The 72,089-nt window shown below is 42.6% G+C and overlaps 1 protein-coding gene across 2 annotated transcripts; it reads right to left on the minus strand.

Moving 5' to 3' along the window:
* Window positions 1–8,576: 8,576 nt before the first annotated feature.
* On the minus strand, window positions 8,577–46,758 carry TFAP2C (transcription factor AP-2 gamma). Of its 2 annotated transcripts, none has more exons than XM_030212190.1 (7): window positions 46,586–46,758; window positions 39,120–39,590; window positions 38,503–38,554; window positions 35,427–35,649; window positions 32,823–32,941; window positions 23,081–23,222; window positions 8,577–10,697 (listed from the first exon to the last, which is right to left on the minus strand). In XM_030212190.1, exons 1-7 carry the CDS (start codon window positions 46,613–46,615, stop codon window positions 10,412–10,414), a joined length of 1,323 nt encoding a protein of 440 aa, XP_030068050.1. In that variant the 5' UTR covers window positions 46,616–46,758; the 3' UTR covers window positions 8,577–10,411. The 2 variants fall into 2 exon arrangements, with proteins under 2 accessions (XP_030068050.1, XP_030068049.1); XM_030212189.1 differs by lacking the exon at window positions 46,586–46,758 and adding an exon at window positions 41,961–42,224.
* Between the last annotated feature and the right edge of the window lie 25,331 nt (window positions 46,759–72,089).

Consider the following 72,089-nt stretch of genomic DNA (forward strand, 5'->3'; position numbering starts at 1 on the left):
CCCCAACAATAGCTGATTTCTACTACCCCAAGGAAACCTAATCCACCCTGTTAAAATGTCCAGGGGTACAAAATACAACCCGTTCTGTATGCCCTAGAGGGGAGAAATATGCCCTATATAGCACTGTTATGATTTTTTAATTTGTGGATGAATAAGAAATCATCAACAATCTCAGGATTCAGACTAGTCCTCCTGTCTTCCACAGTCCTTCCTGTACTAGAAGATGTCTTCCTAGAAGATATGCTGGTAGCAGGATGTTCAGGACTCCCCATGCAGATTTTGCTAGTTGTGGCCAGTATGTTTGCTTGTTTTTCTAAAAAAAATCAAAATATCGTTCTCTGCATCACTCAGATATCAGTCCAGTTCATTAACAGGCTTCAGAGTAGAAAATGACATTGGGACAAAGTTCATCCCTGTCCCCAAGGGCTCTGTCCCCATCCCCATGGGGTCTGTCTCCGTCCCCACCTCCTCCCCTTGTCATTCTCTAGTTAAGATGTAATGCACTAGCAAGTGAACAACAGGCTGTTTGCATGCACCAAGCACGTGTTAACTATTTTTCAAAACTAATTTTCCAGAGGGGGGCTTGTCATGGACAGAGAGTGGGCATGGAAGTATTAACCGGCTAGTGTGATCACATTATTGCTAATTGGATGACGTTATGTTAATGCAGAAACACTTAGCTCCTGCTAAATAGAAGTTCATTTAAGAAATGGACACAAGATAACCATCACAGAACCTTGTTTTTCTTTGGTGTTGTAGAAAAACTTTAGAATGTTTTTATCTGAGCAGTGACACATTGTATCACTGGTGCAGATGAAGCTGGTGGGAACTTCACAGGAGTTCTAATCAGGATGAGAAACAGAGCAAAGGGAAAAGGAAAGCTTTTTCTCCCTCCCTCTTAATAAACATGAAACATAAGTAAAGATGAGATCTGGCATGCGTCTTCCTATTAAAAACAGATGAGAATTCATCTGCTCCCTGGAAAGCTTTCTTAGGGAAATATAAGGCCACTCATTAAAGGCAGGAATTTTAGAATAAGAATGAATGGTCTGGCTCATGATGCCAGGAACTATAATTTACTAGAACACCCTGGATGAAGATACTGCAGGTCTCAGATTGACTACTCAAATGATCACATTTGGGTTCGGCTGTAGAATCATTGTTCGTTTGAATTCTTTTTGAATTATAGATGGGGTCCCTTTGGTATTTGTCCAATAAGCTTACCCATTTCAAAACAACAAAAGCACTTGTCTACATCATTGGCAGTCTCCAGAGACGTTGACATGTTGTCTACTTCAATCAATAATAAATATTGTGGAACATGATAGAAATACAACTGCCTTCATGTAGGGATAGCCAACGTCATTCTGTGCAGGGAAGAAATGACTGTGTGTTTCAGGGAAGCCATGATGAATATTCATGAGATGTCTCTGCTTGTTTACAGTCTACAAACCCAGGACCAACTTCAGAGGTACGCAAGCTGCGCAGTTGCGGTTTCAAGAGCACAACCAGCCACATACGCGGAGATCCTCTCTCCTTTCTACCGTAAACGGGTTCTTCAAGGGCAACACCACTTGATCACCATGCTCATAGGACGTTCCCCCTCCCCCGAGCATTGTTCTTCTCAGAAACATAATTAAGCATTTTAGCACCATTTGTGTTCCATCTTCCGCTTACCCTAATTCCCACTCATCTCTTCCTCCACCTCCTTTACTTATATTGCCTTTCTCCTTCTTCCCCTACCCCCTCCACAGCCACACATACACCCTGCATCCCAATGGTACGAGAAAAGCAATACAATTTCTGGCTTTTTGTCTACTTCCAGTCCATGCTTTCATTTCAGCCATTTTTCCACACCAAAGGCCTTTGCATCCTGGGCAGTTGCACCTCTCATCATCCCTAGTTATGGGCCTGGTTCTTCCTATCCAAATAGGGTGCCACCCATGCTAAATCTGGTCCTATATGAATCCAGTTCATTTTCCTATTTCAAGTGTGCTGAAATTCAGACCTTTTTGCTGTCTATGAGGTGTTTACCATCTCTGTATTAAAAAATAAATAGGGGCAGCACGCAAAAAAGATTTTATATTTTTTAATTTTCTGCTGTACCAGGTACTTGAAGATTCTGTATCAGTTTTCTGGTCATTATATAAAAACTGTGCTATTACCCCTAGATTCTATATATATGGCAACTAAAGTTGTATGTGCAAGACAATGCACATAGCTCTTAATTGATCAATGGACCAATTAGCACCAATAATTGGACGCTAACAAATTATTGGCCTTAATTTGGTGCTATGCACTCAACATTATATAATACTAGTAAAACAGGCCCATTTCTGACACAAATGAAACGGGCTCTAGCAAGGTTTTCCTCGGAGTGTGTATGTTTGAGAGAGAGAGTGTGTGTGTGTGAGAGAGAAAGTGTGTGTGAGAGATGGAGTGTGTGTGTGAGTGAGAGAGAGATGGAGTGTGTGTGTGTGTGAGTGAGAGAGAGACAGAGTGTGTGTGTGTTTGTGTGTGAGAGAGAGTGTGTGTGAGACAGAGAATGAGTGTGTGTGCGTGGGGCTCTGAGTTCCATGACCCCCTCCTTCCCTCCCTCCCTCTCCTCCCCTCCGAGTTCCAGGCCCCCCTTCCATCCGAGGTGCAGGCTCCCTCTCCTCTCCCTCTCCCTCTCTCTCCTCCCTCCCTCTCTCTCCTCCCCTCCGAGTTCTTGGCCCCCCCTTCCCTCCGAGTTCCATGCCTCCCTCCCTTTCCTCCCCAGTGTGTTCCATGCCCCCCTTTCCTCGGAGTGTGTATGTTTGAGAGAGAGTGTGTGGGTGAGAGATGGAGTGTGTATGTGAGAGAGAATGAATGAGAGAGAGAGACAGAGTGTGTTTGTGTCAGAGATAGAGAGTGTGTGAAAGAGACAGAGTGTGTGTGTGAGTCTGTGTGTGAGAGAGAGTGTATGTGAGAGACAGAGAAACCTTCATGCTTTGAAGCATTCGTGCGCTCTGTAAGGCTCCATCTCCTCAATTGACGACACGTAGTTCCGGAACGTTCCAGGAATGCTTCAAGGCTTGAAGGCTTCACTTTCTCGGCTTCAGAATGTTGGAGGTGCGTTTTATTATATAGGATGTGTGCGCAACTCCTGTAGCACAAAGTTTCAAGGGGGCATTTCAGGGGTGTTCCTATGAGTTACTTGCATTTTTATAGAATACTAGTAAAAAAGGCCCGTTTCTGTAGGCAAGGAAACGGGCCTTAGGCAGGCAATTTCCCCCCCCCCCCCCCCCCCGTGCTACGGCCCCCTCGAACCCCCCCTTCCGCGAACCTGTCGTTCCCCCCCCCCCCGTGCCAGTGAAAACTGCCGCCACCGCCGCCGTTGTTGTGCTACCTTCCCTTCCAGTAGGTTCTTCAATCATCTTCTTAGAAAGTTTAACTCCGTGCGTCTGACATCAGACGCACGGAGTTAAACTTTCTAAGAAGATGATTGAAGAACCTACGGGAAGGGAAGGTAGCACAACAATGGCGGCGGCAGTGGCGGCAGTTTTCGGCGTTCCGGGGGGGGATCGACAGGTTCGCGGGAGGGGGTGGGTTTCGAGGGGGCCATAGCGCGGGGGGGAAGGGTGACAGCTGATTCCGAGGCAGTAGGAGGAGTAGGGAAACACGCTGCGCGTGTTTCCCTACTCCTCCCCTTGCCTTGGAATCAGCTGTGTTGATGTCAGTGACGTCCGTGCGTGTCTGCCTCACAGACCACTTGCAGCCAGGGAGCCACGGTCCCAAGCATAGAACGTTGGAGGTGAGAATTATTATATAGGATGCTCAATCCACACCTAATTCAGGTACTAGCATATACATCTGATTTCAGCAGGCACTATTCTATAAAGTGCGACTAACTTTTATAGAATAGCACTCAGTGCATAATTTTTTTTCCACACCAATTTTTCAACGTGTTGTACTAAATCTAACACCAAGCCGGTCTGGATTTCAAGATATTCACACTTGGAACACACCTAACCAGTCAGGTTTTCAGGATACCCAAACTGAATATGCACGAGAGAAACCTGCATGCTATACCTCCATTGTATGCAAATTTATTTCATGCATATTCATTTCGGGTACCCTGAAAACCTGACTGGCTAGGAGCGTCGTGAGGATTGAGTTGAGAACCCCTGCTCTAGCCCATCATTTTCAGAAATGTAATGACTACTGAGGTTTTAGCATTCTGCATAAAAGCAAGTAGACTGTCATATAGGACCTCATAGCTAAGAGCTAGAATTATTACTATGTAATGTTGCACTGTGATTCCATGCATGTGCTTTGGTGCAAGCTCCATTCTTTGCAATGGGGCATCTTTTTTTTTACATAAGGACCCTATTTATTTAGCTTTGCTCACACCTTTTTCAGTAGTAGCTTAAGGTGAGTTACATTCAGGTACTCTGGATATTTCTCTGTCTCAGGAGAGCTCACAGTCTAAGTCTGTACCTGAGGCAATGGAGGATTAAGTGATTTGCCCAAGGTTACAAGGAGCAGCAGTGGGATTTGAACCGGCCACCTATATACCGAACTACTTCCATGCAGTAACTCCAAAATTAACACATAACTGCAAAATCTGAATGGCAAATAATATACTGCAAAGAACACCAGGAAACAAAAGTAGTGCAAAATAGGAGCTCCACTTTTATTCATAAAAATATGCCCGATGGGGCCAAGCTCTGTGTAATAAGGATGCATCAGGTGTTGCTGTATGACTGTCTTTCACCAGTGGTTCCCATGCAAATCTCTTGCATGAATATTCATTGTGGATATCCTGAAAACCTGACTGGATGGGGTAGCTCCAGGACCAGATTTGGGAACCACTGTTTTATAGATAAAGGGGCAGAAGACCACCACCACTGAAACTTAGTCAAAAGCTTTGGAACTCCTCTTTTGGACTACGTTGTTTCCTGGTAGTATCTGTTACTTCCAGTGTTTACTAGGTCAGCACATGCTTCTTTGTGTGTAAGGCATGGATTCTCAGGACACACCAAGCCAGGCAGGTTTTCAGGACACCCACAATGAACACGCATCAGGTAGTACATACAGATTTAACTCGTGCACATTCATTGTGGATATCTTGAAACCCAAACTGGCTTGATGTGTTCCGAGGACAGGGTTGGAAACCCTTGATGGAAAAATAAAGCCAGGACTTCATTTCCCTGCACTGCCACACCACTGCCGGCTGGATTTGCCAGATCAAGTCCCTGAACCTTCACACATCCAGTTCTTAAAAGGTTCTTGGCTATAGGCTTACCCCTTGAATGCAGATTTTGGTATTTGTTGTGATGATTGCAGGGATCTGGAACTTAGTTTTGTAACAGAGTCAAGCAATGTACTAGTAACTAGCATGCATTTTGTTTCTCCACTTGTTTCCACGTGATCCATTATATCTTTGATGGTTTGTAGCACTAGTGAAAACAGAACAGTTTCACTTTAATTCACTTTAATGGTGCTAGGCCCTACTAACCGCCCATTTTGCACCCAGTTAGCTTTTCGGGGTGTGTGGGAAAAGGGCCCCTTTTCTAAAGGAAATCCTTAACCATTAAAAAAAAACATTTCCCAAGCGATTTTGATTTTTAAACCAGCAACTTCCAACTGTTTCTTTGGTTTTCCAAACCCATAGGAACTAAAGCTGTGTGCCTTTATGGGCGATGACCTGTGAATGCCCTCCCCCTCACTACACCCCTAGTCTACTGATGCCAGCATAGCGTAGGGACACACAAAGGATCCCTGCCTAAATAGATGCTGAATCCAACCAGTGTCACTATTATACAATGGCAGATTTCTTTCCACTGCACAGCTATGAAAGTTGTCAGAATAGGATACCCAGCTTTACAACGGCGAGGGAAACCCAACGCAGGGGTCAAAAACTGGACCTTACACATGGTGGACTGGTGCTCAGTCAACAGGGCAGCCCAAGACTGTATAAACCATGTACAGGTTCATTTTCCCCTGCAAGCAATACAGTTGCAACTTAGGCATTCTTGTTTCAGACGGCACAGTACAAATTACAAGATCAGTCGGCAGCCCTGGATGAAGTCATGATCAAAAGGTTTCAGTTGTATTGGATTTTGTAGACAAATAGCTTTGCTGCCACACAAAGCAAAGTAGTAACATATGGGTTCCTGGAAGCTGGAGGCATATGGACTTGGGAATCTTGCCTTTGCAAAGGATTTCCCAGGAGACGCTAAAAGAAAATCAAATGGTCTGCTTTTGAGGCACATTAACTCTTAGAAGACAGCTTAAACTGCAGCCCACAGGGGCTATTTTTTAAAAACATTTACTCCTTCAAGTACACAGAGCATAGGAGAGGGTTGAGGAGAACAGTTCCTCCATTACCATTCCAATTCTTCCAGCTCCTAAATATAAAAGATGTATGAGTGAAATTTTTCTCTGTAACTTGCCTCAAGCTTTTTGGGTGAAGAAGTGTGACAAATACTGTAAATGACACTAGGACAGTGATCATCATACCCCATCCCCAGGACTGCCAACAAGTCAGATTTTCAGGGTACTTCTAATGAAAATGCATGAAGGAGATTCACATGTGTACTACCTCCAATGTATGGAGATCTTTCATGCATATTCATTAGGGGTTTCCTGAAAACCTGACCTGGTTGTAGCCCTTGAGGACTAAGGAATGAAGACTATGGAACTATGGTGATCATATATCGTTCTATATCTAAAGGGGGTTAGGGTTTACCTCCCATTGACCATGGCCCAGTACTAATTGAGAGACATCTAAAAAAAAAAAAAAAAGCACCCCTTGAAGAGCAACAAGAGCTTAGAGGAGTTTAAAAAAGGTTTGGACGGCTTCCTAAAGGAAAAGTCCATAGACCGTTATTAAATGGACTTGGGGAAAATCCACTATTTGTGGGATAAGCAGTGTAAAATGTTTTCTACTTTTTGGAATCTTGCCAGGTACTCTTTGGGGTTCTATATACAACGTTGCTACTATTTAGGTTTCTGCCAGGTACTTGTGACCTGGATTGGCCACTGTTGGAAACAGGATGCTGGGCTTGATGGACCTTTGGTCTTTCCCAGTATGGCAATACTTATGAACTTATGTAGCATGATATGGACCATGGCACATTGTTTATATGCGCTATTTTATTACATCTAATTCTGTTCCTTGCTTAGAATTTTATGATAATGTGAGTTATAAATAATTTTTATAATGGTATAGAAACATGATTAATTTATAGAAGAACCAAACTTGCATAGACGTATTGGTCATGTAAAGCGACTGTTAAATAAAGAAATATGTTCCAGCCTAACCAAACCTCTTTACATATGTATAAACCTCTTAGCCAGCCCAGAACACAGCATCTACTCAGGCCAGCTAGCATGGGAGATTAGCTTAGTCTGTGGAGGCAGTTAAATACAAACACAGATGGTACACACACCCACTGGCCCTCTTGCCAAGAAATTCAGGAGGTGCACAAAATATGTGTATCAGCAAATCTCCAGCGGCCCAAACTAGTATTTTCAGAGGCAGCCTAAACATTTTTCAGCACATGCAGAACATGTCTCTCTAATTACCAAATCATTAACTAGAGCTTATAGAATATCGCTTCGTTCATAAACTGATCACTTACTAAGATATCTACTGACGTCAATGTTACTGTTATCGGAGGAAAAGCCTCAAACAAATGCTGGGAAACTCCTTTGTCAATTCTTCGATCAACTTTAGGGACTGAGCAGAAGACTGGACAGCTGGAAAGATAAGTTTCTCTTCATATTTTGGTTTAAGAGCCCCTTGAAAAAGTTTGTATAAACATTCAAAGAGTATTAAAGACAGGAGGTTTTTGTGCCACTGATGAATGTATGGGCCTCCCTAAAGTTGATCGAAGAATTGACAAAGGAGTTTCCCAGCATTTGTTTGAGGCTTTTCCTCCAATAACATCGACATCAGTAGATATCTTAGTAAGTGATCAGTCTCTAAATACCAAGCCATTTGGGCTTAGATGCCAAAACCTAAATCTCTCTGCCGAAAAAATTGTCCCATTGTTTCCTCCCTTGCTATTCTGCACAAATTTGTAGCGCACTAACCCCTACTGGGTGGAGTTCTTAACATCTAATGCTATTTTCACTGGTACAAATAGAAATTTTCAGTCAATGCACAAATACGAAGTGGAAAATGTTGCTAAATGATGTGATCAACATCATCTCTATAGCAAATTTTAAAAAGGTCTGACAACTTTCTACATGCCAACGTAATCGTCTCTTACTTCCAGAACTGCGCAGGGAATGGATGACTGCCCCCCCCCCCCCCACCCTTTAAGATCTGTTGAGCACTGAGCTCAATGGTCTAAACCAGCACATAGGTGCCAGCATTTCAAAGTGATTGGAGGTGCCCTACGCAATACAAATTACCTCTTCCTTCCTGGCCAAAGTGGAGGTGCCCTACGCAATACAAATTACCTCTTCCTTCCTGGCCAAAGTTAAGGAGCTTGCTCAATACTGATGGTGCCCAGCACCCACAGAGCCGACTCCCATGAGGCACTATGGCATTCCTACACCCAGGTAAACTGACCCATGCAATGCTTCTAGCCAGAATAGTTTTATTTGATTATAATACAACAGTTACAATCAAGAGCTTTTACAAATAAGGAAATAAGTTTATAAACTCCATTTATTCACAGACAGACTTCACTATATTTCATTGTGAGGAATGGGGGGGGGGGGGAGCTATTGGTTATCAGGTAGAGGATCCCAAAAGATTATTGCTCTGTAATCATACAATAAACAGATTTTTTTTAAAAAATCAGTTTTATTGGGCACAATGCAGGGGTCTTTCCCTCAAAAAAATAAAAAAAATCAGTGTAAGTACTTTGTATATCATAACCTGTTCACTATCCTAGAGATTACTGTTCCCCTTACCCGTTACCTTTGAAATACTTAATTAAAAAAAAGTAAAATTTAAAATCCATCTGTTTAAATTTAAATGTTGACCATTATTTACAAATCCCTTTAAATTACACATAAATAAATATATACATTCAAGAAACACCTGTCTCCCTTAATACATATAAAACATTTTATTTTTGAAGATGGGTTGGTGCAGGCGTTTAAGATACATGAAATGGAAAATTAGAGATTATGTGCATCCAGTTTTGAGCTGTTGTACTTCTATAAAAGTTTTACTGCACAAATTCTTTATCCATAGGAAAACGTTGCATGCTAGCCAAGAGTGCAGGGTTACTTCTAGTCTTGTGTGTGAACAGTTCAACAGTAAAAACATTTTTTTTGTGTGTACAAGAAAAGCGCATGACACCATTTTAAAAAACATCCATTTCAGCTTGGAAAAGAATCTTTCCATAAAATATGGAAAACATATATACATATCCACATGCCATACACAAAAACACAATTTCTAATATACATAGACCAATGTTATTGCACCAGGCTGGTCAAATGCCATCTGATAACTCACTCTGGCCCCTGTTCACCCATGTGGATACACGTTATTCGGACTGGATGCCATTTGAAAAGCATGATATAAAATCCATTCTGCTCCATCAACCTCTCTCTGCATTGCTCATTCACCGACATTCTGTAGGTTAATACTGTGAAATGATTTTCTTACTTCGGAAAACACGCATGTTTTAGCGGATAACATTCAGAACTCTAGTATGCTTTATTCAATCCTATCTGCCCTAAGTATTAAAGGGTGTAGTGTCGAGACATACTAACGTATCTTTAAAAAAAACAAATGGAAAATAGAAATAACATGGTTTTCTTAATTTCATCTCAGGAACGGCTGAACATTTTTTTTGCTTGTCTAGTGCTCTACATATGAAAGAATGTATTCTCAAGTATAATAGAAACCTGTCCGGGTGTATCGCATCCAGCTAGTTTCTTCTGCTCCCTGAAACCAATATATAGGACAATGTATAAATCAGGAACAGGAGATGAGGTTAGTTTGCATAAGCAACTAGGAATGCAGACCAAGACCAGCACCTTCCTACACGCCAAACAGAATTGTCCCTGACAGATAAATTAATTGACTTGGGGAAGGCCAGTTAGCTGTTGATAGGACTTTAAATAATTCCACAGTTTTGAAGACAAGTGTACACTTCCGTTAGTAGCAATATAAAAACCCAATCTTGGAGCCAAGGGCCTAAAATGAATATTCAGGACACATGGACTTTATCTTTTAGAAAAAGTATTCCAAATGGAAAAGATGCTCCAGCTTTTGAAACAGATACAGTATCTGAGTCCAGAGAAGGGTGAGCAGTTCCGGACCTCTCTGCCCAAGATCTTGGATAGCCAGCAGTACAGAAGTTTGGCATTTTCTGTAGTCTCCGTTAGGCGATCAGATCTCAATCCAGGCCTAGGAACATGGTTTTTTTTGTTTTTTTTTTTAGGAGTCTGTTCATTTTCTGGACGTGCTCATTCACTTCCTGTGTTTATCCAGTTTCTCAAGGCTTTTGTTTGTTTCTGCTGGGCTCTGGTCACCACTGTTCATATATATTTTGTCTGCTACTTTTAACGCTTCATTCAGGTAATTTTGGACAGATGTCATGGCAGCGCAGATAGCGGCACACCCAAAGCCATGTGTGGTCAGGCTAAAATGAGCCAAGCAGCTCTGGATGCCGGGTTCCAAGATTGGGCTGGGCCTGCTGTTCCCCAGAGGAGTCCTGTCTTGACTCAACAGGTCTGTAAATTCTTTGCAAATCTGTCTACAAGACAAAAAGAGTTGAAGCAATTTGATGAGTATTCGCACAGTAGATGACTTCCACCCAAACCTACGTAATGCTTTGACACAGCTGATGTTTGGATAATTATGGGCCCCATTTACTAAGGTATACTAGTGCGTGCTAAAAATGAGTGTATGCGCCCATAGGAATATTACAGGCATCTACACTGTTAGCACGTGCTAAAAATGCTACCGCGCCTCTAGCGTGGTTAGTAAACAGGGCCCTATGTTTGCTGGTATAAAAAACACACAAGTAGTAATAATACATGACAGGATACCAGCATCTATTTCAGACCCCTGCTACCAGTCCCTCAATTTTAAACTACAGCAAACGTAAGGGTGCTTTTATTAAGCGTTGCTAAGAAGAGGCATAGTAACATAGTAGATGACGGCAGAAAAAGACCTGCATGGTCCATCCAGTCTGCCCAAGACAAACTCATATGTGTATACCTTACCTTGAATTTGTACCTGTCCTTTTCAGGGCACAGACCATAAGTCTGCCCAGCAGTATTTCCCGCCTCCCTGCGCTTTCCCCAACGTGGGTCTTTCCCGCTCTAAGGCCACTTTCAGCGCCGCAGGGAAATGGACAATTTTTCTGTTAGAGCAATAACGGCCATGCTCTAATTTTACAAAAAAACTCACAATGGCCAAAATAGTCCACTTCAAAAAAAATATATACCCAAAAATTGTAAACCAAAAGTCACAAAAAAACTCTTCAAATCATTTAAATTCTGTAAGGCAGGAGGAAAAGACCTCAACAATCAGTGGATCCAGATTATAAAAGATAAGCGTTACTGCACAGCACAAAAGTTGTCAGTATATGGATTCTACATTGAAAAGTGTTATAAGAAGAAAATAATGAGAAAAAGTACACTTCCATTAGTAGAAATATGAAAACCCAATCAACTTCAACTCGCAGCGGCCGTTTTGAATCCAGAGACCGTCACAGCAACAGGATGCAGGTCAAGAGCAGCGCTCCGGGCAGGAATGAGGGGGCTCTTTCCTGCCCCGAAGAGGTCACTAGACCACCAGGGCAGTAGATAGTAAGTAAGGGAAGGGGAGCGGAATATGTGACAGGGGGCGGGGTGAGGATGCAAAAGGGGCGGGGCATGTGTCCTCTTTTTGAGAGGACAAAATATGGTAACCCTAGTTATCCCTCTTATAAACTCTATTTACAAAATCTGACTTCATCTTTTATGCACTTCTTACAGAAAAGTGTGAAGGATTTTAGGTCACTGTGGGACCTCTTTACTAAAGGGTTGGCGCACAGCAAACAGGTTTACTGCACGCCAATCTGGAACTACCACCGGCGGAAGCCCTTACCGCCACCTCAAAAGGTGGCGGTAAGTGCGCCCCCCTGAAATGGCCACGTGGCAAGAGGTTTACTTACCACACAGTCATTTCTTTTCCAGAAAAAAAAAAAAAGGAGAAGAGAGACACAGCCTTTTACCCACTGTCAAAAAAAAAAAAATCATATTTTGGGCCAAACCAGTCAGAAAAAGCATTTTGGCCCAGTTTCAGTGCCATAACTGAAGCCAAAATTCAGTCAGCCTGTATTCCACTGTATGTTCTTTGCCAACCTTTCAATTCCTGTGGAATCGGCAGCATTTTTTGAAAAATTTTAAAATCAAATCTAGTGTCAGCATGCATGAAAATACAGCATATCCCCAGGAAACCAGTGGTGATATCTCAAACATGCCCGAGTGTTCATACACATTCGCTATCACTATTACAGCATAAACTGGTACAGCTTACAAGACGGGGATTATGCTCCTCCCTAACATTATGGCTCATTTTGTCTGAAGGCCCAGACAGTGGCGTTCCTAGCCTGGATGGCACCCGGGGCGGATCACCGATGCGCCTCCCCCCCCCCCCCCCCCCGGGTGCAGCACCCACCCGCCTGCAAAATGACACCTCCCCCCCCCCCCCCCCCGGCGAAATGACACCCCCCCGGGTGCACGCCACTAGGGGGGGGGGTGCCGCGGCGCGCGCCTGTGGGCTTAGACTTCGCTCGTTCACTGCAGCTCCCTCTGCCCCGGAACAGGTTACTTCCTGTTCCAGGGCAGAGGGAGCTGCAGCGAACGAGCGAAGTTAGCGAAGTCGGAAACCACAGGCGCACGCCGCAGCACCCCCCCCCCCCACCTGCAAAATGACCTCCCCCCCGGGTGCACGCCACTAGGGGGGGGTGCCGCGGCGCGCGCCTGTGGGCTCCGACTTCGCTAGTTCACTGCAGCTCCCTCTGCCCCAGAACAGGTTACTTCCTGTTCCGGGGCAGAGGGAGCTACAGCGAACGAGCAAAGTTAGCGAAGTCGGAGCCCACAGGCGCACGCCACAGCACCCCCCAGCGGCGTGCACCCAGGGCAGACCGCCCCCACCGCCCCCCCCCCCCTCCCTTGGTACGCCACTGGGCCCAAATAGCTCCAGTGGTCCCAAGATAATCTGACATATCCCCCACCCCCACTACAGAACGCCCATCAAGAGAGGAGAAGCCTTGTTGCTAGTGTTTTGAGCTTTCCACACTGGAACTGCCCAAGTTATTGCTCGATAATTGTGAAGCCTGTGCAATGACTGTTGAGGTATTCTCAGCAATTTGAAGACAGTCCATGAGAGGATAAAGAGAAGGCATGGCTTCATTCAACGTGTAATTGAACTGTGGAATTCGTTAACAGAGAATGTGGTAAAGGTGGTTAGCTTAGCGTACTTTAAAAAAAAAAAAAAGGTTTGGACGGCTTCCTAAAGGAAAAGTCCATAGACCATTATTAAACGGACTAAGGGAAAATCCACTATTTCTGGGATATGCAGTATAAAATGTTTTGTACTTTTTTGGGATCTTGTCAGGTATTTGTGACCTGGATTGGCCACTGTTGGAAACAGGATGCTGGGCTTGATGGACTTTGGTCTTTCCCAGTATGGCAATACTTATGGCTCTTCAGAAGCAAAACCATGGGATAAAAATCTATTCAATGCAATATTTATTGGTCGTTGATACATACATTTTGAAGACAAGACAAAAAAAAAAAATTTTGCAACATGCAACCGCACCTCAAATAGTGTTCAATTCTGGTCCCTGCATCTCAAAAAAAGATAGAGTGGCATTAGAAAAGGTATAGAGAAGGGCGACAAAAATGATAAAGGGGATGGGATGACTTTCCTATGACAAGGGCTCTTCAGCCTGGAGAAAAGACAGCTGAGGGGAGATATGATAGAGGTCTATAAAATAACAGAGTGGAGTAGCATAGTATCATAAGTACATTAAGTAGTGCCATACTGGGAAGACCTAAAGGGCATCGACGCCCAGCCATCCTGTCACCGACAGGTAGTGCCAATCCAGGTCAAGGGCACCTTCCAGCGCTCACCAAACGTAAAAACAGTCCAGACAAGTTATACCTAAAAATGAGGAATTTTCCCAAAGTCCATTTAAATAGCGGTCTATGGACTTGTCCGTTAGGAATCCATATCTAACACCCCTTTTAAAACTCCGTCAAGGCTAACCGCCCGGACCTACGTTCTCCAGGCAATGAATTCCAGGAGTCTAATTACACGTTAGGGGTGAAGAAAAATTTCTCTCCGATTCGTTTTAAAATTACCACACTGTAGCTTCAACTGCAGTGCCCTCTAGTCACCTAAGTATTTGGATAGCGTGAACATCGCTTCAACAACTCCCCCGATCCATTCCACTCATTATTTATCACTTCTATCATATCTTCCCCTCACCGTCTCTCTCCAAGCTTGAAAAGCCCTAGCCTTCTCAGCCTCTCTCATAGGAAAGTCGTCCCATCCCCACTATCATTATCCGTCGCCCTTTGCTGTACCTTTTCCAATTCTACTATAGTCTTTTTGAGATACGGAGACCAGTACTGAACACAATACTCCAGGTGCGGTCGCACCATGGAGCGATACAACGGCATTATAACATCCGCACACCTGGACATCCATTACCTTCTTAATAACACCCAACATTCTATTCGCTTTTCCTAGCCGCAGCAGCACACTGAGCAGAAGGTTTCAGGCGTATCATCGACGACACACCCAGATCCCTTTCTTGATCCGTAACTCCTAACGCGGAACACTTGCAAGACGTAGCTATAATTCGGGTTCCTCTTACCCACAGCATCACTTGCACTTGTCCAACACTGGAACGGCAGCTGCCACTTGACACGCCCATTCTCCCAGTCTCGCAAAGGTCCTCCGGTAATCGTTCACATGTCCTCTCCTGCCGACTATGACACCCCTGAAATAAATTTTGTGTCATCGGCGAATTTGAATTACCTCACTAGTTATTCCCCTCTCTAGGTCATTTATAAATACATTAAAAGCACGGACCCAGCACAGACCCCTGCGGGACCCCCACTAACTACCCTCCTCCACTGAGAATACTGGCCACGCAATCCTACTCTCTGCTTCCTATCTTTCAACCAGTTCTTAATACCATAATAATACCCTACCTCCGATTCCATGACTCTGCAATTTCTTCAGGAGTCTTTCGTGCGGCACTTGTCAAACGCCTTCTGAAAATCCAGATATACAATATCAACCGGCTCCCCATTGTCCACATGTTTGCTTACCCCCTCAAAAAAATGCATTAGATTGGTGAGGCAAGACTTCCCTTCACGAATCCGGCTGACTTTGTCTCATCAGTCCATGTTTTTGTATATGCTCTGCAATTTTAATTCTTAATAATAGCCTCCACCAATCTTGCCCGGCACCGACGTCAGACTCACCGGTCTATAATTTCCCGGATCGCCTCTGGAACCTTCTTAAAAATCGGAGTAACATTGGCTACCCTCCAGTCTTCCGGTATTACACTCGATTTTAGGGACAGATTGCATATTTCTAACAGTAGCTCCGCAAGTTCATTTTTAGTTCTATTAATACTCTGGGATGAATACCATCAGGTTCCCGGTGATTTACTTACTCTTCAGCTTGCTGAACTGACCCATTACATCCTCCAAGGTTACAGAGAATTTGTTAGTTTCTCCAGACTCCCCCCGCTTCAAATATTCTTTCCGGCACCGGTGTCCCCCCCAAATCCTCCTCGGTGAAGACCGAAGCAAAGAATTCATTTATTTCTCCGCTACGGCTTTGTCCTCCTTGATCGCCCCTTTAACACCATTTTCGTCCAGCGGCCCAACCGACTCTTGGCCGGTTTCCTGCTTTTAATGTATCTAAAAAGTTTTACTATGTATTTTTGCTTCCCAACGCTAATTTCTTCTCAAAGTCCTTTTTTTGCCCTCCTTATCTCCGCTTTGCATTTGGCTTGGCATTCCTTATGATCTATCCTGTTACTTTCAGTTGGTTCTCTTCTCCACTTTCTGAGGATTGTTTTTTGGCTCTAATGATTTCCTTTATCTTACGTTTAAGCCACGCCGGCTGACGGTTTAGGTCTTTTTTCCCTTTTTTCTAATACGTGGATAATATTTGTCCTGAACCTCCAGGATGGTGTTTTTAAACAGCATCCACGCCTGATGCAAGTTTTTACCTCTGCGAGCTGCTCCTTTCAGTCTTTTTTTCACCATTTTCTCATTTTGTGATCGTAATCACCTTTTCTATAGTTAAACGCTAGCGGACTTGATTTCCTAGTTTCACTTCCTTTCAATGCCAATATCAAAAACCGCTCATATTATGATCACTGTTATCAAGCGGCCCTCGTATCGTTACCCCTGCAACTAGATCATGAGCACCACTAGGGACTAAGTCTAGTATTTTCCTTCTCTTAGTCGGCTCCTGAACTAGCTGGTTCCATGAAGCTGTCCTTGATTTCAGCAAGAAATCTTATGTCCCTTGCGTGTACAGATGTTACATTACCCCAGTCTATATGCGGGTAATTGAAATCCCCCATTATTATTGTGTTGCCCAGTTTGTTTGCGTCCCTGATTTCCTTTAACATTTCCGCATCCGTCTGTTCGTCCTGGCCAGGCGGACGGTAGTACACTCCTATCACTATCCTTTTCCCCTTTGCACATGGAATTTCAATCCACAGTGATTCCAAGGAGTGTTTTGCTTCCTGCAGAATTTTCAATCTATTTGATTCAAGGCTCTCGTTAATATACAATGCTACCCCTCCACCAATCCGATTCACCCTATCACTACGATATAATTTGTACCCGGTATGACAGTGTCCCACTGGTTATCCTCCTCCACCAGGTCTCAGAGATGCTATTATATCTAATTTTTCATTTAGTGCAATATATCTAACTCCCCCATCTTATTTCTTAGGCTCCTGGCATTCGCATATATGACATTTCAAACTATGTTTGTTGTTCCTAAGTACATCATGCTTAGTACTTGACAGTATTAATTGGCAATCTTTTGTCTGATTTTTATTGTTATTTAAAGATACCCGATCTACTACAATCTCTTTTGCAACCTCACTATCAGGATACTCTATCTTCCCTGTTATGGGTGATATCTTTGAAAGATACCTTATCCCGAACCATGCTCTTTTGAGCGACTGTCGGCCTTCCCCCCATTTCTAGTTTAAAAGCTGCTCTATCTCCTTCTTAAACGCCGATGCCAGCAGCCTGCAGCCTGGTCCCACTCTGTTAAGATGGAGCCCATCCTTTCGGAATAGGCTCCCCCTTCCCCAGAATGTTGCCCAGTTCCTAACAAATCTAAAGCCCTCCTCCCTGCACCATCGTCTCAATCCACGCATTGAGACTCTGGAGCTCTGCCTGTCTCTTGGGCCCTGCGCGTGGCACAGGTAGCATTTCAGAAAATGCTACCCTGGAGGATCTGGATTTCAGCTTTTCTACTCTAAGAGCCTAATTTATGCTTCCAGAACCTCTCTCCCACATTTTCCTATGTCATTGGTACCCACATGTACCAAGACAGCGGACTCCTCCCCAGCACTATCTAGAATCCTATCTAGGTGACACGTGAGGTCCGCCACCTTCGCACCAGGCAGGCAAGTCACCAGGCGATCCTCACGTCCACCAGCCACCCAGCTATCTATATGCCTAATGATCGAATCACCAAGTACAACAGCTGTCCTAACCTTTCCCTCCCGGGCACATTTGGAGATATATCCTCGGTGCGAAAGGATAATACATCCCCTGGTGGGCAGGTCCTGGCTACAGGAGTACTTCCTACTTCACCAGGGTGATGCTCTCCTTCTAGGAGACCTCCCTCCTCCAAGGTAGCACAGGGGCTACCTGACTGGAGGTGGGACTTCTCTACAACATCCCTGTAGGTCTCCTCTATGTACCTCTCTGTCTCCCTCAGCTCCATCAAGTCTGCTAGACATGAATCGTTTGTTTACTCTTTCCAAAAATACTAGGCCTAGCGGGCATGCGATAAAGAAACAAAAGTAGTAAATTTAAAAACAAAATCAGAAAACTTTTTCTTCACTCAACGTATAATTTAAACTCTGGAATTCATTGCCAGAGAATGTGGTAAAAGCGGTTAGGTTAGTGGCGTTTAAAAAAAAAAAAAGGTTTGGACGGCTTCCTAAAAGAAAAGTGCATAGACCATTATTAAAATGACTTGGGGAAAATCCACTGCTTATTTCTGGGATAAGCAGCATAAAATGTGTTGAAATGTTTTGGGATCTTGCCAGGTATTTGTGACCTGGACTGGCCTCTGTTGGAAACAGGATGCTGGGCTTGATGGACCTTTGCTCTGTCCCAGTATGGCAATACTTATGTACTTAACATTACCTGCGTCAGGAGAACACCCTATCGTCAGATTATGTAAATAGACTTTGGTACTATTTTGCCTTTTTGTTCAAACTACTCAAAACTTGTTGACCACACTTAATTCACACTTCTGCAATCGTTAAGACTCCTGAAGCAGGCATTGTTGCTGAAATGTGGTTCTGTGTCATCTTCAAAGTGCATGTGTATCACCCCAAGGTGAGCTTCTGAAGAGCCATCCCTTCTCCCTACCTTCTTTTGGGCTATTTTGTTTTGCTCTGGTAGGGACTTGTGCATTCTTCCACTTTTATTATTCTCAGCATTTCCTACACAGAAAGTTACCACAATGCAGTAAGAATAGTTCCTGCAATGGGGTGGGGACCGGGTGCACTGCACTTTGCAACTCGCACACAGAACGGTCCCGATATACTTAAAAACTTACTGCCTCCTGAATAGGTGGTGCTATCTGTAAGAATATACCCAGTCCCCACCCCATTGCAGGAAATGCAGAAAGCGGGCACTAATTCACGTGCATGGTAGTGGTTACTGCAGCCATGCACTAATAGTTAATGCACAACAATTCATGTGCTAACTGCTTATTGCACTCGGGCCCCCGAGTTTTGGGACATACTGTCTCACTATATAAGATGATCAACCTATCCCACCAACAAGCAGTATTCCACTATGAAAACCACCATAAGATAAACCAAGCCTATGCAGCTCCTTACTTTGTTATGATTTAAAAACAAGAATGTATACTTAGAGAATGGTGTTGCATTACCAAGTTGTAAATATATTTGATATAAGGCAGTTTGTAAGGAAGGTATTGTGTTTACTAGCTCAACTTCCAGCACATGCTTTCTGCTGGAAAGCTCACTAATGGAAATCAAGTTACACTGCGATGCGTTTCAGCACTTAAATTCGTGTTTATTTACAGTTGAAATTGGCTAATGTGGAAGAGCTCACACAGTGCCAAATGCCCTGCTACAAAACAATTTTTTTTTTTTTTTTTTTTAAAAGGGGGGAAAAAATATCAAACTTGTTAATAGCTGCACACGTGAGAGTGTTGGGTTTCAGAAGTGAAAAAAAAGAATTTGCCAAGTTTTGGCCTGCAGACTGAGAAGGCTTTGTCAGGTTTGTGGGTGGACTGTATGAACTGGATTTGTGCCAGTAAACCTTCTTTATAAAAGAAGCTACAGTGAAACGTTTTGCCGTTTCCCTGTACACACAGTCTCAGGACATGCTCCACTACAAAGTGCATTTGCAAGTTCTGCTCAGGTGTTCCTCACTGCAATTCACAGGCAGAAAACTTGAAAAAGCAACTCTTAAGGCAGACTTAGCAAGTTTCACACTGATGTGCGAGAACTCTTGCAAACAAAATTTGCAAAAAAAAAAAATCATACTCGCAAGTGCTACCAGCAAGTTTTACCTGCCACACAAGAATACAAAAAAAACCTAAAAACGGAGATGAAACAAATGAAATTCCTCATTTCCATATGGGATTTATCAACCCCCTCCCCCATACCCACTGCCAGTGACAATCAGTGGCGTAGGAAGGGGGGGTGGGGGGGCGGCTCCACGCTGGTGCACTGCCCTCTCTGCCCCGGAACAGGTTACTTCCTGTTCCGGGACAGAGAGAGCAGTGAACCATCGCGGAGCCAACACACCCCAGCAACGTGCAGTCGGGGTGGATCGGCCCTCCCGCCCGTCCCTCGCCGCAGGTATGCGCTCCAGGGGGGAGGTATGCGCTCCAGCGGGAGGAGGGTGCGCCGTGCTGCACCCGGGTTGGGGGGGTGCGCAGCAGCGACCCGCCCCGGGTGTCAGCTCCCCTCGCTACGGCTCTGGTGCCAATGACTCAAATCAATACTACTGTATGGGGGCTAGTTCCATTGGAAGCCAGCATGCTCAGTTTCACTAAAAGGAGCGTGCCGGACATGGGGGGGGGGGGCGGGCGGAGCAGAGAAGGAAGACCAGCGCTGGATGAAGGCTTCAACTGGCAGGGGTTGAGAATCCCCGCCAGCAAAACCAGGGGCCCAGAAGAAATTTGTGGGGGCCCAGGCCCCCGTGGCCCCACCTAGCTACGCCACCGTCGTGACCAGAGTTTAGTGTAGGAATCAGCTCTAAGCACTGTCATTTATGGACTGATGCTCTGCACCAATTTTCTTCAACACCATTTTCTGAACCTAGCTCCATATGCCTTTTTGCAGCTCCTTGGGGGTTCTACCTTGTTTTGTTCCCCATTCCCCCACCTATCCCAGTCATGGCAACAATTCTTCTGTCGATGTATACACAAAAGAAACAAACCTCTGCAGGATGAACAGTATGCAGCAAAATAGCAAAGATGACCCAAGAATGAGTGGGCAACGTTCCAATCAGTAAAAGAGTTTATTACAGATGGGCATCCCGACATAATAGTCCTGACAAAATAGCCCTGATAAAACAGCCTCTAACAAAATAGCCCCTCCCACAAAATAACCCCTAGAGAAAAATGCAGTGCCATGTTCTGAGCAGCCTGATCGGGCTCTTTTGTCAGGGGGCTAATTTGTCAAGGGCTATATTGCAGGCAGGCCATTTTGACAGTGGCTGTTATGTCAGGAGGTTTTTTGTCCAGGTACCATTACAGATTGATCAGGACTCAACACAGCTGTGTTTCAGTCAACTAGGCCTGCATCAAGAGTCTATTAAAATAAGCATATAGAAAATATACTAATATCCAACAATATAAAATATAGTAGAAATAAAATTAAAAGAAGAAACTGTCTCTAGATTTGGAGGAGTAGCCTAGTGGTTAGAGTGGTGGACTTTGGTCCTGGGGAACTGGGTTCGATTCCCACTGCAGGCACAGGCAGCTCCTCGTGACTCTGGGCAAGTCACTTAAACCTCCATTGCCCCATGTAAGCCGCATTGAGCCTGCCATGAGTGGGAAAGCACAGGGTACAAATGTAACAAAAATAAAATAGATACTATTGGAGATTCTACATGGAATGTTGCTATTCCACTAGCAACATTCCATGTAGAAGGCTGTGCAGGCTTCTGTTTCTGTGAGTCTGACGTCCTGCACGTACAGACTCACAGAAGCAGAAGCCTGCGCGGCCACATTGGTGATCTGCAAGGGCCGACTTCTACATGGAATGTTGCTAGTGGAATAGCAACATTCCATGTAGAATCTCAAATAGTAGCAACAGTGGAGGAGTGGCCTAGTGGTTAGGGTGGTGGACTTGGTCCTGGGGAACTGAGTTCGATTCCCACTTCAGGCACAGGCAGCTCCTTGTGACTCTGGGCAAGTCACTTAACCCTCCATTGCCCCAGGTACAAATAAGTACCTGTATATAATATGCAAGCCGCATTGAACCTGCTATGAGTAGGAAAGTGCGGGGTACAAATGTAATATAAATAAAACAAAAAATAAATTTAACAATGATATTTAAAAACTATGATACATGTACAAAAGCAAAAGACGTATAAATACCTCATATCAGATAAGGTCATCCACTTGTTAAATCTGATGTGAAGGTATAACAAAATTTTAACAAGTGGATGACCTTATTTGATATACGAGGTATTTATACATCTTTTATTTTCATACATCATATTTTTTTTTAAATATCATTGTTAAATCTAGAGACCATGTCAAAGTTTCTTTTAATTTTATTTCTACTATATTGTGTTGGATATTTGTATATTTTTTATATGCTTATTTTAATAGACTCCTGATGCAGGCCTAGTCAGCCGAAACACAGCTGTGTCGAGTACAGATCAATCTGTAATAAACTGTTTTACTGATTGGAATGTCGTCCAGTCACTGTTGGGTCATCTTCGCTGTTTTGCTGCAAACAATTCTTCTGTGGCAGAGAGGTACAGATCGCCATTCTCTGGAACACCAGACACGGGCACCCCCAAGACCATTAGCTGATACAATAACTGAAGAACAGCTGGGATGCCCTCTCGCATCCCAGCTGGCCATTAAAATACTGCAACAGTTCAAATAAAGTAGGAAACTCACAGTCTTAAATTCCCCCCAAAATCATAACTTACAGATCAGGAAACTAACAATATTTTATATAATTAGCATAATCTTTATTAATGTCAAAAATAAACACTATACTTTTATGCTTCTATAAATACACATCACAAATTTCATATACATTTATATCAAAAATTCAATACTGCATCAGCTAATATAAAAAATCAGAAACTTAATTAATATTTGATTAACCTAAAAGAGAAAAATTTGAAGGAAAAATTTTTTTTGCTAAGCACTAAAAAAATTATTTAGTGGTTGGTTTGGTTGGTGATGGGGCCAATGATGATAGCCATATAATAGGGTGTCCTAGAAATGCTTGGTACCCTGGGCTGGTGAGGCTATTTATTTAAAATTATAAAAAAAAAAATTTTAGTGCTTAGCAAAAAAAATTTCCTTCAAATTTTTGTCTTTTATATAAATTTATATGAAATTTGTGATGTGTATTTATAGAAGTATAAAAGTATAGTGTTTATTTTTGACATTAATAAAGATTACGCTAATTATATAAAATATTGTTTCCTATTCTGTAAGTCATTAAAATACTGCTACTGTATCTTTAAGGCAGGCCAGCCTGTGGAGCAGAGAGCAGGCCTTGGAATGTAATCTACATTTCCTTATATATGGCACTGGATTATCAGGCATGCCTAAAAAAAAGTTGGGAGGGAGGGGGGGGGGGGTTAAAGAGCAGTAAGGAAAAGCAACAATACTAACTTTGCAGCCAAAAGCATGTTCTTCCTATTGGCCATTTCATTGCGTTCCATATGAGGTCTGCTTAAGTATTCGGCTACTGCTTTTGCAGGAAACTCTGTTTCACAAACATAACCAAAGTCCCTGGCAAGATGCACAGCTTCACCTAGAAGGAAAAACAGGTACCAGAAGACAAGTTAGAAAATCCAGAACACACTACAGCCCCTACAAGTTTCCAGTTATACGCTGATCGCCAAAATTAACACACACAAAAATCTGCACAAGTTATGTTTTTATTAAACAAATTAGCTTAGAAGAAATATTTTTGCCTTTGTCTGCTGTGTTCCCTCTTTGCAAAGTTGAAAAATGGCAACTGCTTAATGTTTGCGCACTTTCCCCACTGTTAACCAACAGGACAATACGATGTGGTTAGCTACAGCTTTTTACGTGGCTTCCACCATGCCACATTATCTGCCATGTCAGCAGTTAATGTGAACCAAATCCACATTACCTGTAAGGTGCAGTCCCCACATACACTGCATCAATGTTAACCTGGCATAGTAGCTATGTCCCAAGGGGTCGAGGTGGATAGCCAGCTTACCATGGTAGCATGAGGTAAAAAGTTCCTTTTTTTCTACTGAGGAAATTAAGAGCCATGCAAAAAAAAAATTTTTGAGTTGCCCTATTACAATCATTGTTGCTTTCCAAGTTAGATTACTGCAACATTGTATACGTAGGTTGTACAAGTGTAGTCTTGAAAAGCTCCAGACAGTTAAATTTAGCGATTAGTTCTCTCTTTTCATTACACCAGGATGAACCAATCAATATATATAAATGGCGTGTCGTACTCACTCGCAAATGCGCAGTAGAGACCCTCTCTGCCCCACCCCCACATCAATACGTGATGACGAGGGCGAAACAGAGAGGGTCTCTACTGCGCATTTGCGATGGACACCGCCGTCGCTAACGCTCCCCCCACCCGGAGTTGCCGCCGCCACCCACCTTCCACCCGGTTGGGCCCTCGCTCCGCTATTGAAACAGCGAGGGCACGCAGCACACAGCTCTGCTGAGCTGCCGTCGGCCTTCCTTCTTCTCTGCCTGTGTCCCGCCCTCGACGACGTTATGTCACACGAGGGCGGGACACAGGCAGGCAGAGAAGGAAGGCAGGCCATGGCAGCTCAGCAGTACAGCTGTGTGCTGCGTGCCCTCGCTGTTTCAATAGCGGAGCGAGGGCCCGACCGGGTGGAAGGTGGGTGGCGGCGGCGGCGGGGTGGGGGCCTTTCAACCCCCCCCCCCCTATACTAGCCCATTTTTTGAACGGCTAGTATCTTCAGAAACGTCTGTGGTGGTTGCCTGTGGTATCAAAGTCCCACTTTAAACTGGGTTCTATGGGGGGTTTTTTAAGTTCTTTTATGGGGATGCTCCATCCTATTTGGCTGGGTTCTTTTCTCTTTTAAACAGAACATTAAATATGGGGACAGGCTGTTTTAAAACTTCCTTCAGTTGTTAAGTCTGTTAGACAGTTATTGGCATCCTTGTCTTATAAAGCTGCTTTAGTTTGGAATTCCCTTGCTATGTCAGCCTGCTCTTTAAAAAGAGACTATTTAAGATTTAGAAAACAACTAAAAACTTGTCTATTTTAAGACTTGTGTGGGCTTATTTACATTTTGATTGTGAAACTAAGTTTGTAATTCCTGGATTAGTGTTTTGGTTTTTTGCAGTTGTGATCTGCATGGAACTGTATAGGTTTTTTTTTTTTTTTTTTCAATGAGGGAGGGGGCCTTGAATGAGGAAATATCACTGAACCAGGAAATTTTGTTAGAAAAATATCACTGAACCGAAATTGTTGAAATCCAGCTTGTCACAAAAAAAAACTTTCTGAAATAAGAGTAGTATAACCAAGAAGGCGTGCTAGCATTTTTAGCACACACTAAAAAAAAAAAAAAAAAAGTTAGCGTGCACTAATGCTAGAGAGACCCATTTATTCCTATGGGTCTCTAGCGTTGGTGTGTTCTTAAAAATGATAGCACGCCTATAATGCAGCTTATTAAACAGGGTCCCAAGAGGTAAACAAATACATCTTGTTGGGCAGACTGGATGGACTGTGCAGATATTTTTCTGCCGTCATCTACTATGTTACTATGTTATATAATAATTGGTCACTCTGCTTCCCTGGCTGGCTTCGTAACAGCCATAGGCGTAGACTGGGGGGGGCGAAGGGGGGCAATGCCCCCCAAACGACGACGAGGCGCCGCCGCGCCATTAGTTAAAAAAAAACATGCAGGCACGCGCTCCTCTCCATCCGCTTGGCTTCCCTGCCCTCTCTGACAGAGAGGGCAGGGAAGCCAAGCGGACGGAGAGGAGCGTGTCCGTCTACCCCTCTCTCTTCTTCCCTCCCTCCGGCGCAGGCAGCAGTCTTTTTCAGCGTTCCTGGCAGCGGTAGTGATGTACACGCTGCCTTCGGCTCTGCCCCAAAGCCTTCTCTTCAAGTTCCTGTTCCCACATAGGTGGGAACAGGAACTTGAAGGGAAGGCTTCCGGGGCAGACCGAAGGCAGCGTGTACATCGCTACCGCTGCCAGGAACGCTGAAAAAGCTGAAGACTGTTGCCTGCGCCGGAGGGAGGGAGGAAGAGAGGGGGTAAACGGAGTCACGACCTTGGACCTCGCGGGGGGGGGGGGCAGTAGAAGGAAGATGGATGGAACTGGGAGGGGTGGGGAGCAGAGGGAAGGACCAGGAGATGGATGGGATTGGGAGAGGTCAGGCACAGCAGAGGGAAGGAGCAGAAGTTGGTTGGGATTGGGAGGGGTGGGAAGCAGAGGGATGGACCAGGAGATGAATGGAATTGGGAGAGGTCAGGCACAGCAGAGGGAAGGAGCAAAAGATGGATGGGACAGAGGGATGGTGAGCATAAGGAAGAAACAGAAGATGGATGGTACTGGGAGGGGTGGGGAGCAAGAGATGGATGGGATTGGGAGAGATCAGGCACAGCAGAGGGAAGGAGCAGAAGATGGATGGGACTGGGAGGGGTGGGGAGCAGAGGGAAGCCTACTGGAAAGAAGACACTGGGACCAAAGCGAATAGAAAAACTAAATGATCAGACAACAAAGGTAGATAAAAGTATTTTATTTATAATTTATTAATTGAAATGTGTCAGCTTTTTGAAATGTGCATCTGTGATATTTTGCATGTAAATTTCAATTTCTTCCTCCATATTAGCATATTCATTTGCATATGTATATGTATATATGCAAATAATATGCTAATATGCTCCGCCCATTCTTTGCCCCCCCCAAATGAAACAGTCAAACTACACCTATGGTAACAGCATGCTGACGTCAGCTCGCCTCCAGCGTTCCTTTCCCTCTCAGTGTCCCACCAATGCGGAATGACGAAATGTCAGAGGAGGGCGGGACACAGAGGGAAGGCAAGGGAATGCTGGAGGCAACACGAGCCCAGCCTGCCGCCGCTGCAACCCGAGGTAAGATGAACAGCTTAAAGGCATGACGGCAGGAAGGACAGAGTCACTGGCCATGGAGGGGAGGGTAGAATCGCTGGACATGGATTGGATGGGAGAGAAGGGCAGGGTACAGGAGAATCACATGGAGAGGAGGGCAGGGGAGAGAGGAGAAATCATTTAGATGAGAGCCTTCCTAGGGCCCATTTCATTTTTCACAAAACGGGCTTTGTTGCTTGTTATAAAATAAAACAAAAATGCAACACACACTCACTACCATAATACACAGAGGGGCCTTTTTTTACCAAACTGTGATAAAAGTGGCCACAGCACATCTTTATCCGAGTTATTCCTGCAGGCTAAGGCCATTTTTACCACTGGGTTAAAATGGCTGAATTTGCTATTTTTTTTTTTTTTTTGTATTAATGACCACATGCTCATTTTACCATTAGTGCATGACCATTAGAACAGATTAGCATGCAAACCCTTACCGCTACCCATTACGTAGGAGGTACGGGCTCATGTGCTGAGCATGTGATAATGTTAGTGCACGGCAATGTAGCTCTGCTAACCAATTACCACAGAACATGCCCCTATGCCAAAAAATAAATTCTCTTTTTTTAGCATGTGTAGCGCGTGCACACACACCCCTCCTAAAATTACTGTGGGACACCTCAGTGCACACGTTAGTGCTTACCGAAACTTTGTAAAAGGTCCTATAGTAAAGTAATATAATATTAACAATGCAATCAAAACCTTGCATGATGGTAGCAACAGAAGGGGAGCCTGGCAAAAAGGAGGATCTCATGCATAGTTGTAGCCAAAACCCTGAAAAGTTGGCCAAAAGTTGCAAACCCTGAAATCATGTCTTTCCTTCCTTCACATGTAAAACACTTCCCTCACCCTCCCCTACTTCCCACTGTGAACCTCAAATCACTTCCTCTTACCTCTCCTCATGGATAGGGTTACCATATTTTCTCCTCTAAAAAAAAAAAAAAAGAGGACGTCACGCCCCCCTGCCCCGCCCATACCACGCCCCTTTCACATCCTCGCCCCTTCTTATTCTCACCCTGCCCCCTGTCACATAGTCCCCTCCCATCTACTGCCCTGGTCTAGTGACCTCTTCGGGGCAGGAAAAAAGAGCCCCCTCTTTCCTGCCCCGAAGAGGTCACTAGACCACCAGGGCAGTAGATAGTAAGTAAGGGAAGGGGAGGCTAGGATAGGTCCGATGCCTGCCCACCCATTTGTCCAGAAATCCAGACAAACGTGCAGATTGGCAAAACCCGCCCAGACATGTCCTCAAAAAGAGGACATGTCCGGGTAAATCCAGACGTATGGTAACCCTACTCATGGGCAGAGGTTGTGTACCCTTATTCTAAAAGGAAAGAAGTTGCAGACCGTGCTTAAACTGAAGGGTTCAATTCTTACCTGCTCACATGTATCAGCTATTCTTTTATCATACCATGGTGTAGGCTGCATATTCTAAACCAGTATTTCTCAACCCTCTCCTGGAGCTGCACCTAGCCAATTGTGTTTTCATTGTGGATATCTATAAAAGCCAACAAGCTAGGATTGAGAGAAACCGATTTAAATTATTAGCACAGTGGCCTGATTGTCACGCAGAAGGCTTCGGTTTCACTCCCTGCTCAGATCTTGAACGCCCCAAACCGGAATTCAGAATGTTTTGGGAAAGCCCAGTCATTACATAATGGCAATACTTAGTGGCTAGATTTAAGACCCATATATGGTGCTGCAGGGTTCCAGAAGCAGCAGCAACCTTGGTACATAGCACTTCATGACAGATTTAGTCAACACCCCTAAGCACTCTGGCTCTATGCCATCTCCTTGCAAACCCTGAAATCATGTCTTTCCTTCCTTCACATGTAAAACCACTTCCCTCCCCCTCCCCACTGTGAACCTCAAATCACTTCCTCTTACCTCTCCTCATGGGCTTTTAATCAGTGGCGTAGCTACAGGTGGGTCTGGGTGGGCTGTGGCCCACCCAAAATTGTGGCTCTCTTGATGTGTGGCTGGTGGGAATCCTCAAACCCCACCAGCTAAAGATATCCTCCTTGTTAGGCAGCCAGTGCTCTGCCAAACACCAGCCCCTCTGCACGTGCTCAGTTTTCACCAGGCGGAAGCACTGAGCATGTACAGAGTACTGGCAGCGGCGTCTTGCTTCTGCCTGTTTGGAAGAGCACTGGCTGCCCGAGGAGGAGGAAATCTTCAGCTGGTGCAGTTTGGGAATCCCCACCAGCTCGGGTATTTAATATTTTTGTGTTTGAGGGTAGGGGGAGAGCAGAGTTCAAGGGGGGTGGGCCAGGAGGAGCTGAATTCCGTGCCCATCCATTTTTGGCTCAGGCCCACCCAAGATTGGCTGTCTGGCTACTCCCCTGCTTTTAATTCCTCCTACCATCACCACCATTTTCTGACCTCTTGGCTTCAGCTGCAGCAGTTAATAGACTGAACCATGAGTCAGGCCCTGCATCAGAGGCTCACACACACAGCTGTCTAGTGGGTGGGGCCAATGGTATTGTGAACATGGGTTGACTCAGACTGTGCTGGTGCTATCTGCCACCAGGGAGTCATGGTGAGGGAGGGGGGAGAAGCAGTGGCGTAGCCAAGGGTGGGCCCAGGTGGGCCCAGGCCCATCCACTCTGGGCTCAGGCCCACCCAGTAGCAGCATACCTATGATGTGGCTGACAGGGATTCCCAAGCCCCACCAGCCGAAAACTCCCAACAACTGTCCCTCCTGCATACCTTGAAAATAGCAGATCTTTGCCCGCAGCAATCAGCGACTGATGCATACTGCTCGCACTGGTCCCACAGCCTTGCCTCTGATGTATTACCACCTATGCGGAAACAGGAAGTTGCATCAGAGGGAAGGCTGGGGGTCCAACATGAGCAGTGTGTATTAGTTGCTGCTCACTGCTGGTGAAAATCTACTATTTAAAAGGTATGCGGGGGCGAGGGATGTTTAAGAGACCATATGGCATGCAGGCAAGAGAGGGAGAGACCAAATCACTTGTGGGACAAGGCGGAGTTCTTCTGCCCACCCATCTTGGGCCCAGGCCCACCCAAAATTAGGTGTCTGGCTACGCCTCTGGGGAGAAGAATGAAAAAAAAAAAAAAAAAAAAAAAAAAAAAAAAAAAGAGACTGCAGGAGATGTATCTTCCCACTGTAGTCACAAGCCTAGCAGCCCAGTTGAGGGCTGCCACTATAATAACGACATGAAAAAAAGTTAGTTATGAGGCAATACAGAGAAAGGGAAAAGTTCCAATTAGTTTTACATGAACATGTCTTGCAACAAAGCCCAGCAGAGGTAGATTCCAACCGAGTTAAAGCTGATGCCGCCACCCCCTCCCCCCCCCCCAAAAAAAAAAAAAAAAAATCAAAATTAAGGGTTTTTTTTACATTAGAGATGTGAAGGACTACCCCTAAATGTATTCCCAACCTCTTCCATTACTGACAGAGGGCTTGATTCATAAAAAAAAGTCTTCTGGCAGAAGTACAAAAAAGTGTAAGAACCCCCCCCCCCCCCCCCCCCAACATTATAAATCAAAAGCCGAGCGACTTAAGGATGCCAAATCTGACACTGGGGTTCAAGTCAGAGAGTTTATTCGTTTAAAGGCAAGATCTCCCTTTTTGTTTATACAGTTTAGAGAGCGATCTGCCACTCAGAATATGATTATATGCATGTGTATTTGAAGCAATGCATGCCAAATAACAAAATTATGTTCCACATTAAAGAACTTTAAACTTATCTAATCCAGACCACATGGATGACCCATTTTGCCTACTATGAATTCAAGTCAATGATTTACAGAATGCTAACCACCACCGAGTTGATTGAGAAAGTTTGAAATGTCAGGTCACTTGCTATCCTATATAATAATTCTCACCTCCAATGTTCTGACTTGCCTGGGACTGTGGCTCATTCCGAGTTGGTTTGCTAGGCTCCGTAGATCAGGCTGACATCACTGTAGCCATTATGATGTCAACTTCAGAACCCGGGGGAAAAAAAAAAAATACATGCCTCACAGCTGATCCATGTCCAGAGGAGGGTCGCTGGACATGGGTGGCTGGAGGGGGGGCAGGGGAGAGAGGAGGTTCGCTGGACATGGGTGGCTGCAGTGGGCGCAGGGGGAGAGGAGGGGGGCACGGGAGAGAGGAGGTTCGCTGGACATGGGTGGCTGCAGTGGGCGATGAGGGTCGCTGGAAATGGTTGGCTGCAGGGGAGCCGAGGAAAACCTTGCTAGCGCCCGTTTCATTTGTCAGAAACGGGCCTTTTTTACTAGTCAAGAATAAGAAAAAGACTACTACTACTAATTTCTATAGCACTACTAGACGTACGCAGCGGTGAACTAGCTCTCCTGGGGGGTCTTTTACTAAGGTACGCTCAAAAATGGCCTGCGGTAGTATAGATGCGTGTTTTGAGCGCACGCAGAATCATTTTCCAGCAGACCTGCAAAAAAATGCCTTTTTTATTTTTGCCAAAAATGGACGTGTGGGTATAGTCTCACGTGGTAACCAGGCGGTAATGACCTACATGCGCCAAATGCCACTTGGCGCACGTAGCTGATGCGCACCAGAAAGTTTTTTTAAAAGTTTTTTTGAGCGCACGTAGCAGATGTGCGCCAAAAATGAAATTACCACAAGGGCCACATGGTAGCCATGTGGCAACTCTATTTTGGCATGCACTGGACGCTAGACGCTCACGTGGCTTAGTAAAAGCGCCCATAAATCTTAGCTCAAGTTATCTGCAGCAAGGCCCATTTTATTCCTATGGGCCCTGCTGCAGATAGCTCGAGTTAAGCTTTAGTAAAAGACCCCCTAGTGATCTACAGGATCTGATTAATTTCTAAGAGCTTTACAGGCAAACGTTCTGTCATAGGGTAGGCACAGACGTGAGTGCAGAACATACAGTTCTTTCAATGTGTCAGTTCCACTTCCTGCATCATCTGCTGCCTTTGGTTTTAGTAGTACAATTCTTTGAGCAGCTCTATAGTACCCAATTCAAACTACACGACTAAATATCAAACAAGTTTGCTGTTATCCTCATAACTTTTACATTAAAAACATGCGCTTAGTCCCAACATTTCTCTCCAAATAAGCACAAGATATTAGAAAGACCTGTACATCTAAATCAAGCCAAGTCTTAGTAGGTGGCTGCACTGTTCTTAGCAAGAGTTCCTGCACCTGTCCTGGGACATATCCAGCCAGTTGGGTTTCAGAACATCTGCAGTGATTTCGCGCGAGAATCTTTCCATGAATAATTATTGTGGATATCCCAAAAACATAAATGTCAACCAAGGCAAACTATAATACTAAAAGGATAACTCCCCCCATTCCTCCCCAAAGATGAGCTTTTTGAGAGCACAGGTTTAAAAGAGGGGACTTGCAAGGGGTCTTGACTGCTCATAAGCTCAATCATCTGCCATCTGAAGTAGTCTAGTGCAGCGGTTCCCAAACCTGTTCCTGGAGACACCTCAGCCAGTCAGGTTTTCAGGATATCCACAATGAATATTCATGACAGAGATTTGCATGCACTGCCTCCATTGTATCCAAATCTCTCTCATGAATATTCATTGTGGACATCCTGAAAACCTGACTGGCACTGGTCTAGTGGATAGAGCACTCAGTTGACAACCAAGGAAGCCCGATTCAAATTCTGCTGCTGCTCCTTGTGACCTTGGGCAAGTCACTTCACCCCCTATTGTCTCAGGTGAAAACAGACTATAAATCCTCTGGGAATAGGAAAATATCTAAATGCACTTGAATGTAACACCTCGAACTACTACTGAAAAGGGTGCGAGCTAAATGCAAGCTAATAAACCTTTTACGGCTCAAAAACAATAACCCCACCTCTAGGTCCACTTTTCCCATGAAACTGTTTTGGAGTGCAAAAGCATAGGCCTTAGAAAATAAAAATGCAATAAAGGACCCCATTTACTAAGCCAAGCTGTAGGCATGCTATCATTTAACACACGCTAAAAATTACCTTGTGCTAGTGCTAGAGACACCCATAGGAATATATGGGTGTCTCTATCATTAACGTATGCTAAAAACGCTAGCACACCTTAGTAACAAGAGTCCCAAGTATGTTAGATATATGCTTGCTTCATTTTAAGCTCAAATTCCAAGCTTGTAATACAAGAGAAAAAAAACCACCACCAGCATTAGAACCATCAAGGAGCACAATATTTTTATCTTTTCTAGTAACCTGGCGCTCGGGCAACATATGTTTTTAAAATGAACATGCAAAAAATTTCATAAAAATCCAAAGCCGTTATGCCGCGTGGACACTAACCTTCAACTAGGGAAGTCAATAATGTCACGTTAGCAGCTTTCCTCCTTCCAGCTGGAAGATTCAAACCAATTTTATCCAATTTCTCACGCAATGATCTTCCACCATTTTTAGATTTTGCTCTGTAATAAATCGGAAAGAGACATGATCTTGCTTCAGGTCATTACAACTTTGAATGTTTTTTTTTAAGATATATAACCAAACAAGGAATTTTTTTACTTATAAAAGCCAAGAGAACCCCCCCTCCCCCAAAGAGGAACTAAATTGTTTGACATACAAGGAAGTCATGCATTAAAACAGTCTTTTATATTCTCACGATTTTGTCTACAAAAGAATCTCTTCTGAATGGACATGATGAATTCATCTTAAGGGCCGATAATGTAAGGAACTGCCGTTAAGAGATGGCATGCAGCTTGCCAAGTTTCATCTATAAAAATGTGTCTTGATTCTTTGTGCTAGGGTACCAGAGGTCAATTACTTATACTTTAACATACGTATTAAGAGAAAAGCACATTTGCAGATTAAAATTTGAGGAAATGAGGTACCTATAATGCTTTTGTCAGCGCCATAGATGAACCTACAAGCTTACACCCCCCTCCCCAATTTGTCTTTCAAACCCCCTGATATGACTTTATCAAATTTTCCCCTTATTACCCTATCTCCCTTGCCAAGAACAACCCTATAAGTGACACCATATTCTTTAGCATGAATTACAGATAAGGCACCTTCTAAAAGCCATTTGCCCAGGTAAATAAGTATGCTTATTAGGTGTATCCAGGGCTTTGAGGGGGTACTGAGTACCGGCACCTTTTCCATTGTCTGCTAAAATTGACCCATGGTCCCCAAGTTTTAATGAAAGAGCTCAGGCTCTACACACCAACTCTGTCTTGTCATAAATTCTATGACTAGTTGCAGGGGGCCTGGCTATTATGGGGTGGGTCCTTCAGTGATCACCCCACCCCTAAAGAGTGGCCTAGCATTTGAGTACCGGCACCCTTTTTGCTAGAATAAACACACTGGGTGTATCATTAGTATTATGCTAACCTTGTATTAAATCTCTGGTATTTGAATTCCAGTGCTGTTAAAAGTGTATATTTTTATACTGTTTCATGGTAGTTCTATTATTTAGGTTTCAATCTACTTTTTTTCAAATTTACCTCATTTACTATATTTATGTTTGTTCTTAGTTATTGTACTATTGTTATGCTGTTGTCAAATTTGTAAGTTTTAGGTTAAACTGTACCTGCTGAACACCACCTTGGGTGAATCTCTCCATAAAGGCTTTTAATAAATCCCAATAAATAAATAAAATTGAAAAAAAAAAAAAGTTATTTTAGCCACCATCCCTGTAAAATAAACTACTGGACCTAAATTTTCCTAGGTCATCTAGTCTGTCTTGTAGCTAATATGACCTTTCATAAAAGAATAATGATATCACCAAAAAGACTTTACAATAAATAGGAGGTAATTTTAGTTAAGAGTTATTAGCAAAGGATCACAATATGGGTATTTGAATAACCTTAGCCGATCAGATCCTCCAGCTAAGAACAGCATGCTCCACAAGAGAAGATAGCCCCTTGATGCTAACATTTTTATGACTGGCTTCTAAGAAATATGCTCCCTCACTCAGGTCAGTATAGCATGCGTTAGGGATAATGCCATGTGGATATACAACCGTAAAAGATTTGAGTCTAGATTTGTCATCAGTACTGAAATACTATGATGCTACTTAAAGGAATGGAATACAGTAGAACAGGAGCCGATAAGCAGCAATTGACCCATCTAGTTTGCCCAGTTAAACCGAGAAGGAACAGCATTTTCAGAAAGGTCTGAATCTTGACAAAATATAAAGGAGCCCTTTTACTAAAGGTTGATAGAGCTACTGCTGCATTGGGGAATGGCAAACCGGTCTCTGCCACACGACAACTCCGGTGCTGGAAAATGCATTTTTATTTTCTAGCACCAGGGGCTTACCCATTGGTAATAGTTACCTCTGGGGTAGTGTAGGAGCCCTTACCACCTCCTAAATGGGTGGCAGTTAAGGGCTCCCTTAGGAAATGGCCACACAGCAAGTGGCTCACTTACCACATGGCCAGTTCCCTTTTTAAAAAGCCACAACCTTAACGTGTGTGGCAGTGGCGTAGTGAGGGCGGCTGACACCCGAGGCGGGTCACCACTGCGCACCCCCCCCCCTTGGCGTGCGCACCCCCTCCCCCCCTCGGAGTGCATTCTTACCACTGGCGCTCCGCCCAGACTGCACGTCGTCACTGGGAGCTGCATCGGCTCCGCTGGTTCCTTGCTCTTTCTGCCCCGGAACAGGAAGTAACCTGTTCCGGGGCAGAGAGAGCAGTGAACCAGCGGAGCCAACACCCCCCAGCGGCGTGCACCCGGGGCGGACCACCCCACCACCCCTCCTTCCTACGCCACTGGTGTATGGTAAAAAGGGGGCCTCAGTACATGGCGAATCCATGCATCAATGCTACCACAGGGTCCCCTTTACCACAACTTTGCAAAAGGGGCACAAAATGATTTTTTTTTTTTAAATCAAAAGCCCATCATGCAATACTGCCTAATCCAGTAGTAGGCAACATGAAAAAACAGGTTCACCTTCTGAGTACTCCTCCAAGTAAGGAGGCATTTAAGCATTCCGGAGGAGAAAGCCTTCTCTGAACTTCTGCCACCGTTACTTTATACTTTGACGTGGAGCTCAGTAGAGAAAGTCTCCCAGGAACAGAGCAAAATACTTCATTGGGGTTTATCACCACACCCAGTAACCCATCCTTTTGGTATGGGATGTTCAATGCATTATGTTTGGTTATTGAAATAGGACCTGTTAAAATGAAAAATTCAAAGTTGTGAGCTTAAATAGAAAATACAGTCAAGTCGCACATATAAAACAAATCTAATAGATTTTATTTCACTTTGTCCCAAAAACAGTCTTGCAAAACTGAAGATACCAAAAAAAGGGAGGGGGCTCAGTTATCTACCTCCCACAACCATCAATCTTTATAGCACAAAAACCAGTATGTTGGTAGAAGGCTCCATTCACGTACTGCCCTCTCTGAACTCAAAAGCCACAGACGCAGATTAAAACAAATAAGTCTTGAAACTTAAAGTAGCCTTGAACACCAAGAACCATTTTTTTATTCCAGGAATGGTGTGAAGCACATGGGGATAGCAGTGAAGAATGAAAGGGTTAATGCTAGCTTTGCCTTGGCATAAAATTAGCAATACAATCTATTAACTTCAAGCTTCTAGTGTAATGCAAGGTGCTGGCATTTTCTCCATTGAGATCACGGAGGGAATCCTTGGTTCTAGCATCTAATAGTAACAGGTAAGATCTTGCTGCTATAGACCACTTCCCTCAACAGAAGTATTGCTGCTGATAAAAAGCAGTTTAACTAGTACATGTGGTACCAAAACTTCTGTGAAGTACGTTTAAATATTATATATATATATATCTTTTGTTCTCTATGGGTGCTATGCAGTCATTAATAATGTTTAATTAAGAACTTTTCCCACGGATAGCACAGATTCATGATCAACCAACATCCTAAGCTGTAACTTCATTGGTCAAAGCAAGTTGAACGATATAAGGACTTATTTTATCAGGTGTAGAATGAATGAAGGCCAACTGGTCTTTTTAGTTTTTGGCACTGTTTTAGTTCCCTTCCATCATTAAAAAAACATTGCATCTCTAGCACATATGCAAAGAATACAATGAGTACCTCAAAAAATGTGTTCCATCAAGTATCAACCTTTTTGCATACTGCTCCAATAATGTTCTTGCAAAATAACACACAATCACATGCGCTTATGTATGTCAACTACTCTGACAAGCCCATTGTTAATTAAAAAATTAAAACAAAAATTAAGTTGTTTCAAAACCTGTTGAGTTCTTTAAACTGAAATTTGGAAGGTTTTGCAGTTATTGTGAAAATCTCTTCCCAAAAATCCTAAACTTGATCCAGATTATTAAAATAAATAAATTTAAAAAAAAAGTACAGCCCTTAAAAACTAAAATAGAAAATGGTTACCAACAAGAACATTTCATTCTTCAGTGCCAACCATGTGCTCCACCAGCTCAAAAACTTCAGATATTAATCTTTACAAAGAGCAGCTCAGAAGAGAGTAAAAATATTTCCCACTTGATACCGCTTTTGTTAAAGCTGAAATGGGGGGGGGGGGGGAGGGGGGGTCCATTAGATTTTTGCTGTAGCTTATTGTTCTGCATAAACTGTGCCATACTTATTGAAAACAAAATTGGCATTTTCAAATGTGGAAATCAAGATTAAAACCCTGCAACTAGTTTTCCAGGGGAGAAGGTTTAACAAATCTTACTTACTTCTCTTTGTTTTGCACTGTTATGAAAAGTTAGTGTTCCTTTATAAACAAACTCCAGCACTGTATTTATAAGCATTAATGGCCATTATATTAAAGTTCCTTGGGGCAAAGCTCTCCCTTATCTAACCTATCTGTAAAGTTGTAATCAGTTCTCACATTGCCTAACAAAGGTTTACTTGGTGCCAAGACAATATGCCTTGACTAGTACAAGAATTTGTTCTCCAGCTGATAGAAAGGAGAATAGCTAAGAAACTGAACCACATCTGCCTGCATGGCAGTGGGAAAAATTCTTTCCCTCTCCCCTGACCAAGAGAAGTAGAATGTTGCGCATCCCTCATACTGAAACGATAATTTGCCTTGCAAACTAACATTTCTTAATATTGATCCGTTAACTAGCAGAGACGTCTAACCATAGGCCCCATGTACTTCACTTTTTATGGCTGGGGGGAGGAGCTTAAGTTTGTGAACCCTGTTATCCATTATTCAAATTTAAACAAAGCAAACAATGAATACTTCTAATGGGGAGGCAAGCCTCTATTTCACCTTCTTGCTTCAAGAGGGGGAAAAATATATATATATTGGGATCCCGTTCTCAAAAGAAAACGAATGGATCGAAGCAAAAAGTTTCCTCAGCCATTTGAAAACTACTTTATTAACACCCTTCATAATATTTTCTTCTACAAAAAACGGGTACAGTTTGCAAAAAAAAAAAAAAAAAAGTAGGTTCTGGGTAAAATGCATTTCATAATTCAAGCTACCAATGTGTAAAGCAAAAACCAAACCAAACTAGAAAGAAAAGGTGAAAAGGCTCATTCACAAACAGTAATGTAAAAGGTAATCCAAAATGCATCTGACTTTGTCCAATGAACACGGACTTTTTTTTTTTTTTTTTTTTAGTAAACTTAATTTTTCTATACAAAATTTTCTACCGTTTCAGCATCGACTTTCCATAGTATGGCAGGGACTTAGCTGCACATCAGCTGTATCTTGGACACCTCTAATCAATTAAAACAGCCAGGATTCAATGTGAAACCAAAAGCGAGAGTTTGTTTCATTGCGGTTATGAGATCGCCTGGTATCTGTTAACATTCCCCTTTCAAATTTTAACTCTTCTGGTTCCTCCAATGTGCTTTTGCTTGAACTCTATTCAGAATTTTTTTTAATAGTGTTATTCTTACTTTCCAACCAGAAATGTTATAGGAAACAGCCAATCTGTAGATAAGTCACGGAAAATTCATAGAGAAGCCAATTTAAAATCTTTGATGAGAAAAGATGCGAGTGATAGCTTGCGACATGCCACCTAATACTTAATAAATCCCTTATTTTATGTAAAACTAACCTTTTTTAATGACTGTCTGGTCATGCATTATTAAATTCTGATCGTCCACGTTCTGGAAAAAAAAAGGAGAAAATGTCCCTTTCAGAGAAAGCGAAACGATTAATTCACAAATACTTCCCACCTGCCTAAATAAATGTTCGCGCAATATGGCCCTCATTTAATAGTCATAGCAGATCATAACCCAATTATGGCTCACTATGCGCTGGTAAACAGGGGCCAATATTTCTCTGCCTATATTGGTTAAAAAGTGAATATCCTTAAAAACAATTGTTTAAAATGTACTCAACTCATTTTTCCGTCAGAATAAAAAAAAATGCATACTGCAAAAATTTCATAATAGTTGGCCTTCCAGAATTAATTAATTCAAATTAAAAAATAGAATAACATTGTACTTAAATTACCAATGGTATTGTCTGTGTTATACACACAATTGTTTTAAAAGTAATCAATATAGTCAGCCAGAAGTATTATACAACCGAACAGAAAATGTAATAAAATCTCATTTATCCCTAGTAAATTTTGTACGGACCCTATACCGAACAAAACGTTTTAAGTTACAAATTAAAATACCAGACGTTTAAATGGAAACACAATACGAGAACAAGTAACAGCTTTACCTGAACGTCTTCCATTTGGTGACCCATGTCAGGCAGGCCCAGATTATCTGGAAGAGTTGAGGGATCAAGTCCATGAGCGTGCTGTAGCAATAGTTCTGATCGTCTGTAGGTGTCTCGCCTTAACCCCGATCCAACTTCCAGGGCAGAGATGTGAGGGACAAGTCCTGGCCTAGCGTGGTGAGCAAGGCTGGAGTGCTCATGGTTTGGTCTGTTCGGCCACGACTGCTGTTGACTGGGCGGAGGAGGAGGAGGTTGGTGGAGAGGGTTAATGGAAAAGGGGTCTCCTAGGTGAGAGTAGGGGTCGTTGGCCTGGGAATAAGGCAAATGCTGGTAAGGTGGTGGAAAGTAGGGAGGCTGGAAGTCAGAGGCCCCCGAATGTGAAAGAGGTGGGGCTGGGGTGTACAGGTGCTGACTGACTGCCGGCAGGTGGGGTAACCGGGGGTTTCCATTACTACTCCCATCATGTCTATCCTGAAAAAAACAAATGAAAACGGATAAATCATTTAGGTCATGGTCTTCGATTTCCAGTAATTTAACAAAAAAGAGCAATCTCTTGGTAAGCAGCGTTTGAGAAACAGTATTGATTTTCTGAATGAATCTTAATGCATTGTATTCGAGATGTATACATTGCAGGTGTGCATTGATACATACACGGGTTTTTTTTCCTGGTTGTCTTGAAATCGAGCTGGATTTTAGTAAATTTCATTGATTGAAACAAGTTGTAAATAACCGTTTAACACTTTTTATTGCTAATATTCTTGTGACTGTTCCCAATGCAGACGTAACCAAGGACATATCAACGTCTATTTTGAGAACCCTCCTGTAAACATTCTGCAGGGTTTTGTCTAAAATCTGAGTAGAAACCGAAATTCCTCATCGTGGCTCTTTTGTTGGTATAAACAGTCATAATATAATGCCTGGCATACTAAGAAGCCTAGATACACAATATTCAAATACGACTACTTCCAAACAAGCTTTGGAATTGAAATTTTCAAGCGTATGGAAGTTTGCAGAAAGTTTAATGGTTTTAAACTGAAAATTAAGCCATGTTTAAAAAAAAAAAAGTTTTAAATAAGGCCCCTTCTTTCCAACCTGGGGGTAAAAGTGAATTTTTTTTCAAATAAAATCGCTCGACTCATTTGCATTCAATGGAAACAAAATAAAAGCGTTGTGAAATGGTTAAACCAAATGGCTGTTTTAATGTAACATAAAAAGTGATTTTCTACCTCGATATTTTTTCATGTGCAAGTGTTCACAACGGAAAACTTTAATCGGCTATAGGAAGAATAAATGCATCCTTTTGTGCCAGGTTTACTTTATTATGCTCAAATGTTTGGCCCATTTTTTTTTTTATTTGCGGTTGGAGTGCTGCGTCTCGTCGATCGGTGGATTGGGCAGATTACGGCTCCACGGTCATTAAAACGACAGGGCTAGTTAATCAGAAGAGAAAGGCGTCCAGTGGCGAGCGTTCCTCCCAGCTATATACCTCCCATTGATTTCAAGTGACTACAGGAGCCCATGACCAACTGAGGGAAAAAAAAAGGTGATTCAGCTTTTCTTAAAAAAAAAAAAAACCCTCTACAAGCAAAAATATATATATAATAATAAACTGTGCAGATATTAGATTACATATCTAGATTTTTTTTAATCCCAACGTGTTCCAAGAGATTTAAGCTACACAGAAGTTTTGTGCTATAAAACTAGTTTGTTAAGTAACTCATTCGCAGGTTTGTGATTTTCTCACAGCGCCCTCATTTCTACAGAGAACTTTTATCCGGAAGAAACTATTAGCAACCCAGCCCGCCATTAAACAGTTAACCTAGTCATTCCAGGTGAATTAAATACATGGGGCGCTGGGATTCTTTTGATCCTCGGGGAGGGGGGGAGGGATAAGACCGCTTTCAAAGTCCATCCCTCTGGAACTCTTCTCCCCTCACATTCCCCCTGGAACCTTCATATCGTCTAAAAGTCTTTAGACTGTTTAAACATGTCACCCATTCTTTGCATAAGAACAGGAAACCTTTCCTGAAGTTTTCAGTTTTCTGCTCGTCTCTAGCGCCTACTAGTTGTCAGTGTTTGACTTTTTTTTTTTTGTTGTTCCAACTAGACGGGACGGGCTTAGGCCCTTGCCGAGTCATCTGGTTTGAATCAACTTTTCTGCCCGTGAGTGGATTTCACACTTCCTACTTCCAAGGCGCCTGGAACTTATATCTCACAGCTTTTGCGACTAAAGGTTCCCATTTCTGAAAAGTAGACAAGCTTAATGGTTTCCCCGGGGGGTGCTTAGCTACAATGCAAAAGAAGTTTCCACGTGCTTGTGACAGACTGAAGCACCCCAGCCTAGCAGAGCCAAGCCTGTTTTTTTAACTCGCTTTCTTTGCGGACCGTCACGTAAATGGTTCTTCTTCGTAGCGGTCAACACAACTCTCCAAAAGTTATTTCGCTTGTGTTTTTAAGATGTTTTATTTAAGATACACCCTTACAAATAGCATTTCTCCATCTATTCCAAATCGCAGGCCGGACAAAACCCACGTTAGGTGTAGGCAGCAGGAAGAGTTAAGCATGCAACGGTTACAAACGTTATTAGCGATCTTTAGCTATCGGGTTTATATAAAAACAATTAGCGAAGCTTGCCAGAAGCACACTCTATACAAAGAGGCGATAATCGGAGCATATATCCTGCAACAGTGGGCTATGTTACGTTTAGGACAAAACACATTATCGGGTCCATGGGAAAGCGGCAAATTAACATGAAACCCAAAATAAGAAGGGGGTGAGGGAATCACACGTGCAGGAATCACTCAAAGCATCCCAAGGTCCAGAGAATTGTGCTAAGCTTACCTCACAATCATCTTCATATTTCACATTATCTGCTAGCTTCCACAGCATGGCGTCCAGCGTCCCCCTCCCCCAAAAGTCACCCCAAGCCCAATAAAATCCACACAAATGAAGTAAATCCCAAAATGTATGAAAACAGCTCTTGGATCTCAGTTGTCAGGCATAAGGGCTCCTCTTGAACAGATCTCCCTGTAATAGCCACAGACAGAGGTTTCGCCTTACTCTGCTGCTCTCCTAGTCCGCCCTTAATGCTAATATGATTGTCATCATGACTCCTCCCTAAGGACGGATTTGTAGTTGCAAATTTAGCTATACCCTTCAGGGAACTGAGCCAATCAGGGGGGAATAGTGAATGGAAGACCCGCCCGGTCCTGTCTGGACTGGCAGCCTGGCACATTTCCACTGAATCAGCGTGGGATCTTAAGCCTGGCTGGCACAAAGAGAAATGAATGGGAACTAGACAAAAAGGGCTGGAAATAATTTCGCATATAATTTTGCAAGGGTTGAGAAATGGAAATCAGCCCTTTCTTTATGACAGAAAACATCATCTGTTTAATGAATTCTACTGTTGCTTTAACATGTAAGACTATATGTTCGCACAGATAGATTCACTTTTGAAAACCAGCTGTGCCAGAGGGTGGGTAATCCAGTGATTCTCGGCTGAGTAGGAATTGGGGGGGGGGGGTGAAAAAATTCATTCAGAAGGCCCCAAAACGAAAGAACACGATGCACTTTTAATACGAGCTGTATGCTCGGAAGAATTAAAGCAGTTTAAATGGTAATATTCAGCACCGTGGCTGCCTGCAGCACTCTAAATTTACACTTTCTTAAAGAAAAACACACACACACACATATAAAAACCCCTGTTTTTAGAACCTGCAGATTGGAAGAGAGCTGCATTTGAAAATGTCAAAAAAAGACATTTTCTGACTTTTCCCCAAAGAGCAGAGGAAAACAATGCTTTAGATATTATTTTGTTACAATTGGCCAAAAGTGAAAGTACTCGAAAAGTATATTCTGCAGTGCAAACAAACGTCAGTGAATAAATTCCTCCCCTTTTTTCAATTTATCCCGCGTAAAGATAAGGGCGAGTTTCAGGACCAGAAAAACTGATACGCAGGTACTGGCTGGATGTATGGGGGAGGCTTGATAACATCCATCTTAGTGAATATTACCGAGACCCTTCCACTAATATCAGTTATTTGGAAAAAGAAAATTAAAGTGTAAAATTAATGTGAGGTATTTGTCAGTACTTACATTACAAATTACATCTTGCAAGCTACAGACTAGTATAAGGGAAAATTAGATTACTCTTATGGGTTTCCTGGTGAATAAATAACTATTTTCAGCAGCTTTTTTTTTTTTTTTAATTCCAATGTTCCACTCAAGTAGGAGAAACAACCTTAGCGTTATTCTTCTTTTAAGTAGGGATTGCCGTGTAACGCCACGATATATTTTGGGGGTCATTTTCAAAGCACTTTCAAAGCTCCATCGGTTAATATATAATAATGGTCTTCTGGGCAATTCAATTAAAAAGAAGAAAAAAATGATTGTTTTAAAAGAAGTTAAAAAGGTAAGGAAGTTGTTAAATCATCAGTCTGCTTTACTCGGTATTTACTGGGATTTAAGAAACGTATTTTCACTTATTGAGACAGCTGGAAATACCAAAATATTACACGTTTCTCTTTTCTTGAAACCAAAAAAATTGTTACAGGCCCAGGCCCTTCAATGGGTAGAGCACCGATAAGAAAGTTTTTTTTTTTCCACGCTCTTAAAGAAAGAAAAAAAAAAAAAAAACGAAGCTAAGAAAACTACCGAGAGCAATTATCTGCTTGAAACAACTGGAAGGTGTTCTTTTCATCCAGGTGCTGAGTCACATCAATTGAATTAAACCCATAATCACCGGGGAATCTCTGCTAATCTTCATTACCATTTTTGGTGGAGTCTCATTTTAAATTGACCCTGCTGTTCGAGATGGCGAGGTCTTTGAAATGCAGGTTGCCTTTTCTGCAAACGCCAGTAAAAGCAAGTGTTTTGCTTATGCTCATTTCTAAAGGAACTTGGCGTCATTAAGACTGGGAATATAAATAAATTTAAATCAAAGACAGAGCCGAAAACTTGCTTAGGCTGAAAAAAAAAGAAGTTTGAATCATAAAGCTCTGAAACTTACAGCACAAATGAGATCATTTTCCGATTATAATAACTTCTCTTGGCAGAAATGCGAAGTCTATTCCTTTTTTGCAATGCAATATAAAACCTAATACAGATTACTTCAGTGTTTTATAAAGATCTTGAAACCCTTGGTAGAGCCAAAGAATAGTTTACAAGCATAAAGGTTGTTTTTTTTTCTAAATTAGTCTACTTGAATTGGAGCTAAATTTCACTATGCTTTTTCCCCCCTCCAACACGGAATTATAGACAGATAGCGAGTCTGGTCTCCTGTATGGATATCAATAGAAATCAAACAAAATAAAACATGGAAAAGAAAATAAGATGATACCTTTTTTATTGGACATAACTTAATACATTTCTTGATTAGCTTTCGAAGGTTGCCCTTCTTCCTCAGATCGGAAATAAGCAAATGTGGAAGAAGGGCAACCTTCGAAAGCTAATCAAGAAATGTATTTAGTTATGTCCAATAAAAAAGGTATCATATTATTTTCTTTTCCATGTTTTATTTTGTTTGATTTCTATTGGTAACCTTTAAGAGTGGACTAACACGGCTACCACACTCCTCTACTGTGTGGATATGAAAGAATCTAAATGCCACCTGGGCATATTCTTAGATTAATAAAAGGGCTAGTGTTTTCAACTTTGAAACTCTACTTGAATACTTTTCTCCCATGCTTCAAATATCAACCGAGAGTTAGCGTGATGGGTTTTGGTGACTGGCTGCCCTTTCACGTGACAATATTTACACTGCATACACTGGTTTCTTATTTATACTGAGGTTTTTTTAATGGCATTGATCTGTCAGGCCCTTATATTTACATCACTACACTTGTTTTATTTACTTAACACACTTCCTATATGAAATTTTCTTTGGATATAGTATCAAGACTGGAAACACAAGACGCCATATGGAAAGGGCATCTTATACTTTAAAATAGTGCAAGATATTGTATGCAAAGAATTAACCAGATAAATGTAGCAGTTTTTTTTTTTTAAATTGTCCTTGGCTAGTTATTCTCATCCCCCCCCCCCCCCCCCCCCCCCCCCCCTAGAAGTACAAGTATTTTGAAGTTTCTGGAATCTTCCGACTTCAACCTTGTACATAACATCTGTATGTTAAATCTTTTTATGCAACACCCCCTCCCCCAACACACACATTTTTTTCAACTCTCAAATATACAGACTAACTTTCAGTCTCAGACTACAAGATCTTCCTTATTCCATATTTGCATATTGCACCGAATATACCGTTTTTATTCAAATGACAACTGATTACAATCTGGTTATTGGGGAAAAGCAATTTAATTTTGATTATTAACAGAAGCGAATACAAGAGTTTTGTTAGTTATGTGCGAGGAAGAATTGATTTTTCAGAGAACAGTTGATTGATATCTGAAAAGCGCAGTTCTGTCCTCATACCATACCTTCACTTAGGTGCTTTTTCGTGGTGTGAAATAAATTTTTAATTTAAAAGTACAGTGTTCATTAAGGCAGCAGTATATACTTCAGTGACATCTCGTTATCCAGATATTTCTTCATGTGCCAACGTTTCCAAGTGTTCCCTAAACCCTGTCATTCTCACCCACAAGCTCTGCGGGGGCGGATTAGAATTATAAATTATGACAACACATCAAATTCCACGAAAAAAAATGCACCACAATCTTTAACAAATGCAAAAGAATAATGACATTTTTTTTAAACCGTCATGATGGAAAACAAGAGAACTTTTCAAATCCATAAATATTCCTTCAGAAGTTTTACCTAGTCAACCCACAATTAATTTACGCCGACATCTGGGTATTTGAAAGATTTAACCGGTAAGGGAACTCTGACTTATATGAATCTTTTCAATCCAAATGCAAACTCAGTTTACAAACACAAATTAACCAGGTTAACAGTATTTTAAAAAGTTACTTAGCAAAAAGTTGTTTCGTCCACACTGATTTCCTATGGTCTTAGTTTTGCAAAATAACTTACAGGTGTACTATAGAAAAACTGCATCATCCGGTTTATTTAAACTTTATTCATTTATTTATGTATTTTTTAAATCAATTTGATCTTTCTCTACCTTCTGGAAGCACTTTTGTAGGTTTACCCCGAAAAAAAGTGGGGCGCATTAACGCTTCACCATTTTGATAATCGCGCGCAAAGGTTAATTTTAATCCAGAATACCAGGCGAGTTAAATTTTGCTGAGTAGACGTTTCTTTTTTTTTTTTTTTTTCCAGTAAAGTACTAAGACCCTTGCTGAGATTTTCTAGTCAGAATAAAGCCATTGCATCTCTAATGCTTGCTTAACGTTTGCATGTCCTGGTTCCTATTTACTCTGCTGGATATGGAAGGCACCTTGCACAGGAAACGTCTGGAAGTTAACGTTTTGGCAAGCTGCTGATTTCTTCTCGTTTTCTGGCTATTTTGCTTGGAAATTCTGTATGAACAGACGTTTAAAGGTACATACCTGCCAGTCGATCTTCCCCAGTAAAGCCATAAGATTCCGAAACTGAGGGGATTTTAACAGTAGTGGTTGCCTGCTTTAACTGTTACCTAAAGATAGAGCGATACACCTGGGCTACTGTACTGACTGCTTTAGGCAACGAGCATGCGCACACGGCTCCTCCTCCAACAAATCAGTAATACATACACCTTAGGAGACAAATTCCAACCCTCTCAACCTAGGTTGGCCAAATATGAACATTTCAAAAAGGTTTTCACTTTTTGCTCTGGTGAAACTGTGCTCTGTTTACACTGAGGAATTAATTCCAGTCCCCACCCCTTTTAAAAGCTATATAACATTTTTTTTTTTTTTACATTTATAATAGAGCGATTTTTAAGACCACGCTTTCATTCCCTCCGAGGTGTTAAATCTCATACAAACGCCTTTTAGAAGAGGTCAGTGTCACTTAGAAATGCTGCAGGGATGTGATATCCGATGAGCTGAGTTTAACAAATTAATATTCCATATAGAATTAACCGGAATATTGATTGATAGACTGCGAGTGATCTAAAACAGTTAAGTGCATGCGTTGACTTTTTAAAACTAACAGGTTGAATCACCAGGGAGACTCCTGGCATTGTGAATTAATGTAAACGGATAGTTCCATTTTAATTGAACACTGATTTTAAAGCAGCTTTCTATCTTAATATCTTGGCGAAGATGTGGGCCCATAGATCCCACATTGCAAATTGTATTTTAGGAACTGTAAAATACAGAGGTGAAGCCTTCTAATTTTGCACAAAGAGTTTTCAACCTGAGTTTGAGAAATTGAATTATAGCCGTTTGTGCAAATACTGTAATGAACTGTTACGAAGTAGCTGCATTTGTGAATTTCTGTTTAAATTTGCACTGGGTTGTGAAGGAGGATCATGCCTTCTACACTGTCTCCCCCCTCCCCCTCATTTCAGAGCTGTGTAAACCCTGGCTTTTTTAATAACCTTCATAACCGAAAAGTTGTATAGTTCTGCTTATATTTTGGAAATCGTATAGTAAGAATATTGTTTAAACGATGTGAAGCTTCTCTTTAAAATCTGGGAGATCCCTGAAACTTTACAAATCCTTATTATTCGACTCGGTATTTTCAGAAGGGAAAAATGTATGTGGGGGAAAACCGTCTAAAATGTAGCCGGTTATATGTTTTCAGTGATTAAGAGCTATCATTATCTATTTTTTTTCTCTTTAACATCGTGACATGCTTTAAAGATGGGAACATTTTGTATTATTATGAGACGTATCCTAATCTGATCTGTGCTCTGAGATGCAGGTTTCCAATAATTTTAGGAATCCAATCCACTCAAACGTTTCCGGCGCAGCGCCTTCCTTTCTTGAGTTATGTAGGTCTGGGTTACCAGATGAATGGTTGAATAGTTTTCCCTAAGGTAAAATTAGTAATTGTCCTTACCACGTTATTATATAATCACCATTTCATTAAAATTACAAATCTGACATTTTCTTGAAGGTGCAGGCCAGGGGTTGGTGCAGGCCAGGGGAAGTAGCATTTATTAATTTTTTTAATGAAATTATTTTGATTCCTTTCATTGGTAGATTTTTTTGATATGTTCCGATAATGATGATGTATAAATTTGGAAGAGCTGGAGTTTTGGTGTGCTGTACTGTAATAACTAACTTTGATTAGGGGTTTGACTCGGCCAGACCTGTGCCTTGAGCATATGTTTGCTTTTTCACCACAGTCCTAAGCAAACGCTAGAAATTCCCATTTTATCGCTCTCCGGATATCCTCTTTACATTTGCACTATTTTGGGGGGGCTCTCAAATGTGCAGTCATCTTGGGGAAAGGGTCTACCTAAATTCTTAAACCGCCAAATAACCATCTCTCGCCTTTTAATTACAGAGAGAAAAAACGGAGGTTTCGGAGCAAGGAAGGTAGGGACAGTGGAAAACGCCTGTTGCAAAATATTTTATAAATCTCCAGCTCCATCAATTAGAGAAAAAAAAAATCATGCAAAGGAAAATTGTAGACAAATAAGTAATCGAGCCCATTTCTTTCCGGGACACACCTGCATATGCAAGCTGGACTTTCCCATTTGTCTACCCCCTCCCCCCCCCCCCCCCAAAAAAAAATGAGAGAGAGAATGCTGGTTAGAATCCTCTCTGGAATCCTGACTCAAACCAAAAAAATAAAAATTTTAGGGTGCTACACACAAAAGGACACCAATATACATAAATGTCTTCTTTTCGTAGTTAGGATAACATTTCAGTTGTTAGCTCTGTCTGATCAGGAAGGTAATAAAAAAAGTGATTAAATAAATACTGATATGAATGGATCAAAACTTTATGAATTAAGGTAGGTTTTAGGCATGTCGTGCTGTCATTCATGTTCAGTACATGGAATGAAATTTAAAAATAATTGTTTTCTATTTGACCAAGAGGGTTTAGTAATATTAAAAAGAGGTTTAACATTGACCCATACTTTGTAAGATAGTCCAGACATCCTCAGCCATGAAAGAACCATCCAATGGCAGAAAATTCAAGCCTGGTGAGAGTTTTCCCTGCCTGTATGAAACTCCGAACCTCAGCTATTTCAGTAACTCTTTTACCGTTTGTAAAGTGAAGAACAGCCAGGAAGTAAAACAAAAACATTTGTGTGTTACTGGCTACTCTAGAATTTGTTTTCCTTTTCCCGTTTTCAATGCACAGGTCAGGGTGGCAGGCAGGGATGAAGGCCAACTTCATAAACACTCCTCCGCCCCCCCCCCCCCCCCACCTTCTTTCCTCCAATCCATCCACAATTAAAAATAGAATGAAAGGATGGAAAAGCAACTCTGGGGTGTCTTCTCTCCAACCTAATTATTTATGCTTCTGTGCTATTCTCTGTCTGCTTCCTTGGTCCCTTCTCCATTCTCTCTTATCACACCCTTATCTTTCTTATTACATCTTTCTTTGTCTTCTTTGCACCTTTTCCACTCTCAATTTCCTTCTGCTATCTCTGTATTTGTTTCCCCCCCCCCCCCCCCAACACACACATACACGCATGTACACATTCTTCCATTACTCCTTTAATGGGGAGATACGAGACTAATCACCCCCTTTTTCTCCCTCGCAAAGAAACAAAAAATAATTATAAGACAACGTTATGATACTATGCATTGATAAGTAAATTATGGAGATCAGAGAAACTTGCTTGGTATAATACAGGCCGCAGCTTTGTTTATTAGTGATAACTCTAGAACCTGAGCTTTAAAAAAATAAAGAAAGTGACATTTATTTATTCAGAACAAAAACCTGACTACCCGCCATTTCACAGCAATAGCCAAATAATGTAAACACCATTTTTTTACCCGCCATATTAGCAAGGTTAACAATTCTAGATGTGGACCTCCATGCCTGTATTGAGCTGGAGCCCAATATTCACCTCCTAGTGAGTATTGAGGCCCTGTCCAGAAGGACTTCCCTTCTGCACAGGTTCTAGCTTGGGTATCCCCCATTAGGGGGAACACCCAAAGGGCAATTCCACCCCCACCAGAAAACAAAGCTTCAGGCCAAAGCACCTCTAAGAAATCGTTCAACAGGAGCTCCAGACCAACATTGGATAAGTGGATCCCATAAGTACATAAGTATTGCCATACTGGGAAAGACCAAAGGTCCATCGAGCCCGGCATCCTGTTTCCAACAGTGGCCAATCCAGGTCACAAATACCCGGCAAGATCCCAAAAATGTACAAAACATTTTATACAGCTTATCCCTGAAATAGTGGATTTTCCCCAAGTCCATTTAATAACGGTCTATGGACTTTTCCTTTAGGAAGCCGTCCAAACATTTTTTAAACTCTGCTAAGCTAACCGCCTTTATCACATTCTCTGGCAATGAATTCCAGAGTTTAATTACATGTTGAGTGAAGAAAACCTTTCTCTGATTCGTTTTAAATTTACTACATTGTAGCTTCATTGCATACCCCCTAGTCCTAGTATTTTTGGAAAGCATGAACAGACACTTCACATCTACCCGTTCAACTCCACTCATTGTTTTATAGACCTCTATCATATCTCCCCTCAGCTGCCTTTTCTCCAAGCTGAAGAGCCCTAGCTGCTTTAGCCTTTCCTCATAGGGAAGTCGTCCCAACCCCGTTATAATTTTCATTGCCCTTCTCTGCACCTTTTCTAATTCCACTATATCTTTTTTGAGATGCGGCGACCAGAATTGAACATAATATTCGAGGTGTTGTTGCACCATGGAGCGATACAAAGGCATTATAACATCCTCATTTTTGTTTTCCATTCCTTTCCTAATAATACCTAACATTCTATTTGCTTTCTTAGCCGCAGCAACACACTGAGCAGAAGGTTTCAACGTATCATCAACGACGACACCTAGATCCCTTTTTTGGTCCGTGACTCCTAACATGGAACCTTGCATGACGTAGCTATAATTCGAGTTCCTCTTTCCCACATGCATCACTTTGCACTTGCTCACATTAAACAACATCTGCCATTTAGACGCCCAGTCTCCCAGTCTCGTAAGGTCCTCTTGTAATTTTTCACAATCCTCCCGCGATTTAATGACTTTGAATAACTTTGTGTCATCAGCAAATTTAATTACCTCACTAGTGATTCTCTAGGTCATTTATAAATATGTTAAAAAGCAGTGGTCCCAGCACAGAGCCCTGGGGAACCCCACTAACTACCCTTCTCCATTGAGAATACTGACCATTTAACCCTACTCTCTGTTTTCTATCTTTTAACCAGTATTTAATCCACAATAGAACACTACCTCCTATCCCATGACTCTCCAATTTTCTCTGGAGTCTTTCACGAGGTACTTTGTCAAATGCCTTCTGAAAATCCAGATACACAATATCAACCGGCTCACCTTTATTCACATGTTTGTTCACCCCTTCAAAGAAATGTAGTAGATTGCTGAGACAAGATTTCCCTTCACTAAATCCATGTTGACTTTGTCTCATTAATCCATGCTTTTGAATATGCTCTGTAATTTTGTTCTTAATAATAGTCTCTACCATTTTGCTCGGCACCAACGTCAGACTCACCGGTCCATAATTTCCCGGATCTCCTATAGAACCTTTTTAAAAAATCGGCGTTACATTGGCCACCCTCCAATCTTCCGGTACCATGCTCGATTTTAAGGATAAATTACATATTTCTAACAACAGCTCTGCAAGCTCATTTTTCAGTTCTATCAGTACTCTAGGATGAATACCATCCGGTCCAGGAGATTTGCTACTCTTCAGTTTGTAGAACTGCCCCATTACATCCTCCAGGTTTACAGAGAATTCATTAAGTTTCTCCAACTCGTCAGCTTCAAATACCATTTCCGGCACCGGTATCCCACCCAAATCTTCCTCGGTAAAGACCGAAGCAAAGAATTCATTTAATCTCTCTACTATGGCTTTGTCTTCCCTGATCGCCCCTTTTACTCCTCGGTCATCTAGTGATCCAACTGATTCTTTTGCCGGCTTCCTGCTTTTAATATACCTAAAAAAAAGTTTTACTATGTGTTTTTGCCTCCAACGCAATCTTTTTTTCGAAGTCCCTCTTAGCTTTCCTTATCAGCGCTTTGCATTTGACTTGACATTCCTTATGCCATTTCTTATTATTTTCAGTTGGTTCCTTCTTCCATTTTCTGAAGGATTTTCTTTTAGCACTAATAGCTTCCTTCACCTATTTAACCACGCCGGCTGTTGTTTGGTCTTCTGTCCTCCTTTTTTAATACGCCCATGCCCATACAAACCAGGACTCATGATATTGGCCCATTAGTGTTTAATTTCATGGCTATTGTGTTCAGTAAGCCATCTCCTGACTGGTCCAACGCCGATCCCCCACAAGCAAGGACGGAGGACAACGTCCAGTCAGCAAAGTGTGGCATGAGGGAACCAGTGTAATATATTTCTCAAGTTGTCATTGACCAAATTGATGAGTTGCATGGTATTAATGGCAGACACATCATTCCCGCCAACGTGAAGAATCAATCAAAAGATCTGGGGCTTTTCCTTCCCTCTTGAAGCACCACATCAAAGGGACCAGGTCCTACCAGTGCATCCTCCTCGGTCACCCCACCAGGAAATACATGCTTCTCACATAGCCAATCCCAAGTGCCATCCAAAGGGCCTTTCCATCGCTCTGCAAGCCTCTCAATGTATGAAAGAGTGCCTCAGAATCCATATTGAATATGCGTTGCCCAGTGGTATTGGTAAAGTTGGATGCCATTCAGGATGGATCACTGCTGTGCACCCTCCCCCAGCACATCACCTGCACACATACACCTCTCCCACCCGGTGCCTCGCTCTTACCTCCTGGGGGTGCTGGGATCAGCTGTGCGGCTGTCGGTTCCCTGCCCCAGAACAGGAAGTAACATCAAAGGGAGCAGGGAACCGGCAGAGCTGACAGCTGCATGACTGCTGCCTGCACCCCCTTGCAGCGTGCACCCAGGATGGAGCGCCCCCACTCTCAGTACCCCACTGGTGATGCCTGCAGCATTTGCAGCAGAAAATAGTTTTCACTGCTTCTTATGTGACTACAAAACAATGAGGGAAATAAGGCACCCCAGATTTCACTTCATACTCCTGACATACCTTTTAAAGGCAGCAGACCTTCATCTACCCATGTGCTTGATAACTTCCTCCCTCAAGCCTTCCACCTCTGCACCGGTCACTGCACCAATGTGAAAGAAGTGGGTAGTAAAATGGGAGGGGTCAAGGCCCAGGAATTGAACAATTTCAGGAGCTAATTGATATCTAGTCAGCGGTATACCATCCTCATGCAGCAAAAAGGAAACTTGAGCTGATTGGGGTCTGCATCGAAGATACTCGCATTTCATCTTTATTTCATATTCCGCAAAGAGTAAGTACATCTAAGCGGTTTACAAAAAAAATAAAAGTAATGCATAAGAGTCAGGAAAGATACAAAAGGAAGCAAGGTTACAAATAATAATAAGGAAGGAAGGGAGGGAGCGCAAAACAACGAGACACAGTGAAACAGGGTTAAGGGAAGACTACTGGACAGTCTACAAAAAGAAGGGTAGTACAGGGCAGGATGGACTCAAACTGTGGCAGAGGGAAAAGCACAGTGAAAATAAGTTTTCAACAGAGTTTTGAATTTCAGAAAGGTAGAGAATTCCATAGGGTAAGAGCAAGAACACTAAAACAGATGGAACAACACCAAGCAAAGCAAATCTGAAGGTGAGAGGGAACAACAAGAAGGTGATGATTAGCAGAATGCAGAGTACGTGTCGGTTGATAAGGGAGAAGAAACCCATGCAAGAAAGACAGGGAACCATAGTAAGAAATATGAAAAGACATAGTTAATACTTAAACAGTAAGCGAAAACGAATAGGCAACCAATGTTGAGCAAGAAAGAAGGATGTCACACTATCAAATTTCTTAGATCCATAGAGAAGTTTAAGAGCAGTGTTCTGAATAACCTGAAGTCGGTGAAATTGATATTGTGGAATGCCTGAGAGAACTAAGTTACATTAATCTAAGAGGGAAAGCACCAGAGAGTAAATGAGGACATGTCACAAAACCAACTATATGGCGAAGAACTAAAACTTGGCCTTGGCTACGCCGATCTGTTTTGCATCTAGCCACCGTAATATGAACCAGGTCTGCTGAAAGCTGAACGTGGCTCAACAAAAGGCCTCCATTTGATCATACGGTCTGGGGAACCAATTCTCCCACCCACAGAGCAGCAAATAAAGATAAACAAAAGACCGCTCAAAAAAAGAACCGCTTTAAACTGAAAAAAGGCAGCAGATGACAGGCATACCACAAGGCTAAGAGGACATCTTGCATATTGAGTGAGCGGGAAGCGAGAAGCAATGGTGCAACTCTACCCCAGGCCTTAATCATCTGCTGTACCAGAAAGCCACCCACCAGGTCTTTCATGCCAGCAGCCTTAAGTAGAAAGGCAAATTCTGCCAAATGTTGCATCACCGCACCCTTCAGAAAACCCAGGGATTTTGTGTAAAGGATGTATTGGGCCAGCCACCCACCCAAAGACTCACTAGCCCCAGATACATTCAGATGCAAGCAGTGAGCCACCTATCTGCTAATTACCTCCACCATCCCCCTCCACCATCCCTTGGTTGTCACACCAGAACAGGAGCCACTTATTACAAGACCTATCAGGCCACATTTCACAAGCCACAAGTATAGGGAAAAGTTCAAGAAAGGTAGTGTTCTTGGTCAGTCCTGACTCAATCCACTTGAGTGGCCTTGTGGAAGCACACCACAAGCCCTGACAAAAAAGGCCAAAACCAATGCCACCTGCAACATCTGAGAAAAATTTCTGGTCTGCATTAGAAACTTCCATTTCTTGCAAAGGCTTAACCTCATTCAATTCAGACAAGAAATACTCCCAGATGTCCAAGTCCTTCTTGATGTCAGCAGACAGTCGCACAGAGTGATGTGACTTGGAAATCTATGCTGCCATTGCTGACACCTGCCGGATGAAGGTCCAGCCTAGAGGAATAACCTACATGTAAAATTGAGGCTACCAGTAAGGGATTGAATGACTCACAAGGGTATCTTACTAGCTGCTCAAACCATAGACACCAGCAGGCCCGCCACCTTATCAAGTGGCAACCTAGTCACCATGCTGACCAAGTCAATCTCGATTCCAAGAAAGGTTATGGTCGTAGTTGGTCCTTCAGTTTTTTTCTTTTGATAAAGGAATACCAAAGACACAAGCCTTATCTTAAAAGCCCCATTAAGTGGTCACACTTCTGGTCACATATAGGAAATCATCCAGATACTGGATGATGGAGGACAAGCCTGCTGATTGCTTGACGACCCAATGCAGAAAAGTGCTGAAACATTTGAAATATTCACATGAGATCCCATGGGCATACGCTTGTCAAAGTAATACTGACTCTGAAACTTGAATCCCAGCAAATTGAAAGGAATTTGGATGAACCAACAGGAGTCTAGAGGCCGACTCAATGTCCACCTTAGCCATCAACGCATCCTTGACACATCTTACATTAAGAGAGCCACATCAAATGATGCATAGTGAAGCACAGTATTCCTGGACAATCCCGTCATTAATGGAACTGCCAGCTGGATGAGAAAGATTGTGTATGAGCTGAAATCTTCCTGGCTCTTTTTTGGGGGATAACAGCAAGAGGGGAAAGCCTCAAACATTGGAAGGGGCCTGAATGCGAAAGGGCCAGCAATGCAGCCCAAAACAATCTCTTCATTAACTTTGGCAAGAACAATGGCATTTACCCAAACAGTAGAGGAGGAGTTATGGACCTCATTGTTCATCACCTCACCCAAAAAGGGAATGGGAAAACCTTGAGAAAAACCTTGGATTAGTACCCTCGCTGCCACAGCATCAGGATACTTGAGCAGCCAAGGTTGCTTGGTTTGGAGGCTTACTGGAGTATGTGCCCTATTGAAAAGAGAATTATTCGGGTGCAACAATGGCAGAGGCTGACTTCTTGGTGAGTTTAGAGGCTAGGTGACCAGCCCCACAGGTGGCACAGACGTGCTTAATTTTACAGTCTGTGAAGGGGCAGGTCGACTTGTTGAAATGCCAGCACAAATCTGTTGACGTTCCACCTGTTGGGGCAGTTTGCCTATGTTGGACTGCATGAAAATTATGAGGCACCATGACCTTGGTAGAATCGAGCCAGATATGTTTGATTTTTGCATGTGGGTAAGCCACAGGTTAATATCCTGCATACCCCATGACATATGGGGGTTCTTCTTCATTGTATCCCTACATTCTTCATCATAATTTAACCAGCACCACCCACCATAGTGCTGATAAGCATCTAGGATAGTATCAGCATAATGAAGGAGAGACCATATGGGGCAGGATCCTCATGGTCCCATATGCTTGCAAGGTGCAGAAAGAAGCAAATCCAATTTATAATATTTCTAGAATTGTTTTTGGATTTGGAAGCCGTATGTAGGAACACAGCAACCATGACTGTTTTAGAATTTTTTGTGGGCCTAACAGGTACTGTATCATCTGCAATTACAGTGTGAGCCACTTCCTTTGATCACCGCGGGGGAGGGGGGAGGTAGCTCCAGGGTAAGCTACACATTGACTGGGGCTCTTACCCAGCTGAGGGAAGCTTCAGAGAAGGGGTCGCTAGCCTTGAAGGAAAGCTCTAGTGCCGAGGAATTCTCCTAAGGATCACCTTTCACCATTGCAGAACAGCATACTGAGGTAAGCAAGCTGTCTCCGACTGGAGAAGGAAAGATCCTGGTTCTTGGGGCGGGGGACTGATCTTATATCAGCACTGCTGCTCCATCCCTCCATCCCCTGAGAACTTCCCCCATGGGAGGGCAATTCCCACTGGGCTAATTTCGAACAACAGCAGCCCAATCAGGGCTAGCCATCGACCCTCAATCAGGACCCAACCCAAGCGAGGGCAAGACCCAACCAGAGCTGTGGTGCAGACGAATTTAAACTTTAATACATTCCTCTCTGGGAACTCCATTCACTGGGTAAATCTCTCCTATCTGCACCCTTCTCCTCCACTGCTAACTCCAGACTCCGTTCCATTTATCTTGCTGCACCATATGCCTGGAATAGACTTCCTGAGCCAGTACGTCAAGCTCCATCTCTGGCCGTCTTCAAATCTAAGCTAAAAGCCCACCTTTTTGATGCTGCTTTTAACTCCTAACCCTTATTCACTTTGTTCAGAACCCTTATTTTATCATCCTCACTTTAATATTCCCTTATCTCTTGTTTGTCCTGTTTGTCTGTCCTAATTAGATTTTAAGCTCTGTCGAGTAGGGACTGTCTCTTCATGTTCAAGTGTACAGCGCTGCGTACGTCTAGTAGCGCTTTAGAAATGATAAGTAGTAGTAGTAGCCTGCCATGCCAACCCTGAAAAAGGGGATTAGCTTGTCCGTCATTAAAGGCTGGGCTCCAGACCAGCCATTCACCCTTATGGCACATATTCATGCACTACGGATTACAATACCTAGATGAGCTCTGCAGCTGAATGCAGTACCGTCCCACCTATGCATGTTTCTGAGACTTTAAATCCAAAGGTAATTTACTTTAAAGATTAATAAAAACAAAACAAAGAAGATATAAGATGATACCTTTTATCTGGAGGTTGGGAGGCGGGGATAGTGCGGGGCAGACTTATACGGTCTGTGCCAGAGCCAGTGGTGGGAGGCGGGACTGGAGGTTGGGAGGCAGGGATAGTGCTGGGCAGACTTATACGGTCTATGCCAGAGCCGGTGGTTGGGAGGCGGGGATAGTGCTGGGCAGACTTATACGGTCTGTGCCCTGAAGAGCACAGGTACAAATCAAAGTAGGGTATACACAAAAGTAGCACACATGAGTTGTCTTGTTGGGCAGACTGGATGGACCGTGCAGGTCTTTTTCTGCCGTCATCTACTATGTTACTATCAAGCTCATTTTCAAAGCACTTAGCCTCCCAAAGTTCCATAGAAACCTATGGAACTTAGCCTCCCAAAGTGCTTTGAAAATATGCCTCTATGTATTGGACTTGACTTACTTACAATACTTTTTTTTTTTTTTTTGCTAGCATTCAGGTGCTAGTCCAACAAAAAGGTATCATGAGTCATATTCATTTTGCTTTGTTGTTATTTAATAAACTTTAAATCCAAGGTAACAATTTCTTGCTTTTGTGCAATCGTGGCATTGGGATCAAGAGACTATTATACAATGCATACAATTCAAGTTAACAGAAGAAAATCAGACTGGCATAGTAATGCTTGAATGTTTTCACTTATATACACTGTCAGCTAGCACATTTGCTTATTTCCGATCTGAGGAAGAAGGGCAACCTTCGAAAGCTAATCAAGAAATGTATTAAGTTATGTCCAATAAAAAAGGTATCATCTTATTTTCTTTTCCATGTTTTATTTTGTTTGATTTCTATAGATTCTACATGGAATGTTGCTATTCCACTAGCAACATTCCATGTAGAAGTCGGCCCTTGTAGATCACCAACGTGGCCGCGCAGGCTTCTGCTTCTGTGAGTCTGACGTCCTGCACGTACGTGCAGGATGTCAGACTCACAGAAACAGAAGCCTGCGCAGCCTTCTACATGGAATGTTGCTACTGGAATAGCAACATTCCATGTAGAATCTCCAATAGAAGCAACAGAATCTCAATAGTAGCAACATTCCATGTAGAATCTCCAATAGTAGCAACATTCCATGTAGAATCTCCAATGGTATCTATTTTACTGTCATAGTAATGCTTGAATGTTTTCACTTATATACACTGTCAGCTAGCACATTTGCTTATTTCCGATCTGAGGAAGAAGGGCAACCTTCGAAAGCTAATCAAGAAATGTATTAAGTTATGTCCAATAAAAAAGGTATCATCTTATTTTCTTTTCCATGTTTTATTTTGTTTGATTTCTATTGATAACCTTAAGAGTGGACTAACACGGCTACCACACTCCTCTACAGAAGAAAATCAGAAATTGGCAAGTTTTCAAATACAGTCTTTGGAAGGGATAATTAAAGAGAAGTTCACATTATTTGCTACTTATGGTGGCTATTTATTTAACCTCTTTGCTCATATTTTTATTTTCACCCTAGATTTCTAAACACAATTTTGGAAGCCTGAGGAAACAAACAGGTTAATTTCACATTCAGAATCTATCCTGAGAACTGCAAAGCACCTGGGGCTATGATAATGTGCTCTGACCCTGTGAGATCTTAGGGGTTGAGCAGGATCAGGTCTGATCAATCCTTGGATGAAATACCTCCAGGGAATCTGAGAGGCTGCCAGCAGAGGCCTAAGTGACATGCTAGGGAATAACTCATTCTTCAGTGATAGCCTGAAAGCATGGCCCAAGGTGATGTTAGAGATACCATACTGCTCAGGAAGCATTCATGGGAACAAGCTTTTAGACCAGGATCTGTAAATGTAACAGCGTCACACCGTATCTCCTCAGGTTTGGGTGGTAAATTCTCATACCATAAGTCTAAATTCCAACAGCATTTGTATAGCCCCTATCTGTCCGAATGAACATTTTCTTATTAAACGAAACACGGAGATAACATCTGCTCAGTTTTCCAGTTTCTAATATCGGAAACCATAGAACACTTTAAATCTGCTCCATGAAAAAAAACAATTATGTGGTTTTACCAGTAGCATTGCATAAATATGTCTACCTACATACCAGTAAGGCGAGGGTGGGGGGGGGGGGGGGGGGAGAACAAGAGAAGGAAGGGCAAGAATCAAAAACAAAAAACAGAGGCAAGTGGTTGGTGAAAGAGTTAATCTGATTCAGAGATCAAAAGTGATAGGAGCACATTAGCAATACAAGTAAGACAAGGAGATATGTCTGTAAAATATGGACCCAATTCCAATCTTTTTGGGGTGAGTTATTCCCTGGATAATCCAAAATGAGTTAATCAAACCGGTCAATTCTGTCTCTGTAAATGGTCAGTAAGGCTTTGAACTGGACACTGAGAAATCAACTATTTGATTTCAAATAGCCAGGGCAGAAGGTGGGTGGTTATTTGAGGTCAATCCTAGGTTAAATGAATGTTCACTATCGGTTGTGTTCCCTGAAGGGTACCAGCTAAGCTTCTTGACTCCAGCATCCACCTCCTATAAGAGTGTTTGAATACTGAACCGATTCCCTGTCGTTTCCAAACAAGCTAGGCAAAAGTTAAAAGCGGTAAGTGTGGCTTCCCTGGAAAGTACATGTGAAATGAGACTTGCACTGTACAGGTACATAAGGAAGACAGATCAACGTAAGGGATGAAATGGTATATGCTGTCTTCAGAAGCAAAAATCATTTGTGAAGATGCAGTACATCATGTCATAGATATCTATATCTGTATAATAGATTGATAGATATAGATGGTCTGTTAATAGGCACTAAAGTGCCAGCACATAAAAATGACAAAAGCTTGCTTTATTTATTAAGGCTTATATCCCATGGGATTCAGACTTATTTTTCAGGTTAACACCAGTTTATTATTGACTGCAGAGGATTTGGCTTGTAAAACTGTTTGAGTGAAAGACCTTCTAACTACATCAGAATCCCATGTCTTAATGCTTTTAATCCTATCCTGTGTCTATGGGGAAAAAAAAAAGCTTAGTAAACAGGGCCCTATGTCTGGGCTCACAGAGGTTAAGTGTCAAGGTCACTTGGAGAGCGAAGAAGAGACTCCCATCTAGGAAAGGCCAACGCCAAGTGGACTTCTATGGCCTGTGTCCTGAAAGTGGCAAAGACAGATCAGCATCAAACATACATATTTTATTTTATATCATACTCATATCATGTGCTATGTAACTCATTGGAGGACATCTTAAAGTTGAATTTAGTGAGTACAATGTTGTTCGTTACTGTTGGTTTGATCATGAATTGATAATGAATGTGACTGTTGGGCAGACTGGATGGAACGTGCAAGTCTTTATCTGCCATCATCTACTATGTTAATTATTATTATTTTAAGTATTTATATACCACCTAGACCTAAGTGGTTTACAATTTCTTTTACAGGTACTGGCACTGTACCTAATGGGCTCACAATCTAAGCATATTGTACCTGGGACAATGGAGGGTTAAAGGGTCACACGGAGCTGCAGAGGAAATTGAACCTGGTTCCTCAGGATCTCAACCCACTGCTGACCGCTAGGTAACAGCAGAAATCGAACCCAGTTCCCCAGATCCGCAACCCACTGCACCAACCATTAGGCCACTCCTACATTCACAAGTTTGGACTTGCACAGGATCATATAGCATATTTTCAAAGCATTTAGTCTTCCAAGGTTCCATAGAAACCTATGGAACTTTGGAAGACCAAGTGCTTTGAAAATGAGGTTGGTTACCATATTAATCTACTTGGACATAATATTGTATATTTTATTTACCTTTTATCTTTTGTATTAGATAACAGTGCTGGAGAGTTTGCAGAGATGTTCTGTGCATAAAGCATGATAGCTGAAAATGTTTGTGAGGATCAGGGCTTTTTTTGAGGGGGTACTTGGGGGTATTGAGTACCGGCACCTTTTCCATTGTCTGCTAAAATTGACCCACGGTCCCCAAGTTCTAATGAAAGAGCTCAGGCTCTACACACCAATTTTGCCTTGTGACTAGTTGCAGGGGGCCTGGCTATTGTGGGGTGGGTCCATCGGTGATCACTCCACCCCTGAAGGGATGCCTGGCATTTGAGTACCGGCACCTTTTTCACTAGAAAAAACACACTGGTGAGGATTGATTAAGAAGTTACTGAAGTTGGTGATTAGATTGCACCTGTTAGTGCTCCTGTGAAGCAGTACCATTCATGAAATTGTTATCTTGTATTGCAGTTCTGTGACAATACATCATGTTTATGTTAGCTGAAGTATTCTGGATACAACAGTGTCCCTTAGAATAGATTCTCTCAGGGTAATGTTCCCGAATGGCTTCATTTATTCTCCAGCAAGTGAGGCAGTGAATTTCCAGGCTGGGTTTCATTGTGCTGTTGTCCCCACCCATGTTCTGCTATGATGGCATTCTCTTTGAGTTTTAACTTTTGTGGTGTCCTGATTCCCAGGCTGTTCTCACAAGATCCTGAGTGGAATGCTGGAATGTGGGCACAGTATAGTAGCTGAAAATACTGAGCATCCTGTGATGCCAGAAGGAAACAATTGTCCCAGAGGTGGGGCTGGCAGTGCAGGTCGGGAAAAGGTGAGGGCAGAGAACCAGCTTAGTGGAGAGGACTGAGATTAGTAGGGGATGAGTGGAGTGAACTGGGTTTGGGGTGGTGGAACCTAGTGGAAAGCCCTGAGGGAGGTTTCTGAGGCTTATAGGATTCATTCTCAGAGGCAGTAGTGTGCTGGAGCTGGCTCGCACCGGCTCGCAAGAGCCGTTTGTTAAAGTTTTAAGAATTTTGGGAGCCGGTTGTTAATGTAGCTACTTTAACAACCGGCTCCCAAAATTTGGGTTTGGATACCCTCCTGGCATCGGTGTCCCCCTCCCCTATGTCTGTGGCTTAGGCTAGGGCTAGGCATATTGTTTCTCCATTTCCCCACCCCCATACCTTTCTGCGCTCAATTTTTGCCCCCCTGCACCTCCTTGCCTCTTGTACTTCCAGTCGCGGAGCACTTAATTTTTTTTAAAGCAGTGCTGGTACACGTCGGCAGGGAACAGGCTGTTTCAGCCAATCCCGGGGCCTTTCTTCAGCCCTCCGGGGTGGGACAGGCTGAAGGAAGGCCCCTGGGACTGGCTGAAGTAGTCTGTTCCCTGCTGACGTATACCAGCACTGCTTTAAAAAAAAAACTGATCACGCCGCAGCCGCGTGTGTGCTCGCTTGCGCCACACGCCTTCTTGACTTTGCCAGTAGTTGTCTCTGTGCCCCCCTGATCGCAGCTTTTTCACATGGCCTGGCCTGGTCTGGTCCTGGTCCTCTTGGCTGTGCTGCAGCGCGGCGACAGACGGCAGATGGAAGGTGTATCTGTGGGCGGGTCCCCTACCGATCTGCTCTTATTGTCAGAGAGAGAGCAGATTATCAGGAGAGAGGGACCTGCAGCGCCACCAGAGAGGATGAAGCCGGAGGAGCCACAGAAAGTGTGAGGCTGGGATGGGGGACGGAGGGTGGAGGGAGCCGGAGCAGATCGGATTGGATAAGAGCTGCTGTAACCACATCGTGTTTAATTGTTGGCAGCATTTTTATTTAATCTTATTTATATTTTCAAACATACCAGCCAACTGCTGCAGCATACGAATGTACTAGAGAAAGTACAACTTTTTATAGGTAGAGTAGTAATTTGTTATAAATCATAATTAATGTGTCATTTGGAGGAGGAGCCGGTTACAGGGACACCCTAGCATGTGTTCTATACTTGCAGAGATTTTTTTCTCCCGGTAAAAGGTCCACTAAAAGAGACATCATATTATGAGAATCAGGTGCTCAATATTCAGAAATTCTATCTATTTACGTATTTTTGGCATTTTATCCCACATGAATTAGATTAGAACCTGGGAGCATTTAAAATCTTTCTTTTTTCTGGCGAGAGTAATGCATTGCCCCCGCCCAGGCTTTCTCTCTGGGTTTAGCTAGCCTTGCAATTTGGGGGGGGGGGGGGTGCAGAGGTAGACTAGGACCTCTGCGCTCCCCCTCCCCCCCAGCAAAAAAGAATTGCAGGGCTGGCTATATCCGGGGGGAGAGCCTGTTGTAAAAAATTTACCAGCACACCACTGCTCAGAGGGGTCTTCCCCATATGCTCCTTAATCCCCAAAATATTGAGAGCTATGTAATAAGGGTATGCAAGCACATATGAAAGAGGGAGTGAAGATGAGGATATAACAAAAAGTAGATTTGTATGTTGTAGATTAAATAAAATTCTAGCTTTTATAAGGCAAAGCAATTTTTAAAAACTGAGTGCCATGATCCCCAGTGGGGGAAGCATCTTCAGCCATTGATACATTAATTTTGCTTGGAGAAGTGTAGCCAATTCTTAAATATAGGGAACGATAGCTACGTCATGTAGATGTTATGCGATGCAATACGAGTAAAAAGGGTGTTGCAGCAGGGGAGGCTTGATTTTCCTCTTAAGGTCTGATGTGTTGTCAAACTCATGCCTGTAAGAAGACAGGGTTGAGCAAATATTACGGAAGGGGCAGCTAGAAAATCTTTGTTTCGTATTATTTCCTGTGTCATTTCCAGCTGCAGTGCTGTTCTCTCTAAATCTTTAGCACTGAATGACTCCTGTGATGCAACTTGCCCTCTTCACCCTTCTGCCTCCAAGCCGACGATGGCCAGCGTTTCGCGCTGCTGCTTCAGGGTTCTTGGCGGTGGGTTTAGTGTTGGGGCAGCCACAGGATTTCACTGCAGGACGCTCCAAACAGCTAGGAAACATAGACCTAAGCCTGGGTTCTCAACCCGGTTCTAGGGATACACCTAGTCAGTCAGGTTATTAGGATATCCACAATGAATATGCATCCCAACACAAATGAGCATCCTGATTGCAATCTAGTTACACATCTATATATATAAAACTCACCCTCAACGTTCTATTGGCTGCTGATGTCACTGAAGCCAAGGTTCGTATGTTCGAAGCTCTGAAGCCTCGAAAATCACAGTCTCTGCGCCCCGCCCTCGCATCAAACGTTATGACATTGAGGGCAGAGGCACAGCAATTCACCCACATCAACGACGGGTGGGGGGGGGGGGGGAGCCACAGGAAAGCCTTGCTAGCGCCCATTTCATTGGCTCCAGAAACGGGCCTTTTTTTACTAGTAAATAATATTGCACTGCTAGTAACTACCATTCACTCTTCAAATCTATTAAAAATGCTTTATTAAATACTGCTATAATTCTGCTTTACATAATATACATCTCTTTAGTTTAGATAGTGTGTGAGTGTGGTATGAATGGAATTTGGGAGCAGTGGGGAGATAATTGGTTTTATAAAGGGATGTATATTATGTAAAGCAGAATTAGAGCAGTGTTTAATAATAGAGTTTAAGAGTGATTAGTGGTTACTAGCAGTGCAATGAATATGCATGAGATACATTTGTATGTACTACCTCCATTCTATTCAAATCTATCTCATGCATTTTCATTGTGGATATCCTGAAAACCTGACTGACTAGGTTTGTTCTGAGGAGCCAGGGGCGTAGCCAAGGGTGGGCCTGGATGGGCCCAGACCCAGCCACTTTCCCTCCAGGCCCGTCCACCCAACATCCCTTCGCATGTCCTCCCCGCCGGCGCTGCCTCAGTCCCTTGCATTATTCTTTTCTTCGCCTGTCGCCTGCAGCCATTCATTCACACAGGCAGCTCCGCTCCCCTCTGCCACGTCCATTTGGCGCTACGTAAACAGGAAGTGTGTCAGAGAGGGCCGGATGGACGCGGCAAAGGGGAGTGGAGCTGCCTGTCTGAATGAATGGCAGCGCTGCCGGCGACGGGTGAAGAAAAGAATGCTGCAGGGACCGAAGGTAGCATGCAGGGTTACAACTCCGTGCACATTTTTCATTTTTTTTTTTTTTGCAGGGGTGGTGGAGAGAGAGAGGCAGGGAAGGGCAGAGCAGAGCATGGTGCCCATCCATCCAAGCTGTTAGCCCACCCAAAAATTGCCTTCAGGCTACGCCACTGCCGAGGACTGAGTTGAGAACCTCGGATCTGTCACAGGGATCCTCTCTTCCCTCAATGCACCTTTTAAGCACAAAACAACGCTAGGAAGTAAGAACTGAGCCCATTTACTTAGAGCATTAGGGGTACTTTTACTAAGTTGTGTTAGATGCTAATTTGCACTTGGGGATCCTTGGGGGTCGCCGCATCTCAAGAAAGATATAGTAGAATTGGAAAAGGTGCAGCGAAGGGCGACTAAAATGATAGCGGGGTTGGGAAGACTTCCCTATGAAGAAAGACTAAGGAGGCTAGGGCTTTTCAGTTTGAAGAAGAGACGGCTGAGGGGAGACATGATAGAGGCATATAAAATAATGAGTGGAGTGGAACAGGTGGATGTGAAGCGTCTGTTCATGCTTTCCAAAAATACTAGGACTAAGGGGCATGCGATGAAACTACAGTGTAGTAAATTTAAAACAAATCAGAGAAAATGTTTGTTCACCCAATGCATAATTAAACTCTGGAATTCGTTGCCGGAGAACTTGGTGAAGGCAGTTAGCTTAGCAGAGTTTAAAAAGGGGTTAGACGGTTTCCTAAAGGACAAGTCCATAAACCACTACTAAATGGACTTGGGAAAAATCCACAATTCCAGGAATAACATGTATAGAATGTTTGTACGTTTGGGAAGCTTGCCAGGTACCCTTGGCCTGGATTGGCTGCTGTCGTGAACAGGATGCTGGGCTCGATGGACCCTTGGTCTTTTCCCAGTGTGGCATTACTTATGTCTTATGCTACTTATGTTTTACTAAGCTGCGGTACAAGGGAGCCTGTGCTAGCATCAGCGTGTGTCTTTGATGTGTGCTAAGGCCCCCTTTTACCGCAGCGGGTAAAAGGCTGCCTATTTTTGGGAAAAAGAAATGGCCGTGCAGTAAGTGAACCACTTACCGGATAGCCATTTTGGTGGGGAGCCGTTACCATCACCCACTGAGATGGCGGTAAGGGCTCCCCCGCTAACCCGGGAGTAACCGGGCAGCACCCGGCGCTGCCTGATTACTGCCGGTTAAGTTCCAGAGCTACAAAAATAGGACACATTTTTGTAGTGTTGGAAATAGTGCATGCTAGGGGTGGGAACTACCATTGGTCTCCTAAGCTAGCCCAGGAGGATGGTGGATATGTGGAATGCCCTCCTGCGGGAGGCGGTGGAGACGAAAATGGTAACAGAATTCAAACATGTGTGGGATAAACAAAAGGAATCCTGTTTAGAAGGAACGGTTCCGCAGAATCTTAGCGGAGATTGGGTGGCGACACCGGTAATTGGGAAACAAAACGGGAGCTCGGCAGACTTCTACGGTCTATGCCCTGATCATGACTGAATAGATAGGGATGGGCTGGAGTGTAAATTTTAAGGGGCTTCAATGTTAGCTTCAGAATTTAGTACAAGAACAGCATTGGGCACACTTCTACGGTCTGTGCCCTGAGAATGGCAAGGACAAATCAAACTCGGGTATACATATAAAGTATCACATTATACCATGTAAAATGAGTTTATCTTGTTGGGCAGACTGGATGGATTTACTATGTTACTCTTAGGGGTTCTACATGGAATTATGCTACTAATTGGGATTCCAGAATCTTGTAACTCTTTAGGATTCCTGAATCTTCAAACTTTTAGTACAAGAACAGTGCTGGGCAGACTTCTATGGTCTGTGCCCTGAGAATGGCAAGGACAAATCAAACTCAAGTATAAAGTATAACATACCATGTAAATGAGTTTATCTTGTTGGGCAGACTGGATGGACCGTTCAGGTCTTTATCTGCTGTCATTTACTATGTTACTATGTTACTCTTTGGGGTTCTACATGGAATGTTGCTACTATTTGGGAATCCAGAATCTTCAGAACATTTAGTACAAGAACAATGCTGGGCAGACTTCTACGGTCTGTGCCCTAAGAATGGCAAGGACAAATCAAACCCAGGTATACATATAAAGTATCACATACCTTGTAAAATGAGTTTATCTTGTTGGGCAGACTGGATGGACCATACAGGTCTTTATCTGCCATCATTTACTATGTTCCAGATTGGTCCATGATAAGTCCACGGTGGACTTACCACTGCTCAGTGAAAGGACCCCTTAATGCAGCAAAAAATGGGGTACCATAAGATGTGCTCTGCGGTAACTTGGAAATCTGTGTGTGCTAACTGTCCATTAAATAAAATTTCTAGTATTATTTTTGAGGGAGTGTGTCAGGGGCAGAGAGTGGACATTCCTGTGTTAACCAGTTAGTGCCTCTAACTGGTTAGCGCGTGGATACCGCATGAGTTCTTACTGTTGGATTATTTGTAATAAATAATTAGCAGATTTTAGTACACACAGCTTCAGCTTTAGAAATGTTAATTTCTTTCTTCATCTCTCTCTCATTCACCCCTGAATAATTCACTGCTGAGTCACTTTAAAGTTGAAGTAACAAAACATCTGTTTACTCACAGTTTGTAGTTAGATTATAATCAGACAGGCTTATATATACATATTACTATACATTTGTCTTATCAGCTCCTTCCATGTGCTTAGATGGTAATGGATGCTCACACCACCATAGATCCTCTCAGGTTAGGAGAGATCATGAGCTCCATGTGCTCCATGTGCTGCATGTGCTGTGTCTAACCCCCACAGGAAGTTGCATAGCTGTGTGACCTCTCTAAGTAATTCACATCAGAGGTCACAGAGTAATCACAGAGAAATAATAGGTGACAGGCAATGCATGTAAAAATACAATACATTCCAACAAACCCCTTCTCATGCATAACTGTCATGCAATTATTTATTCATACAAAGTCCAAGCTTTATACGCAGATTCACAAAATGTTCTCTGGGTAACGGTTTGGTCATGATGTCAGCTGTCATCTCACTGGTGTGACAATAGTGTAGACTGATGACCCCTTCTTTCACCAACTCTCGCACGTTGTGGTATTTCGTTGCGATGTGCTTGGTGCGTGACTGAACCTTGTCATTCTGTGACAGTCGGATGCAGCTCTGATTATCTTCCATTATCTGGATTGGTCTCTTTTCAGCTATTCCAAAATCCAGCAAAAGTTTTTCAATCCACATCAGTTCTCTGCACGCTTCCGATACAGCCACATATTCAGCTTCTGTAGAAGACAAACTCACAATACTTTGTTTATGACTGGCCCATGAAATGTGTACATTTCCATACATAAACACATATCCACTTGTGGATTTATAATCAGAATGATCCCCTGCCCAATCTGAATCACAGTAACATATTAGTTTTGGATTACTATTGGCTGAAACCTTTAATTTACAATCAATGGTACCCTTTAAATACCTTACCATCCTTTTAACTGCAGTCCAATCTGATTTGGTAGGTGAGCTGACCCTTCTGCTCAAAATTCCTACTGCATTTGCTATATCAGCCCTGTATGTGGTAGCTAGATATAAAAGCTTACCTATGGCTGATCTATATTGGATGTTATCTGGTAAAGGTTCTCTTACTGTTTCATCCTTCAGAAAATCAGTGATCATGGGAGTGCTTACAACTTGGGCATCTTGCATACCTAAACTTTCAATAAGCTCATTTATTTTCTGCTTCTGGCTTAGAAGATAAGAACCATCATTTTGTTTCTCAATTTCTATACCAAGATAGTATGACACATTACCAAGTTCTTTTATCTCAACATTGAGGTTTAAACACTTTACAATGTCCTTGTACTCTTGCTCACTTTTGCTTGCAATGAGCAGATCATCAACAAAAGCTAAAATGTATGCATATTGTCCATTTGTGCACCTAGTGTACAAGCATTTATCTGCTTCACCTTGCTTAAATCCTAAATTTGTCAATATTTCATGCAATTTTTCATTCCAACATTTTGCACTTTGCTTTAATCCATAAAGACCTTTGTTTAATTTACACACTAGCTGTCTTTGTTTTGTATTTATGAAACCTGTTGGCTGTTCCATGTACAAGTCTTCAGTTATATCTCCGTGAAGAAACGCTGTTTTCACATCAATGTGGTTGACTTGCATGCCTTTTGAGACTGCAATGCTCAGAAGTGTTCTGATTGTCGTGTGTTTCACTACAGGTGCAAACACTTCATCAAAATCTTCTCCATATTTTTGAAGATATCCCTTTGCCACTAATCTGGCTTTATACCTTTCCACTTTTCCTTGTGCATTCCTTTTTAACTTGAATACCCATTTGCATCCTATAGCTTTCTTGCCAGGAGGTAATTTTGTAAGAATCCAAGTATTATTTTTATCCAATGCATCAATTTCTTCTTGTGCAGCTTTATGCCATTCAGCAGCTTCTTCTGCTGGCATTTTCTCAATCTCATCCCATGTTAAGGGCTCTTGAGCTTCTGCTGACTTTGTTAGGTAAGACAGTCTTGGGGGTGGAACACCTTTGTTTTCCCTGGATGAGCGTCTGACAACAGGTTGGTCTGACCTTTCTGCATCCTCTATATCTGAGAGTTCTTCTCCAATTGATTCCCCTTCTCCAACTGTACTGTCTTCTTCAATGATCCTTCTGTGTCTGCTTCCTCTGCCTGTTCCTCATTAGATACAGGTGAGTTGCTTTCAGACATCTGCCTTGGTATGGCATTTATATACACTGGCATGTCTATTATGGTTCTAGTTTCATATTCTGGATGATAAGGCTCATCTGGGATAATCCAGCCTTTATCAACCCTTTTATTTTCATCAAAATATGTAACATGTCTTATGCCAACAATGCCAGTTTTCAGATTCAAAATTCTATATCCTTTGTGTCCTGGAGCATAGCCAACTAAAATGCCCCTTTCTGTTGTGGAATCCAGCTTATGCCTTCTTTGCTTTGGTATATGAGCATATGCTGTACTTCCAAATGTTCTTATGTGTGACAGGTTTGGCTTCCTACCATGCCATGTCTCATGTGGTGTGCGCTCAGCGCCTTTAGTTGGCATTCTGTTTTGTAGGTACACTGCTGTGAGAATGGCTTCCCCCCATAGTCTTTTAGGGAGATTGCTATCTGACAGCATACATCTGGTCATTTCCACAAGTGACCTAAATTTTCTCTCTGCAACAGAATTTTGCTCTGGTGTATAAGCTACTGTTGTGATATGCTGAATGCCTTCTTGTTCTAGAAATGTGCGCATGCTTTGTGAAGTGAACTCACCACCATTGTCGGTCTGAAGAACCTTTGGTTTTCTTTCAAATTTATTGCTCACCATGGCTACGTATTTCTTCAGCATGTCTGTGACTTGACTTTTCTCTTTCAGCAAATAGGCCACACAATATCTAGAGAAATCATCCAAGAATATTAGCACAAATCTGTTATTTCCCAATGATGGGATATTAAACGGTCCACATAAGTCACTGTGTATTAAGTCCAGCACTTTATTACTCCTATTTCCTGTGTATGCAGGAAATGAGGGTCTCACACCTTTTTGAGTAACACAGTCTATGCATTTCTCAATTTTACCAGCATCTGCACTTATCTGAATGCCGGTGGCCAGTTGCTTACTGTAAAGATCCTGGATCACCTTAGAATCACGATGTCCCAGGCGGCGGTGCCAGATTTCCAGACTACATTTACCATCATTCTTCCTTACTTGCGCCATATGTGAGGCTTCACCTGAAATGTTCAGCTTATAAACATCATTATGCATAAAAGCTTCAGCATACACTTCATCATTTTTAGAGATTGTGCACTTACTGTTTTCAAAATGAATCGCAAATCCCTTCTTATCTAATGTAGATACACTAAGCATATTGCAAACTGCTTGGGGAATATACAAGACATCACTTACAGGAATTTCTTTAACTTCATTAGACACTTTGCATTTTAAGAATCCAATTCCTTTTGCTTGGATCTTAGCAGTCCCTGCGTTTGCAGTTTTAAGAATACCTTCCTCTGGACACATTTCCTGAAAGAAATCTTTAGAATTGGTTAAATGGCATGTGCTCCCTGAATCCAAAATCCAAGTACTTTCATTTGAATTATTATTTACCATAGTCAAAGATTTTTCTGCCATTAGAAAGCCCTTGTGTTTATCTTTGTCCTTCATACATTTCCTGGTTTGAAAATTCTTTAGTTCCATTGGCTTAGGTGAGCTAGAGGGAGTGTTTTGTGTTTCCTTACACCATTTAGATACATGTCCCTCCTTTCCACATGAGTAGCAAATCAGCTTGCCCTTGGGTGGAGTTTTCCCATAGCTCCGCCTTCCTCTGTTCTTTGCCAAGAAATTTGTTTCATTTCTCTCTGACTGACTTTGAGAACACATCTCCTCAGAATCATTTATTATGCATTCCTGCCTTAGTTTTGATGTTGTCTGTTCAAAAGATTGCCCTTCAATGGCCTCATTTACAGACCTAAAAACATCAAACTTCTTTGATAGTGAGGTAAAAAGAAATGCTCTTTTCAATGCATCACACATGGGAATTCCTGAAAGTTCTAGCTTTTGAAATGAAGACATAAGATGCAT

Source organism: Microcaecilia unicolor, chromosome 8, assembly GCF_901765095.1.
Source record: "Microcaecilia unicolor chromosome 8, aMicUni1.1, whole genome shotgun sequence".
Taxonomy (NCBI): domain Eukaryota; kingdom Metazoa; phylum Chordata; class Amphibia; order Gymnophiona; family Siphonopidae; genus Microcaecilia; species Microcaecilia unicolor.

Coding starts and splice junctions, on each gene's coding strand:
- TFAP2C (XM_030212189.1), bottom strand. CDS start 42,008: ATGCTGTGGAAGCTAGCAGATAATGTGAAATATGAAGATGATTGTGAG. Junction 38,555..39,119: donor ACCAAATGGAAGACGTTCAG/GTAAAGCTGTTA, acceptor TTTTTTTTCCAG/AACGTGGACGATCAGAATTT. Junction 35,650..38,502: donor CCAGACAGTCATTAAAAAAG/GTTAGTTTTACA, acceptor TCATTTTAACAG/GTCCTATTTCAATAACCAAA.